Source organism: Ursus maritimus, unplaced genomic scaffold, assembly GCF_017311325.1.
Source record: "Ursus maritimus isolate PB19 unplaced genomic scaffold, ASM1731132v1 scaffold_19, whole genome shotgun sequence".
Taxonomy (NCBI): Eukaryota; Metazoa; Chordata; class Mammalia; order Carnivora; family Ursidae; genus Ursus; species Ursus maritimus.
The window spans coordinates 2,553,378-2,625,201 of record NW_024424341.1 but is presented as its reverse complement, the minus strand read 5'-3'; positions in this window follow the sequence as shown (position 1 = coordinate 2,625,201).

Genomic DNA, 71,824 nt, shown 5'->3' with positions numbered 1-71,824 from the left:
GTCAGACCTATTAGTCCTTTAGGACTGATCTTCCCAGCCAGTCAAGGGGCAGTGAAGCCAGCATCCAAACGTTGGCCCAGGCCCTTCCGGTGCTGGGATCAGACGGCGATCTGCGTTTACCTCTGTTCATACGACACTCTCCACTTTGAAAAGTCATTTGTCATAGCACTTTTCCTTAAAAATGGTGGGCTCAGGGCTGTCCAGGCTCTGTGTTTTATTCCTAACTCTTTCCTCCAGGCCAGCAGGAACCACAAAGCTAAAGCAATGTCTAAAGAGAGAGGAAACAACACTGGGCATAATACCAGCCGATGGGAATCAGCCGGGCTTCCTCCGGGAGAGCTGAGGGCTTGCTTGGCACCTGTGTGCGCCCGGAGCTGGGTGGGTGCCAGGGACAGAGAGAAGCGGCCCCTCCCGCGAGGGCGTCCCGGTCTAGGAGAGGGAGCCGTGGGGAGGACAGGTGGAATCTGTTTTAAGGTTCCCAGTTAGAAAGCCAAAGTCCCGATGTGAGGCCTGAGGTGAGCGCCCGTGTCACACGGTGCCTCAGCCCTTTGCGGATCTTCACAGTGCACTCTGCCCACCTTGTCACTTAACTGGAGCACAGGCCCGGTATTTAACCTGACAAGCTGAAAAGTCATTTGCAAACCCGGCATCCTCGTCCATTCCTCACAAACCTTCAGAGGAGTGAGCGAGGCCGTGCTCGGCCGGGTGCTCGGCCGGTGCCTGGTGCCTTCTGAGGACCCTGAGGACCCGCTCACCGCTGGCCGCTGCCCCCGTCTCCATAGGGAAGGGCGCCCCACACACGGCATCCCTGCGCCGTGAAGACTCACGCCTGGACAGAACCCTGGGTGCTCCGGAGGCTCTCGGCGGCCCCGTGAGCCTTTGCAGACGCCGGAGGCCGCGTCGTTGATGTGTGAAGTCCCACGAGACGTTTACTATAGGCCAGAACACTTCTGTTAACGTGCTCAGACATGTCTAAGGAGAATGGAAGACGCCTATTCTCTTTTCTTCTACTATTTTTGCAATTTTATTTTAAAATTAATAGACCATAAAAAAATTTCCAAAATTTCATTTATAATAAATAACGAATTCAGTCGTGCAGAAGAGCACAGCCAGTGGTTGCTTTGCACAATGCCGTGTTCCTGAGCTCGTGTGCGAACCCATGGGCAGCCCGGACCGCCTTCCAGAGGAATGTGGCGATCACGTCTCTACCACCCCTCAGATTTGACCAACCATTTTAACACTGCGATGGGATTTCTGGCAATTTTTGTTTTATCCTTTGCCCGCTTCTGTTTTTGTTTTTTTTTTCCTCCTCCAAATTCTGTATATGGGACATGCATTACCTTTGTAATCCCGTTTCAGGGTTAAAATAATAATGGATCTTCCGCTCTGTGCCCGACGCTTTCATAGTCATTATCTCACTTCCACCCCACCCTTGTGATGCACGTGGGACTGGTACTATTTTACATGGAGGAAACAGGCTCAGAGAGGTGATGTGACCTGCCCAGGGTCACACAGCTCCTAAGGGGACAAGCTGGAATGTGAACTCGGTGTTTTTTCCAGCACAACGTCTCTTTTCATGGAAACACCACCACCTCCTCTGAGGGATGAGAAGGTCTTAGGAAAATCTACCGTTTGGATGACACGTCTTTAAAACAAAGGTACGCACCGCGAGCTGGAAGGAGCATTTTTCGTGAGGATTTAAGGGGTAGGAACTCACTTTCCTTGAGAGAGGATCCTGAAAACGAATGGTTAGCCCTTACTCCCTCTCCCTCAGCTTAAAAATAAATACATTTTGGTTGTGTTTAAGTTAAAAGAATGTGAAAAGAGAGAAGTTTACTAGTTGTGGGTAATTTATACAATCTGTAACTACAAAATCACTTCTATTTATTTACTTTGAAGGGTCTAACCTGGTTCCCTCTCAAAACAACCCCTCCATTGGCTGCGGACAGGAACGTCAGCAGAGCAACGGCAGTCGTGGAAAATGGAAAACAGAGAGCCCGTCACAGAAGACGCACCATCAGGGCTGTTTGGTCTTGCTTTGTTTTATGTGCGGGGGACTCGGGCCATGCACGTCAGCGCCCATCAAACAGCACCGTGTGGACAATGGCTCTGGTGATCCTGTGAGGGTTCGGTGTGGGGCCCGGGACGCTGCATTTCCAACAGGGACTACCCAACGGCCTTGGAGCCTGCTTCTCAGCTCCGGCCGCACGTGGGAACCCCTCGGGCTTTCAAAGTCCCAGCACCTGAGCCCCAAAACAGAGCAATTAAGTCAGAAATGCCTGGGTGGGGCCCGGGGGCTCCAGGGAAGCCAGGGCTGAGAACCTGCCTGGAACACTTGGAAGACCTTCCCTCCATTTCAGAGCATCCACCTGGGCACCGGGAGCCATCGGCTGGCTCTGCCCCCATGCTGCAGGGCACCTGCAGTAGCTTCTGTCAGCTGCTGATAACATCCTTTCCTCTCTGGCCTGGCCAGGCTCGTGCTGGGTGAGGTATATTTCCCTGCCCGCTGGGGACAGCCTTGGCCTTGTGACTTGCTTTGGCCAATGGAAGGTGGGCCGACATGACCGGTGTGAGCTCTAAACCAGGACTGGAGAGACATTGAGGATTCTAGTCACCCCGTAGCCTCTGCCACCTGTCCCAGGAAAAACATGCCATGTGGCTGCTGGTCTTACAGTGGGAAGCACGTGGAGCAGGTCTCAACCTGGCCCAGCAGAGCCACGCTGACTCTGAGCCCCATGAGAAACACACGGTGTGACTGGAGGCCTCTGGGAGCTCAGGGATGTTTGTTACCCGGCATTATCAAAGCACGCCCTGGCTAGTATGCCGTTGACGGAATGACAGTGTGGAAAGCCCTTAGTGCCACGTGTGGCACATGGCGGGGTTGGGGGGCGTGCGCGGGAACGTGATCAACGCCTATTTCAGACGCAGCTGTCATGGCGCTTTCCACGGGGCCTGCTCTTCTCCCTTTCCGAGCTGGGACTCTGCGGCTCACTCCCCCTCCCCACGCAACAGCACGAGATGCCCATGCCCCGACTTTGGAACGGGTTTGCTGAGCCTCTGCCAGGTATGCAGCAAATGGCAAAAGCCTTGCCCCCGTAAATGGGGTTTTTCAACCTTATCTCAAATTCTCTTGGTGTGGCTGGTGGTTTTCTGTCTGCCAGCATTCTCTGAAAGGGTTTTTTGTGGTATGAGCGTGGAAGAAAAACGAGAAGCGGGAAGGAAACAGGCTTGACTTTGTTACGAAGTGTTCTGGGTTTCAAAGGACACGTGAAGGCGAGTCCTGGCTGTGGGCTTGAAGCAGGATGTGCAAGCAGGCTGCTGTCACCGACGGTGTGCCTGGACACCGCTGTGAGCCTGTGGTACTCCGGCGGCTTCCTCACCGGGACCTCGACACCCACACACGAGTTCAGTTACTTGCTGACCGTGGAGAGCGGCCAGATGTTCCTGTGAGCAGACTGCGGTGAGGGCGGAGGGAGAGCGAGCGTGCACCTCACGGGGCCCGAGGTTGGCTGTTTGCACTGTGGCCCCCGCCTCTCTGTTTCAACAGATGCCAGTCTCCCCAGCGGAGTGGCCGGCCACAACTCAGCTGAAATGCCCTCCTGCCCACAGACACTTCTCGTCTGGAATGAAGATGTAGTTAAGTGCTCTGTGAGGATGAACACAGAACCTTCTCCTTCGGGGCAAGTGGGACCTCACTCTGCGGTACAGGCTGTGTGATGAGGGCGAATGGAATAGTCGTGCGAAGGGAAAGTCCAACCTGGACATCAAGACGTTTGCACCAGAGGAAACAAGGACGGGTCTGCGTGGTGAGTCAGATGAAGCTGGCGGGCACAAACACGCAATCTGTAATTTCCCTGGGTGCCAGGCGGCGGGGTGGAGACGGGAGCAGGAAGTGGGGTGATGGGGGGGGCGTGAGGCGCACAGGTGGGTGCTGCGACAGGTGGCATCTGTTAGAACCGCTGCGGGTCCTCGAGGCTGAGCTGGGCCCGCGTGCCCTGCTCCGTCAGAACAACGTCACCCGGAAAAGTCTGGGGTCCGACACTAAGAAGCTCAGTCGTCTAGGGGAGGGGCTTCAACATGATCTATAAAAAGAATCATCACTCAAAAGCACTCCACCGTCTTTACTTTTCCCATCAGCTAAGAACTCACTTCCCAGCACATTCCCACGCCGTCCCGGATTCTCTCTTCCCCGATGGAGGAAGTGCCTCGGAAGAGGCGAAACTGGACCCAGGCGCTAAAACCGTGCCGGGGGTCGTCCGTGCGCACGGACCTGCCTCCTTCTTCGACTCACTACTGCCTGTCTGTCGTTCATTGTTCTCGGGGGCGTTCTGGAGGCTCTGAGTTGTACACTTTCCTTCTCACTTCAGAATGTTCTCAGTAAGAAGTGTGGGGTCTGTTTTGGTTGTGGTGAGGGGTGAATGTCAGTAAAAAAGGAAGAACAGGAGAGAAACTGTCTTCCTTTCAAAATCCGCAGAATCTCAATCCATGTGAATGGCTTCTTCATTCGTCTCATCTCGGAGACCCGGGAAACCCTTTGACCCTGCACGCTGCTCCTCTGTAGAGCCTCTTTGTGGCTCAGAATGAACGGTTTTAGGGCAAGAAGATGGGGAGGTAGGGGCTCGGCCCAGACTCTGCTACACATCCCGCTAACACGGCACCTTAAACCAGCCCCACACACCAGACAAGACCCATGAGGACGGCGCTCAACAGGAAGACGTAGGCCGATGGGCTCCTTATAGCAAATGGCGATTTCTGTTCCTTGAAGTGCGGTGTGGCCAAAGGGAAACTGAGTCAAGGAATGGTACTTACCTCTGGTACCTTGAGCCCTGGATTAGCCAGACTACTTCTGCCTGGGAAAGGAGGTGTGGCACGTGCCCATGCACCGAGGTCGCCTTGCGTTTCCCAGGATTGCCCGCGGACGTGGATCCCACAGTAACCCCCTGCCTCGTTTCAGTTATTTCAACCCCTGCACAAACCATCTCCCCCAATAAGAGGAGAGGACAGCTGGGCCTGGCTTCACTCTCCTGCCCTTGCCCAGATTTTTGCAGACGGAAGTATGAGCCCTGAAGGTCACCCTGTAGGCTCCAGAGCCATGGAGAAGGCAGGGGGCTTTCCCGGGAAAAAGCCAATGTCCTCACGTTTTTTCTGGGCTACACAGAGATACCGTCCCATCACCATCTCTGTGACTTTGGCACGCGCCCTGTGTGTTGGCGATAGATGTCCTGGGGACCCTGTTCCACTAGCTTGAGCTGGCCAGTTCGGGACAGGGGACACGCCAGTGGGAGTTAAAGGGGTGGGCGGAGAGGCACTGAGGCCACCCGAGCGCACAGAGGACTGGGGGGGGGGTCGCCCCCGGCGATGGACGCCTAGTGGCTGAGCTGCACGCTGCAGCCAGCACTGGGGGCACCCGGGGGAGGGCAGAGGGCCCCCCAGGGGGGAGAGACAGCTTTTTCCTCCCACTGGGTTTTTATGAATGCATTGGTCTCTATTTGAATTTCCTCATGTAAGCAAGTGAACAAGACAAAAATTCAAAACACCTGGTAGTTCGAAACTTACTCATTAAAAGAAAAAATCCCACTAATAAGGACGCGAGCAGAAAAGATGAAGTCCAGATGAGTCGCAGCTGTGGGTTCAAGTGACAAACTCGCATCTCTTTCTTCTCTTCGAGCGGGGAAAGGGGAGGCTATCCGCAGCTTAGAGTCGGTTAGCGCAGATTGTCATCATTGCTATCGTTGTAATAACATTTGCCCGGCGTCCCCGTGGTGGGGCTGTGCATATGGTGACCACATTGTCTGAGCCTGGGGTCTGGGGCGTCATCGCCCCGACAAGGAGGGGATGCTTCGCGGGGCCTGGGGGCGGGATGGCCAGGCCTCCTGATCAGAGGTATCGTGTGCAAGCCTCCTAGACCTCGGGCGTCAGAACCATGATGGAAGGAGTCTGCTTTCCTAAACACTCGAGGGAGTCTGCGTGTCCACCTCAGGTCCACCACCAGGACGGTTAGAACTGCACCCAGAGTGACGTGCTTGGAGGGGGCTTCTCGAAGCCTGTGGTGTTTCTCCTCATGCTCCCTTCTGGAGAACAGGGTGAGAGCAACATCAGGAAGGCACAGGAGAACTGGGAGAAACCCAAGATGACAGACAACAGAGAACTGTCAGAGAGTGAGGAGGGGAGGGTCCTGGGCAGCACAGGTAGACGGGGCCGGAGGAATGAGCGACAGAGGGTGGCGAGCACAAGGACAGTGGCCGCGGTGGCCCCGTCTGCCAGCAGTGGCTGGTGCCAGGGTTCCCCTCCTCGGAACCTCCCAGCCTCCGAGGCCGGCGTCCTCATCACCCACCTCACAGGCCAGAGAAGGGCGGCCAACGAAGACATGGCCGTGGCTGGAACGGAGCAGGCGTGTGCACATTTGCGAACATGCTGCTGCCCCGATGAGCAGCCCGCCAGCCAGGCGCCGAGTCTGGGGGTGTCTGAGCCACGCACCTGCCTGAAATGTCACTGTTCTCATGGGAGCCTGGACTCCTGAATCTCCATCTCAGCGGTGGGGGTGGTGGGGAGTATGGGCGTGTGAGGGTAAGGACCGGCGTGGGGACAGAGACAGACTTCCTTTGGGGCCATGCTTGCTCGGCTAGGGTGCGGGCATGAAGCTGGATGCCGGGGACACACAGCCGGAGAGGGACAGCAACCACAGGCTGGAACATCAAGCTACGTAGCTCTCAGAGATGAGGGTTTCCATGCTAGACGGGTGTGCTCACGGATCACCAGCCTGGGATTCTTGGTTTGGGACCATCTCTGGGGTTAGGAACCTCTCTGAGGACCTGATGCAGTCTGCAAACGGGGAGAGATGCCCGTGGATGTCCACAGTGTGGTTGGCTTCAGGAGGCTCCGGGACCCACTGACGGCCGGCACAGGTACTCCCGCCCCAGCCCCAGGGCGCGAGGGAGGCACAGCAAGGTGGGCAAGAATACTCGTCCGGGGTTGAACCATCTGGTTCTCATCCCAGCTTCGTAACTCACATACACAGGCTCCTTTACGCCTGCTCCGCAATCCCCCATCCGCAAAGACCGATCAGCGCCAACGGCTGCCTCACAGTTACGGCTGGCACTTTCAGATGAGGCGACGCAAAGGACAGGACGCGTGCGTTCACTGATGGCTGTTAAAGCTCGGTGATGGTTGCCGCTGGTCGATCGCGGTCGTTATTACCAATGGCAACCAAGCTGAGGACCAGGAGGGAAAGCAGCCCGGGGCCACACGGCAGCAAGAGGACCAGCGCTCACGGAGGACCCCTTGCCCGCTGCTCCCAGCTCCCTAGGGTCGCCTCCCTAAGTGCTGGGCCCCTAACTGTCCCTCCCCCGGCTGAGAGGGGAGGTGCTGAGCCCGCCGCTCCTGTCTGGCCCGCACACCCTGCTCCCAGCAGGAAGAGAGCTCCCACCCCAAGTGGAACTCCGAGAGGGCTCCAACCAGGGGGGTCTGTCCTCGCGATGACCTGTGGCCGTCCTTTTAGGGCAAATGGAGGCAAACCTGCCTCAGGTCTTCGGATCCCACATGCTCCTCAGCTGAACGGGAAGCCAGTCTGGCCACACAGTCTTGTCGGCATTCAGGGCTCTTCTCCACACGCCCCGGTAACCAGGCCAGGACTCGGCATGCGGTAGGTTGTGGCTGCGAGCCCTCGCTCAGGGCTGTAATCAGCCTCCAGCGTGTCCCAGTGACGCAGGCCAGTTTGGGGTCACCAGGAGGCCAAGCTGTGTGAGCAAAATGCTCACACGTTCCCGAATTCGCCTCTCGCCTTGCGATTGCCCCAGAAGTCTCCCTCGGAGGCAGGAGCGCGGGGGCCACGCACTTGGCGGCTGGGAAGCTGATGAGAGGCTGGCGGGTGTGGGGCGGGGCGGTGCACATATGTATCATCAGGCGATTACAGGGTCCAAGGGTTTAAAAATGTACCATGTCGCGTTCTTTACCAGCAGCGGGCGGAGAGATGGGGATGGAATGAGCAGCAGCTTGAATCCGTTCCATGAAAGATCCCAGGAGAGGTTAGTGCCCGCCGCCATCTCTGGGTGTCCGCAGGCACTGGGGGCGGAAGCGTACCCCCATCCTCACTCCCTGCTTTTCACCCCGGAGGAGACGAGGGGAAGGAGGCTAGAGCTCCCTCGGGATGCGTTTCTAGACTAATGAGGTTTGAAGTGTGTCTTGTCTCCCTGTTTGGAATCCTCCATGTAACTCGTGAGGCCACTTCATCCATCAGATGAGGAGCCTGCCGGCTTGTGCCTGGCCTTCAGCTGGCTGCGTCCGAGGCCGTGTCCAGGGAGGGCTGGAGGGGACTCCCTCCAGTTGCTGCTGTTTGGTTCTAGGTCAGTAAGTGCCTACGCCATCGTGGCCACTTTGGGGCCAGCATCTTCAGGGTGCGGGCTCTGGAGCCAGGCTGCCCGGGTGTGAGATCTGGCTCCTCACCTCCCTGCTGTGTGTCCTTGGGAGCATCCGTTGACCTCTCTGGAGCTCAGTTTCTCCATGTGTAAAGCAGGGCTACTGAAAGCACCACACCCTGTGGGTGTGAAGATGAAATGGGACGGGTGTGCGTGAAGTGCACCCGTGCCAGCCAGAGAAAGCCCTCTTGAAGGATGCGTTTTTGTTACAGTGTCATTATCACTGGTCGGACGGTACCCACTGACCCACTAATACGCGGTGCTAGAGCGCTGAGTTGCTGTGATCCCAGCTTTTCCCTGCGGAACAGAAAGACCCCGAAGTGGGAACAGGCGGAACCAGGAAGGGAAATTCATGGGAAAACATCCTCAGTCTTTCTATGAAACTGGGTGTATCTAATCTCATCGGGCTGTTGAGCCCCGAGAGGGACGGAGCTACCCGGGTGCTGCTGCGGAACGTGTATTCTTCAGGCAAGCCCCTGGCTGCTCCTTGCCTGGGCCAGCGGCCCCTTCTGACTTCAGGCCAGTCTTGCCATTCCTCTGGGATATGAGCCTGTCTTGTTCGGGGTCCCCTGAAACAAGGATTCTAGCATGATGCGTTGACTTGGCAGGTGATCTCAGGGACGCAGTAGGGTAGTGGGCAAGTGGGAAAGTGACCCAGAGAGAGGAAGGAGCCAACTGGGGAGGAGACTGGGGGGTCCTTATCAAGCAAGTTAGTCTGGGAAATGCTGTAGAGCACAGACCTGAGAATTATCCCACCCGAGGAGAATGAGCTGGAGTATTTATGTGCCAACTCTCAAGGTCATCGGCTGGGGCCACTCCCAGGGGTGTAAACTCCCTGCGCCTCTGGCCGGCCACCAGCCACACGTGCAGGCAGAACAGACTTGGGGGCTTTGGACAGCCGTCCACCAAGGAGACGTGGTGCCAGGAGCTGGGAGAGGTTGGGGCACAAGCAGGGCCTGATGGCTTCTGCTACAGGGCCAATCAAGAAAAAAGTTTCGTGTTTTTCCAGCCTTGGCTGCTTCTTCTGCTTTTATTCCTTTTGTCTTTACCAGCCCAGCGTTCAAATGGAGGCACACTGCTGCCCTGTGATGATATTTTCCACTTGTCCTGGGTACACCTTGTGCCCTGTGTATACGCTAAGTTCTTTTAGAGGCAGGAACATGGTTTTCCACACGGTCAGGACACAAATTGTGGACAGGCATGCTCACACATTTGTTCCATCCCTCAGGGCCACTGCAGACTAACCCAAAATTCACTCCTTCTTCCCAAGGGAAAGTGTTCAGTGGACGAGCAGCCAGGTCTAGGGCATAACGATGGAGCAAGAGGCTCGGCGCCCACAGGGCTGGGGAGGCGCCGCAGTGTGAAAAGCTACAAGGTGGCAGCCGGGTGCGCAAGGAGGGATGGATAAGGCGGGGCTCCTGGGCGAGCACGCAGGGCTGTAGAGCCTGGAGCCCGGGGCCCTGTGTGGTTGTGGAGAAACAGAAGCACAGGATCCCAGCTGTTCTGAAATTAGTTCTGATGCCATACTGTGTATCTCTGACTGCAACAGTGTTTCTGAGATGGAACCACAGAGATTCTGGGCTTATAAGGGCTCTGACTGTATCTTCCAGAGGGCACAGCGTGCATACAGTCAGCAACCAGTAAGTGTTACTGAACGATCGCATGGATGGATTTATGAGCAGTCAGAACAACAATGTGCCTGGAGACCCTCTGGTCCAGGGCTCTGCTGCTCCCTTGCCTCTAAAATTTCTAGGAAAGATGCAAGATGCTCGATACATTTGAATTTCAGGTTAAAAACTGACACTTTTTTAGTGAAAGTGCATCCCAAATATGACATGGGACACAGTTTGCAACCAGTTTGCTGAATGTGGCAACTCAGCTGTAGGAACTGTGCCAGTCATGGAATTTAAGTTGAGTGAGACAAGCCATAAGACAGCAGAGAGTGGGGGAGTGGGCAAGGTTAAGGTCAGTGAGCACATGTCCTAAGTGTGTCTCTAAAAAAATTAAAAAAAGAAAGAAAAAAAGAAAAAGAAAAGAAAAGGTCACTTTGTGGGCAAACAAAAACGCATCTTCTAAACCAACACTCTCACGTTAAGTCAGGAAGCCAAAAGCCGGGAGGGAAGGCAGCAAGGTTCAGGCCCAGATGACACTAGAGCTTGTGTGTCCTCACCCCCAGGCCAGTATCCCTCCCACCGTGTCACCGTGGAGGCTGCGTGCACCTCCATGTGTGGCCTCAGACCCTGTCCACACCTTCAAAAGTGCAGATGGTCAATGGCGCAGCCGGGTAGGAATGGCTTCACAGAGCACCCCGTGTGGCCTGTGCCCATTTTCTTTTCAAAGCGATGAAGCCATTTCCAGACGGAGCCATAGAGCGGGTGACCTTGGTCTCCTGGGCTCCAGCGGATGCTGTGCCTCTCCCACCCCCGAATGCAAGGACCTGACATTATGATCATTTTTTCACTTTTGCCATCTGAAGCGTGCTTGAGAAAAGCATTACGACGATGATGACCAGATTCAATATCTTGGAAAAGTTATGACCCTTCCAGAGTCTCAGTTTCATCATCTGAGAGAGGAAGGGGCTGGGCAGATGGTGTGTGAGGCCTCTGGTCTCTGACGAGGGACACCAGTGCTGCGGTTTGCCCGGGAAGGTCCCCGAGCATGCCTGTTGCCTGGGGTGCTCACCCACCAACCACAATTCCCTCCCCCTCCAAGATGTCCTCGTTGGCATGAAAATGAACACATGTCCCTCCAGGGAGCCTGGCAGGGAGCTTAGCCACAGCAGGAGGCTTGCCAGCTCGGTGACAAGGGGGCCCTACATGGCTGGCATCCCCGAGAGCTGGTTAACACCGACAGCACACCCCAGACCCCAGCTCTCGCGGTCGGCACTCACTCAGCATATGCGTCTGCACCAACTGCTGGGCTGTGGGCCAGTTAGCTTGGGTAACAAAGCCTACTCTGAAAAGCTCTTTTGGTGACAATGCAGTCCATGCCCATATTCCAGTCCTTCCAGTGACTGACCTGTAAAGAAGTCCCCTGAGCCCCTCAGCGCCTGTGACGACTGGGAAGCAGAGTCCCCTGGCTTTGAGTGTGTTTCTCTGCTTCATTGTGGGTACCGTTGGGTTGGCCCAGCTACTGCGAGACACAGACACTCTTGGAGAGAGAGTTACCTATTTGGTCACTGCCCAGTCTCCCGACAGCCCGTTGGGTGACTAGGTCACTAGATTCAGATGCCCACCTGAAAAAGGGTGACTAAAATGACCCATGCGTGGGGAGACTGCAGAATAGGGCAGCCTCCAGCCTGGCCTTCCTACCCATGTCAGACTAGGAGCCTTCTCTCCTGAGATGGGGAGTCTCTCCCCACCCCCACTCTTGGGAAGGGGTACATATATTCTCCACCCTCCAACAAGGCATGCCCAAAATATGCCGTGTGCTCATGAGCCCAGAACACAACCAGGGCCCTCGCCTCAATCTCCTGATGAAAGCGGCAGGGAGCCGGGACCCAGAGGGGCACGAACGCTCAAGGTTACAGTAGAGGTGACGATTCCTGACTCCCACGAAGGATGAACTCCAAGCGGCCTAGAACCTCAGGACAGTGAAGGCCCTTAGAGGTGGTAAGATCACCCCAAATCATTTTAAAGATGGGCCAACTGAGGGAGAGGGCCGGGAAGCAGTTCAGCCTGGTGATGGGGAGTCAGGAGCTCTGCAGTAGGACCCGGTTCCCAGTGAGACCTGGCAGAGAAAGAAAACGCATCCCTGCTGGAACAAGCTGAGTCTGAATCCCACCCAGGAGCCAGAAAAATTTCTAGATTTTTCAGTTGTATAAGCCAATAAATTCCCTTGATTGTTTAAGCCAGTTTGGATCTCTGCAACTTGCACCCTAACTGATTCACTGAAATGCTGTTCTGAGGTCACACTGTGCCAGAGCTCAGCATCCTTAGCCTTCCCGCTAAATGAGATAGGGGATGAAAAGCATCCATGCAGCATTTAACACATACAGGAGCTCTGTAAAAATTAATAGTTTTGCCTTCCTTCCTTCCTTCTTTATTGTATTCAAAGCAATTTCAATGACACCATCAAAAATTAGATTTCCAGACTGCTCACAGATAAACAGACTCATTAGTCTGGACTGTTTGGGGCTTCTTCAAGTAATTGCATGCCTTGGGAAATATTAATACAATGCCTTTATTTCTCCCTTGAGAATAAGCAACACTAACCCACCTGGAATGCAGGGAAGCACTTGAACACTAGCTACAGGGTTGAGTTTAAAATTGGGAACTGATTACGTTCAGTTAAGATTTTAAGACTTGCTTTTCCACCGTTCCACGTACTGCTCGGGGCTCACACAGCAAAGGTGGGGGGGGGGGTCCAGCCGAAAGGGTGGCAAGCAGGTCTCCTGTCCACGGTGTGATTCAGGGAGCCAGGCTCTCCCCGCCCTACGGGTCCCACACGCGGCAGCATGAGCGCATGACCTGCACCGCGTGGGCCGTGTGGAGCTCTGGACAGTCGACGCACCAGGACGAGAAGGACAACCTACCAGCATTTTCACTAATCTCTTCATGGAATCCAGGTTTTGCCTCCACTGCAGATGCAGACGGCAAAAAGCGCGGCGGTAGCATTCGCAGCCTGTGAGACTGCGTGACTGTAGAAATCAGGCGTTTTCAGATCACATGCCAGGTGTTACGGGTAAGTCAACATTTTGTATGTTCTAATCTGAAACTAGAGTGGCTCTGACATCCGGTACTGGATGCGTTAGTAAAGAAACACATACATCGCCATATCACAGGTGTTTACGCGCTGTTGGCCATGACAGGCGGTTGCTGCTGTTGTTTCTATTATCATGGTCCGTTTTCCGGACAGTCTCCCCACGTAGACTGTGAGCCTCTTGGTGTGTGCTCCTTCCTTATTTCCAGCATCCAGCACAGGGTTGAGAGTCTAGTAGGAACCTCCCACCTCTTGGCTCATGTGGATATGATGATGCACAGTGTGTTTTTTTAAGATTTATTTATCTATTTTAGAGGGCGGGGGAGGGGCAGAGGGAGAGGGAGACTCCCCAGTGGACGCCCCGCTGAGCACACAGCCCGACCCGGGGCTCGATCTCACAACCCTGAGATCACGACCTGAGCCAAAATCAAAGGTTGGACGCTCAGCTGACTGCGCCACCCAGGCCCCCTGCACTGTGGTTTTTACAACACTCCTCTCCCTGGGAAGGCAAAGGGCAAGGCCTCCCTTTTTTGAGGCGTGGGGCATGCTCTCAAACGTGGACGACAACCATACCTCTGCTTGCAAGTGGGGTTTGCCCACTCAATTGTACTTGCTGAAAATCAATCCCACATATACACACATGTGCGAGCACACACGCACGCACACTCGGGCACTCACAGGCACACGTGCACACATACACATGCAAACATACACACATGTGTGCACACACACGCACACGCATACACACACGCACACTCGGGCACTCACATGCACACACATGCACGTGCAAACACATGTGTGTGCACATGCACACTCAGGCACTCACAGGCACACACGCACACATACACATGCAAACATACACACACGTGTGCGCACGCACACGCGTGCACACACACGCACACTCGGGCACTCACAGGCACATGCACACACACACATATTGGCAGGCAGCTGCCTCCTTCCTTCTCCAACTCCTCCCCTGCCTCCAAGAAGAATATTTATGATTTTTAATACATGGGGACCACGACTAATTAGGCGCCTCACCCACGCCCCCGAGGCCCCGAGGGGCGGTGACGTGGGCGTTCCAGCTCCCTGAGCACTGAGGCCTCACATGCCACACCGATGAACTCACGGGGGACTGAGCGCCGGCCCTGCCGCCTGGGAGAGCGCTGTCTTTCAAACCAGATTAAAAGAAAACAAGAACGTGGCCCATCCCCGGCCTGAGAAGCACGGACTTATGCACTTCGCCCAAGTAGGAATGTGGCCCATTAATTACTATTTGTCGTCAATTAATTGCTATTTGACATATGGCCCCTGGCTTGTGAGAAGTGCCCCCATGCCCCCCGGCAGAGAGGGGGTGACTGTTGTGTGCTCATGAGCTGTATTAACCCTCCCGGCATGAAGAGGTGCCTCAGAGCTGCATCCTGAGAGGGGGCACGGGGCCCACGAAGGGTTTGGGGCATTTTTTGGTAGGGGAGAGAGAAGATCCAGGAGCACGTTTCCCCAACTCAGTGAGAACAGGTGAGGGCACGCTCGTCCAGAGGACCAGGCCAAGTTATTACCTACAGGTCGTGGAGTCAGGCACAGTCTGTTCCCGGGAGTCCTGACACCCTGACGCCAGGGGCGGGCACGATCTGGTGAGGGGACACGGTGGGCTGGGGGACCCCATCTTCAGGAGGCATTCACAGGCAAGGCGCTTACTCATGATGGAGAGGAAGGAGCAGAGGGTGTGGCGGGTGGGAGGCCAGGATTTCATTCTTATGGTCGGCACCCATGGGCCCACTCACCAGCAAAGGGCCTTGGGTGGTGACTTAGCGGGTCTGTCTCAGCTTCCTCCGCTGTGCAGCCTGATGGCGACGATAAGCGCCGGGCGCCCAGCCTCGCTGAAAGCGTCAAGCACACACATTCGTGCACAAGCCTAGGACAAGCCAGGGCTCGTGCAGGAAACATGAGGACATGTTGTTTGGACCAGGGGTGTGCTGGCAAAACCACCCATGTTGCAGGGACCAGGGGTGGAAATTAAAACCCACAGAAGCTATCAATAATAGTCGCAGCATTTCAGTCACACAAACTGGGCCAGGCCTGTGCTGAGTGGGGTATGGACACAACTGCATCTACTCCGCCCCCCCAAATACTGGCAGGTGGGCACCCTTCTAGTTCACAGGCAAGAGAGCGAAGATTAGTAAGTGAAAAAGCCAGAGTTTGAACTCAGGGCCAGCTGGTTCAAAACCCTGACCGTGGGGCTAACTGTCCAACGGTGCAGTTACCTTAACTCAGACAAGAGCATCCTGTCCCCATTACGGGGAACTTTCGATGGAAGGATAACAGACACAGGGTGAAGTGCAGAGACCCTAAGCTCGAAGATTTTGCAAAGTGGACACGCCAGTGTCACCACCACCCATCTCGAGAACCAGACGCGGCCAGACTGCAGAAGCTGCCCTGCACCCCCTCCAGCCGCTGCCCCCACGGAGGAGGGAGGCCGTTCTGGCTGCGGACGAGCCATCAGGACCCGGACCCAGCTCCGACGATGCATGCTGCTCGCCCCAGCCTCCTCCTCCCCCCGGCTTCGGTCCGGGAGACCTGCCCGGCCTGTGTCGTGGCTCAGATGGGGTCACGGAGCCACAGCGATTCTCAGCACCCCTGCTTCCCCAAATACTATCGAGAACTCCAAGAAGCTCTTCTTCATATATTCTGTTTTGTTCTATGAGTATTTACTGAAATATAAAACTGAGAAATCTAGAAACATAGTTATTGGTTCATTTGGAATAATAATACCTTTGATCGTGTTATGAATGATATGTTTTAAATAAAAAATAACTACGTGTTCAAAAATGAGTGGCATGGCATTGTTTTACCTTCTCACAAATCTCTTTGTGTCTCACTGAACAGAGGAGAGCTGAGGGCTCACATCTGCTCCTTCATTCGGTCTGCGGGGATGTCATGTCGCATAGCTTCTGGAATTCTCCTCCAGACGCTCATGTGATGAGAGTGGAAAAGCAAATGGCATTTTGGTGATACTACAAAAATTGCTTTGACCGCTCAGATCCCCTGAAAGGGGCTCAGGGACCCTGGAGGTCCCCAGACGTCGCTCTGGGAGCGGGGGCTGCATGCTGCTCCAGGTGCAAGTATGCCACCCTTCCCCCACTCATGGAGACGGACATTGGGGCTGTTCCCAGTTTGGGGCTATGATGAATGAATTTGCTACGGACATTCTGTGTGTGACTTTGGGCCCGCACACACACACATTTACACACATGCACACGTGCACAGGCAGCTCTGATGGGTACGCACGCGGAGGTGGGATTAGTGCCTCAGGGGAAGCTGTGTACTTGGGGTTAGCAGATCTGTTGTCCAAGCTGTTTCCCAACGTGGTCGCTCCAGTGATATTCCCCACCAGCAGCCAACAAGGGGTCTGGTTCACCTTTGCCCTCTTCTATTAAAGTAATGGACCCCATCTTAGCACAGTCAGTCACTGGGAGGGGAAGAAAACCAAGGAACTAGGAGCATTTTTAATACCTCCTACTTGGAAGTAATGTTAGATTTTCAAAGAGTTGCAAGGAGAGTACAGAGAATTTCCGAATACGCCTCGCCCGCTAGTGATGACACCACCCCCGACCCAGGGACGTCCCTCAGCTGTGAGAAAGCACCAGCTGCGACAGCAGTGCCCAAGAGACGGACTCCGCGCGGTTTCCCAGTTTCCCGCCAGGTCCTTCTTTGGCTCCAGGACCCCAGCAAGGGCACCACACCACACTCAGCGTCATGTCACCGTAGGCTCCCCGTTCGGGACGGTTTCTTGGACTTTCCTTTTTCTTCATGACCCATGATACTCTGAAGAGTCCTGGTCGGGGGTTTTGCAGAATGTCCTTCAAATTGGGTTTGTCTAGTGTTTGCTCATGGTCAAAGGAGGTTATGGACTTGGGGAAGAACACGACGGAAGTGATGTGTCCTTCTTGTCCCATCCTACCAGGGGCTGCGTGCTGTCTCGGACGACGGTGGCCCAGGTCACGTAGGGTGGGGTCTGCCAGCTTCCTCCACAGGAAGGTCCCCATTTCCCCCTCCTGTACCCTTTCTGGTCAGAGGGACTCACTGCGTCCAGCCCACTTCACCACCCCCCGCAGGGCGCAGGCGGGAAGAACGTGTGGGCATATGTCACCACGCACCACAACCAGGAGACCTTTTAGGGGGGAACTCCTGAGGCTCTGCCCCCATTCTGCTTCTTCAGAGCTCCACCCGCTAACTTCCGCATTTGTCGCTGGGCCTGGCCACGGCGACTCTCGCTAACGGTGACTCTCCTTGCCCTCACTCCTTGCACAGTTAGTATTTGGAAATCTTCGTATTTATTTAGTTATCGAGACATCTATTTATATCAGTGTGGGCTCGTGGGTATTTATTGTATTATTTGGGTAATAGCCTCACACCCGCATTACTTATTTTGTTGTTCTGATTGTCCCAGGTTGGCCACTGGGAGATCTTTTGGATTAACTCTTGTGCCCTTTTGACATGGCCCATTCTTTTCTTCAAAAACACTTTCTCGCTTTCTGGCACCACAAGATACTCCGGGCTCTTCTTGTAGTTTTCCCTGCCCGGCCTTCGAATCGGCGCTCCAAGGAGCCTTGACCCAGGTTTCTTTCCCCCTTCTCTACAGTTACGGTGATCATGCACGAGGGGAACGCTGTGCAGGACATCCTGATTTCCAAAGGGAAACAACCTGTTGCCCACAACCTGTTGAGTGTGTGTTTGAGGCTGCATCTTCGTGACGTAATCGAGCACCTGTTTTCTGGGTAACTTTCCCAATAATGCTTATTGACAAGGTATCTATGGATCGGTATGTGGTGGAGGCACCCTGTGGCAGAGGACCTGTAACCCTGGGGCCAGCAGGGGGTGGCAGGGTGGGTGGTGGTGGCTGAGTGTGCAGATATTCCCGCCTGTGTGACTGACACGCATTGACCAGGTCACTCCCTCAGTGAGCGCACCAGTCGCCCAGGGTTTCCACCCACTAAATACGAGCCCCTAGGGGATTCCACCCATAACCCTTCTTCACGCCATCCTCAACACAGGCCATGCACTGCAGAGATATGTAAATAACTCCGCAGCGATGATTTGTACCCGCGCCGTCACTCTAAACAGGTGAAAACATGGCCGGCACTGATAATGGAGCTGTGCATTTTTGGCATGGCGGACTGTGTGCTCTCCGCAGGGACAGAGGCGTCTGGTTTCCTTTCTGATCGGCAGTAATTGGGCTCCTGTGGCCACCCTTTTTGTTCCCTCCAGAGCCCCACCTGGCAGTGCTCTTGGCCAACCTTTCCGTGAAGTGAACGCTGGGACCTGGGCATGCGGGTCATCTCTCCATGCGGGGAGGGGTTAGCACTCAGCACACACATCTGTCCTCCTTCCTGGAGAAAGGTGCTGACATCCGAGGGGCTGGGCCCCGGAAGCACAATGGCATTTCCATGTTGGTTGCTATGGTGTTTTGGTAGGAAAGGGACTAGAAAGGACGTCTCTCTGCGTGAGGGTGTCTTCTGATACCATCAGCCCATGTGACCCTTACCTCCTGTGGTTCGCTGGCTCAGGAGCCGTGCATTTGGCAGGGGCTGTGATGGGGCCCCCACCTTGCAAGGGCCACATATGGCTGAGGAATTCGCATCGCCAGGAGCCCGCCTTGGGACCTCTCTGCTCCGGGACTCATCCCTTAAACTGACCTCAAGATGCCTGCATTGGGCAACCGTGTTGTACTGATGCTGAATCTCCTGGAAATAAGAGTTTATGGAGACAAAGAATCATCATCGAGATTTTCTCTCTTTGCAAAGGCTGGAGCCCAGTGAAAGCCTTTTAGTTATTTAAGGGAGGCAAGGGAGCCAGTCAAAGGACTTAGGATGATGAATGGAGAAACACAGAATCTTTTGGGTAGGAAGGGTTCTTGAAGTTTAAGCTCCTCTCTGGCTAAAGAAGTTGAAAAAAAAGTTGAAAAAAAAGCTATTATTTATTGAGTGCTTTCCAAGGGCTGGCATTGGGCTAAGCTCTTTATATATTTGAACCATATGAAACTGCCTGTTTTGCAAGTACGAATAGGTCAAATGTCAGCAGTTGCATAGGGTTTAAACTGAGACACAGCCTCCTTTCTTGCAGGCCTGTGAGAGCTGGTGTTACACCCATTGTGCAGACGGGTAGGCTGACACCCAGAGTCAGGTACCTTGACCTCGGGCACACAGCTGGTAAGAACAGTAGAACAGGGACTTACACCCATGACTCCAAGAGTCACACTTGAAGCGATCCCAGGAGAGCGCTCCTGTTACACAGATTCACACTGGTGAGGTGCTCAGGAAGGGTCTCGATGCAAGGTAACTGCTATACAGGCAAAGTCCGATAAGAAGAAATTATGAAAGTAGTTTTAACTCGCTGCATTCACTATACACACTTACACTGAATCAGACACACATCGGATCCAAGCCCGTTATTTTTCATGAAATCCGCCATATCTGGCTATGTCTGGGGTTTGCCGGAAAGTCTCTTCGCCCCCAGTCCCCAGATGACACCACCTCACCCGTCAGCACACGGAGTCCTCAGGCTTCCTGTGCGCCAACCCCACCCACAGACCCCAGCTGGATTATAAAGCTCCGATTTTCTTTTGGAAAACCTAGAAGCCATCACATGGGCAATCTTTTCTCTTGCACCCCAGGATTATAAAAGCGCAGAAATGGGGAGTTCCAGGGGGAGAATCCGGCCTAACAGAGCACCTCCTGGGAGCAGGAGGCTGGATGTTAATCCCACGCGTGCCCTGAGCCAGCTGTGTGGCCGTGGGCGCCTCCTAACTTTTCGGGTCTGCGTGTGTTCGCCTGTGCTGGGGGGTTGGGCCCAATCTTGAACATTCTTTTTTAGGTTCAGGAATCTCTAAGATTACATCATTTCACTACAAAACGGTGCATCCCCCTGAAATGCCATATTCTCACGGAAGGGGACCTCCTGCGAGACGTTTACCAGCCTCTACCAAAAACTACTTGGTTTCCACTCATCTGTGTTTTGAACGCACCCAGAACAAGCGTACGAGGCACAAAAGAGTTTTCAGTGACAAGTCACCCCCCCACCCCCCAGTCCCCAGTTTCCAACTTCGAGGAGACAAACGCAGCTGTCCCCCTGCCAGTCCTTGCAAGGTGGGCCCGCACAGATGCGAGCAAACGTGCTCGGGTGTGCGGGGCGCAGGGAGCCCCACCAGTGTCTCCGGCACCCTGGCTGTCCGCATCGACCACGTTCCTGGGGCTGTCCTGCTCATCTTAAACAGACACCTCTGCCCACGTCCCTTTCATAGTCTGCTCTGGAACCTGCACCCAGCTCCCAGGACCAAGACCTATGCAGGACTCAGACCCCACGGTACCTCCCCACGTCCCAGAGGAGAAGCGGACAGACGAGGCCGCAGCATTTTTGACTGTGTGTTTGTCTGGAGCACTTACCTGGGGCCCCACTTGGACGGGGGAGAGGAGGAGGGAGCGCAGTCTCCCACGCACCCACCGCTAGCAGCGTAACACATCATGACTTTGCACCTGGGATAAATGCGCATTTCCTCCCTGCGGCCCCCATGCCCTCTGTCCAGAGTCTGGTCCCGTCCACCTGCACGGCCTCATGCTAACCCCCCACCCCTGCCAGGCCCTGGGGCCTTTTTGCTGCTCCTCCACCCCCAGCGCCTTTCCAGCTGGGGGTTTCCAAAAATGCTGGCCCGGTCGCCCACTGCTCTTCCGGTGTGATTCACAGAAGTGGCTGTTCTCACCATGAGGTCATCACTCCCATGTCACCACCTCAGGGAAGCCACCCCTGGCCGCTGGGCCTAAACTACCTAGTGCAACTGGGGAATGAATTTTAATTGTTTTGACTGTAATTTATTTAGGTTGAAATGGCCACATGTGGCTGCTGGCTACCATGGCAACCACACTGGACCTGCGAAGCCAAACCAGGGTGACAGCATCATTGTCCACAGCCCAGATTCTGCCATCAGAGGCTGAGGTTCCAGCCCAGCCGTGCCCATGAGCAGACTCCCCGACTGCCCTGTACCTCGGTTTCCCCAGCTGTGGAAGGGGGGATCTGGTGAACGTAAAGCACACAAAAGGAGCCTGGTGTGCCACAGACACTGCAAGTATCAGCCCCCAGTCTGGATTACGTCAGAGAGATGGCGGCCCCGACTCCACCACAGAGCTCTTTATCCTGGATGGAGGCTTCAAGACTCCAACAGCCAAAGTAAGAGTGGATTTCAGGCATGAGGATGGTATTTCGGGATTTATAACACCACGCCGCCAGCTAGTAACCGTGGGTGCTCGTGAGGCGACGCGCTCGGGCCCCAGGACTCCTGAGTGTTATCTGCGTAGGTGGGTCGGGTCGGGGCATCTGCGGTGTTCTCTGTCCCCACGGATGTCTCAGGAGCAGCAGGCTTGGGCTGAAGGGGTTCATCTATGTCCTCACTTGCCAGATGAGGAAAGACTTTCAGGGGACGAGGGGACTTCTCCGGCAGCAAGACCTTGCGAGCCGGTCCAGGGAGTGGGTTCGCATGGGATGTCAAGACAGCATGTTTCTGTCTGAGTCTCCGTTCCTAAAGCCCCGGAGAAGCGGGCACGTCAGCCACAGCTCTGCCTCCTCGCCAACCCCGCTGCCCCCGACTGAATCCTGCTTCCTTCCATGCTGGTCACCTTCTCCACCCCCGGACAGAAATGGGGAAGCCCGGCTCTGGAAGCAGCAGACTCCACAGGATGACGATGGCATCACACTTTCCCTTTCCAAGCCAGGCTGAGGAAAAGGGCGCTCTGAGTCACTGCTCTGCCTGTCCCTGACCAGGCTGGCCGAGGGCCCTCCCTTGTATGCAAAGCCAAGAAGACAGCTTCAGACTTTCCTGCCACATCACCGGCCCCTGTGTCTGTCCTGGGTCCACAGATTGTGAGAGGCTCCCAGCGGCTGAGGGCTCAGTCTGCATTTCTGCATTCCCCCCTCAGGGCAGCCCCCGCAGACACGTCCATGGTCACGATCCCATTTTACAGATTAGGAAACTAAACAGATGAGGTAAAATAACGTGCCTCGGGTCCTCCAGCAGGGAGCAGTGGAGCCTGGATGTCAACCCCGCACTCTTACTCGTTGCTCAGGCCGTCCTCCCTGCACTCTGGCCAGCATCCGCTCCACCGGTGGGGACGGCACATGCGGTGGGGACCGGGTCTCGTGGGTCAGGAATTCAGGAAGGGCTCAGCTGGATTGTTCTGGCTTGGGGCTCTTCTCTGGGTGCTGTCAAATGTCCTCACGTGTTGAATGGGTGTCCAAGATGTCACACACACAGGGTGTCACACGGACACTGGCAGGACGATGCCCTGGAGCCCGCACGCAGCCCCTCCGTGAGGCTGGGAGTTTTCGCTGCATGGCATTTGGATTCCCCTCCCACGGGGAGGGAGGGAGCCTCCCACGGCTGAGCGTCCCGAGAGACCCAGGAGGAAGCACCAGCCCCCTGTGACCTGTTCTCTGGCCCCGGCTGTGGTCGCCCAGGAGCACTCTTGTCCCTCCCCGGCGTGTGTGTGTGGGGGGCAGGGGGTGCTGCCCTCTTTCTGGAGCTCCGCCACCTCTTCCTGTGAGAATCCTAGCATTCTTCAAAAGTATTGTGCTGAAAATGTAATGAAGATAATGCCTAACATTTATGGGGAACTTGTTAATGGAAACGGCCAAGGGCTGAGAATTTCATACTATTTCTTCTTTAATTATCTGTTAAGGGTTCTTTCCAGCCCAAGAGGCAGAATGATGGACCTAAGACGATCCAATTAATCTGCTTAATAAGTGGGGGAACCAGTGTAAATACATGGATTTTTAAGGGGATTTATTGCAAGGAATTGGGAATTGGCCCACATAATTGTGAAGACAGGCTAGGCAAGTCTGTGGTTCATGGGGCGGGTGGACAGGAAGTGCTCTCAGGAGCTGGAACTCCATGGGCACGGCCCCAGGGGTGTCATCCATGGGTAGGTGGGACGCTCTCTCCCTCTGTCTCTGTCTCCCTCCATCTCTGTCTCTTCCTCTGTCTGTCTGTCTCTGTGTCCGTTTCCCTCTGTCCTGGCTTAAGCCCTTCCTTGAAGGCATCTAACACCTGCCACATGGCCGGGAATCCGTGCAGGTTTAAGAGAACGTCTATGTCTTCCAAAGCACCGTTGCAATGCTCGGAAGTACCCTCCAGACATCTGCCCGTGCCAGGGTCACACCACCAGGCTGCACGTGGAGTTTTCGACACCCTCGTCCGGTGAGCCCATCGTTTCCATTTACAGATGAGAGAACAGACCGGGGAAAGCCACGAGGCCTGCTCTGCTGGAAAGCTGTGGAGCTGGTCATCACAGCCAGTTCCCTCAGGAACCCCAGGTGAGGATGTTCTTAGCAGCGGTCCAGGCGGTCGCAGAGTGAGCTCTGGGATCATCAGACATGGCAGCGCCCTAAGGCCCCAGCCCCAGCTCCCCCCCCAACACGGTGTCCTTGCCCGGGAGCCGACCATGGCCTGCTCTCCTCTGCACTTGGCACCTGTCTGTGTGGCCATGAACGATAAGGAGGTCCTGCCTGCTCTTGAACTGCACGAAAGCACAGTCTTAGCACATCTGTGGCTTATGATTTGCTTCTTTTGTTCATCACTAGTTTGTACGGAGACTTTGGTTCCTTCGTGCACTTTTAGGAAATGACAGCCATGGATAAATCCAGCCAAGGACACCCTGAGCTCGTATTTAAGGCCAAGCTTAATTGTAAACCCTGGAACCCCCCTCTGGCTGCCTGTAGTCTCGGGCCAGTTTCGCAGGCAGGCCACACAGTGACACACGGCTCCGGGAAGACACTGTCATGCCACGGCCCCCACTGCAAGAGCACTGCGTCTCCAGCGCGTGAGCTCCACAGATAACTTGACTCAGACGCAGCGTTTGGAACCAACCCGCTCAGGTCACCCAGTAAGCGGCAATGCAAACCCCACATGCACAGGCAGCCTCCGGGCTGGCGGGGCTGCAGAAAGTCCAAGAGCCTGGGGGGACTTCTTAGCAAACAAGGGACACGCTGGGCGGCCCGAAGTTCACCAGCTCCCTCTAAAATGGCTTTTTCTTGCTACATAACGCAGGTTCGTGGCAAAGCCTGGGCTGCCCTCCCACGCCTCCTATCAAATTATTTCTTTTTATTATGCTCATTTTATTGATGATGTCATGACATGGCCCATCAACCCTTAATTAAAACCATGGCTGCAATGTTCGCTTCCTTTAAACCGTGAAAGCCAGGGCTTTGGAGAGGTCCCTTCAGAGTCACAGACGCTCAGGAGAAACAGTTGTGGGTTTCCAGAAGGAATCAAGAGGTTCTCAGAGGCGCTGGGGCAGGGCGGGACTCGGGGCTCTGGGGGCTGACGGGGTCCCTCAGAACGCAGGCTCACTTGGAAATAGAGTCATTACAGGTGTCATTAGTTAGGATGAGGTCACACTGGTGTAAGGTGGACCCCTAATCAAATATGACTGGGGTCCTTAGAGAGGGACCACTGGGGAGGACAGAGACACAAAGAGCAAGGAAGGACGGCCCTGCGGGTTTCAGCGGGAACACGGCCCTGCCAACACCTCAATTCCAGACTTCGGAGCAGCGAGACAGTAAGTGTGGTTTCAAGACACCCAGTTTGTCCTGCTCACAAACCAAAACCCCAGGTCACTTTTCTTTGAATGCTCAGGGGGACCTTGGTCTCCATCTGCAGGTGAGGAAACCGATGGGCCCAGGTCACGCCACAATGTCTGCAGCACGGTGACAAGTTGGTGGCAGTGGTTACAAGATGTGTGTTCGAAGGGCACCAGGGTGTGAGGGGGTGTGAGCAAGCCTGCGTGTGTGAGAGACAGGCATGTGCGTGTGGGAGTGAGTGTGTGTATGCACGGCTGTGGGTGTGACAGCGTGTAACTGTGTCAGTGTGTGACTGGAACACGCAAGCACATACAATTATCCCCCACAAGGAAGGTGAAAGACCACAATTTTGTTCCATGAACACAAGGCTTTCTCCTGTCTCTCTGGGGTAGTCATGGTCATTTTTAATTTCATTTCATTTTTTTAACTTTTAAAAAGATCAATTAACATATAGTATATTATTAGTTTCAGGGGTAGAATTTAGTGATTCATATGCCAACAAATTAGGCAATCTGGAAGACATGGATGCCTTCCTAGAGACATATGAACTACCAAAACTGAAACAGGAAGAAACAGAAAACCTGACAGACCCATCACCAGCAGAGAAGTTGAATCTGTCATCAAACATCCCCCAACAAACGAGAGTCCAGGGCCGGATGGCTCCCAGGGGAATGCGACCAAACACTTAAAGAAGAATTAATACCTATTCTTCGGAAGCTGTTTCAAAAAATAGAAATGGAAGGAAAACTTCCAAACTCATTCTATGAAGCTAACATTACCTCGATCCCAAAACCAGACAAAGACCCCACCAAAAAGGAGAATTACAGACCCATATCCCTGATGAACATGGATGCCAACATTTTCACCAAGATACCAGCCGATAGGATCCAACGGTCCATTAAAGGGTTATTATTCACCACGACCAAGTGGGATTTGTTCCTGGGCTGCAGGGCCGGTTTGACATCCGCAAATCAATCAGTGTGAAACACCACATTAATAAAGGAAAGGACAAGAACCATACGATCCTCTCATTTTTCATTTTAAAAATTTCTCATCGCATATCTCCTCTTCCTTCCCATTGCCCTTTTCGCTATTGTGGTACCACACACATGCCGTAACATTTACCTTTTCGGCCAATTAAAGCTGCGCCATTCGGCGGCACCAAGCCCATCCAGGAAGTGCAGCCACCACCTCCGCTCTGTCCCATTTTCATGCCCAAGAGGTGCCTGCGCCCTGCAGCAGCCACCCCAGCCCCCCGCACCCGCTCATCCTCGTCCCCTGTGTCTGCTGAAAGGGACCAGGGAGGAGTGAGCTCTAGGAGGAAGGTGACTCACTCTCTACCATCGCCCGGTGTTGCTCATTGTTGAAGTGGCCAAGCTTTGCCCGAGCAGATCAGGGCCAGGTGAGCAATAAGGGGTTCACCGTCCGGCACCTGCTCCAGCCCGGGCCACGATCTCTGGGAGCAGCCATGCTCGCTCCAGCTCAGACTCCAGGACAGTCCCAGGGAGGGCGGCGGTGAACTCATCCTTACCCATGACACACTCGCCGTGTCAGAGGTCGGAGGGCATGGCATGGGATTTAAAGCAATCAGCAGCTCACAATTTCTACAGACAACAATCTACCACGTAGGTTGAAAGGCCAACGAAGACAAACCCAGTAGCCACAAGCATCTGCTAACGTGTCATCTTTTAGAAACGCACAAACAAAATAAAACAGCGTGTCTCATGACTGGTGACATTCTCATAACTGCTTAGTGACACGACTCCAGCAAGAGCAGATTTCAGGGATGTCAGTGCACTCGGTGACTGAAGATGAACGGAGCCAGTTGAGGGAAGAAAGAAAAGAGCACGTTTTAAGCACCAAAACCCTAACAATTCTTGTCCCAGGAAATCAGTGACCTCTGTGGATGGGCAGCTGGAACTCAGGGTCACTCTGAGCCACAGAATGAGAACAACGTCTCTGTTACAAAGAAAGCATGGGCGTAAGGGAATACCAATTGGTAACAATTAGAGACGGATCAGATAGGTGGGGGAAAGTTCAGATCCCCTCTGGGGTATATTTATATATCCTCCCCAGAGCAAAAGGCTCGTTAACCTGTGACTGGCTATCGGCTTCCCCCATCAGTGACCTGATCCAGTCTCTCTGCAAGGAATTTCAACTGTGGATGACTTTACTCAACATTATTTGTGACTATGTCACAGGGACACATTTTCCCTGACCATCTGAAGCACTGCAGACCCACTGCCTCCAGGAAGCAGACGCTGTGGACACGTGAAGTGGGTTGGGGGCAGACAATAAGGGGTGGTGGGGACTGTGGCAAACTGTCAGCCCAAACCTTGCCCAAAGTGACAGTTATGGCTGGGCTCCAGACCCTCATTTCCAGATGGGAACACTGGCCCAGTGTGGCCAGATCTGCTGAATTTATCAAGAGCGACAGGAGAGCTGCATTTATACGTGAAATGCCGCATTTTTTAAGGCATTGTGGGCCAACAAAAGAAGCCTGTTGCGGTTGAAGGCGCCCGCACTAAAGTCACAGGAAATGACGGTGATTTCTCTCTATGCATTGACCACAGCCTCCCTTCTCCCATGAAAGGGTACCAGGCAAGATACAGATGTGTGCCCTCCAGCTGGGCCAGACAGCAGCCCACCCCTCACCTTTGCCTGGTCGGTGCAAATGCCGGGAGGCCCTTCTTGACCCTCTCTAAATGCAAGTGGATATGAGGTCATGAGGGAGGCTGTCTTTGTGATTTGTGAGAAGTATGTTCATGACTGTGCTTGGGGTTCAAACCTGACAACTAGCTGGCCTGGCCACCAGAGACCTGGGCATTCCCAGTGCTGGCCCTTTTCCCCACAGAGGCTTTCCTCATCCACTCATGAGTATTTATTTACTCATCGCCTGCCATGTTTGAGACAATGTAGTCTTGATAAGTTTAGGAGGTCGCACGCTTCTCGACACAGGCTCTCCCTCTGGTTGGCCTGGCATAGCTGATACAGGTGTGATGCTCGGACTGCGGGTCGGAGCCTCTGGGCTGGGGTCCCAGCACCTGTGCATTTATGAAACTCCTGCAGAGACCACTGGCTCCTTGAGCTCAGGCACTCCATGAAATCCTCAGCCCACCAGCAAAATGTCTCATTTTGTGTCTGCTCATTTGATACTTGGGACCAAAACAAAGTCAATTAGAGATGACCCCTTAAGGTCAGGGACCACATTTCAGCACCTCTGATGGCATGTGGTTCCAGGAATATTTGTGATGGGGGCTCCACGTTCGAAATGTCCAGGGTTCTCAGCGTGAAGCTCTCATTAGGAGAGAACCATCGGTTGCCTGGTTAACAAGCTAATGGAACCTCCCTCTAGAGAGGCTCGAACCTGAAACCCCCATGGATTTGGAAGGTGCAGGACGACGGCAGAGTCTGCGCACCGCGGAGTAAGAGACTGCACTTACCGAGTAGTTGCCTTGGCTCCGGGATGGGAACGTTCGCCACTGGGCTCCAGCCACTTCTGGACGCGCGTCAGAGCGTGGAAGATGGTTCACGTGAGCAAACGAAGCCAACCCAAGGAACGGGACCAGCCTCGGCATTCAGATGTTAATCCGATAAGCCCTGGGCGGTTGATCACCATGACGTTCTGGAAACAAGACACCGTAGATCATTACACAACAATGTCAGGCCAGAGGTGGTGCCCTGAACCCTCCCCAGTCCCTGGGTTCAAATCCCAGAGGCTGACGGTGGTTCTAGATTTTTTTTTCTTTTTGGTGGCACATAGGGTCACCTCTACTTAAGGCCAGCGCCACCTTTAGCACGATGAAGGACACACTGCAAGTGGCCGGTGTCTATTTTTCAGCTGTCATTTCCAGCTCACCTTGCCGAGTTCGATCTTAAAGTGGGTAAGTAACAGCTACGGAACTCTGTCCAAGATTTTTTTTCCCCCGGACAGTAACTGTCCACAAACCAATCACGGTGAGCAAGTTAGGGGTGTGAACTGCAGAGCAACATACTTTTAAAAGACAAATTACACCCATCCCTGGGCACGTCCTGTGAAAACTGTGTGGTTAAGCAAACAGGCAACGAGAACGGCACTATCCCATCTCTTCGGCTGCAGGGTAACGGGCCGTATCGGCTGGCTTTGGAAGCATGCCTCGTGGTCACTTTGCATAAAAGCAAATCTTGTTTGCCTTCTTTGCCTTATCGTTTCTCTGCCAACTTCAAAAGCTCAAGCAAGCCCTCTCCCAGAAGGGTAAAATTTCCAGGGTGACAGATGCAAAGAGCAAAGCAACTTGAGGTCAAAGGCAAAAAGAAAACAGTCTCTCATCTGATTAATGGTTTGAATTTAATTAGTGGGAAAAAGCTCAAATCAGACAGTGTGTGACTTGGTCAGGCCCCAGGTCCCATCTTGCAAAATTGCAAAATGGCAAAAGGGTGAGTTGGCCCGGAAGGCTGACCTTTTCGAGATGCCTGCTGTTTTTGTGCAGTTCTGACCGGCAAGTTAAAGAGGAGTTTAAACAGGCAGGTTGGTGATGTTCCAAGCTCGTGGTGAAAGGGTGGTTTTAGGGTTGTAAATGCTGAGGTTTTTGAAAATGAAATAAAGTTTTGAAAATACGGCAGCGGCACGTTCTCACCCTCTAACCCTATCGCCCCATGAAATGGGAGGCGCTGACTTAGAGACCTTCTAGGGAGTCTGGATTTAGCATTCTTACAGCCATACAGGGGGCAGGGATGTGGCCTTCTCAGGATTAAAATTGGTTATTTGAAGCAGGCCTCATATTTGTTCATTCATTCATTCATTCATTCATTCATTCTACGAGCACCCACTGCTATGGGGGCAGCCACAGTAGGGCGGGCGCGGTGTTGGGTGTGAGTGATTCAGACAAACCCTCCCGAGAAGGCACCACAGGCCCAGGGAGCGCAGAGACTCAGCCAAGTTCACGTCCAAGTGTGCAGCTGTGTCTGGATGACCATCTCGCTTCCTGAAGCCCACCCCCACCCACTGGGTTTCCCCAATGGCACCCCGTCTAAGAAACCTGCACCCCTAGAACTGCAAAATGGGTGAACGGGTAATCATATTTAAGAAGAGTTGTATTTCAGAGGCATTTAGGACACTGTTTCGCCATGTGGAGGCACCTTAGAATTCCCTGGAGATATTTATTAAAAAACAAACAAACAAACCCAGGAAGGAAGGAGACACCCCCACCCTCTCACTAGATAGTTCCAGTCAGAGTCACTTGGAGGTGGTGCTTGTGCGCCGGTCCTTCTCGAGAGCTCCCTGGGAGCCTGGTGGCCACAATGGCACTCCTGACCTGGGGTACAGAGCTGATGGGTGGCTCAGCGAGCTGCAGCATGGGTTAGCTCTGGGCCAAAGACCAAGTCCCAGGCCTCTGGGCAGTGCCCTGGTGGGGAGCACAGTTCTGCTCTCAGGTCTACCAGTGGAGCCCTGGGTCCCCTGACACCCTACCTCTCTGTCCCCCTCCCAGTCCTGTCCTTTCCCATCTCCTGAACTGGCCTCCACTGTCCTCCACAACCCCCAAAGGCCCCTAGCATCTCCCTGCCTCCCCGAACATCTTTCAGACCTTCATGCTGACCTTTCCCCACCCCACCTAGGCTTCTCACTGACCACAAAGCCCTCCTCGTGCCCTCTGGTTTGGACTTCCATTTCCTGATTGTTTTAAACCCTAGGCCTTTATGAAATGGATGTCACAAAGGCACAACAGTTCCAGCTTGGGGATTCCATGTCTGAGGTTTGAAAAATAGAATATTCATCCTTTATCCCTGTGAATATTCAAATAGGGACCAACTCCTGTGCATTCTACATGTGATCCCATCATACGAACTTTCTACCCTTAATCACATCTTTAAACAAAAGGGCGTAGTATACTCTGGCTCAAAAAAGACCCTCATAAGTATTGGCTGAATGGATAGATGGATGAATAGATGGATGGACGGATGGATGGATGGATGGACAGATGTGTGGATGGATGGATGGATGAATAGAAGAATGGACGGGTGGATGGACGGACATGTAGATGGTTGGATAGGTGGATGGACAATGGATGGATAGTTGGATCAATGGTTGGATGGATGGGTGGATGGATGAATAGATGGATGGACAGATGGATGGATGGGTGGATGGATGGATGGACAATGCATGGATGGGTGGATGGATGGTTAGATGGATGGGTGGATGGTTGGATGGATGGATGGATGGATGGATGGTTGGATGGATGAATAGAAGAATGGACGGGTGGATGGACATGTAGATGGTTGGATAGGTGGATGGACAATGGATGGATAGTTGGATGGATGGTTGGATGGATGGGTGGATGATTGGATGGATGGGTGGATGGATAAATAGATGGATGGACAGATGGATGGATGGATGGATGGATGGATGGATGGATGGATGGATGGATGGTTGGATGGATGGGTGGATGGTTGGATGGATGGATGGATGGATGGATGGATGGATTGCTGAGAGCCTCAATTCTGAGGGCACATAGATCTGGATTTGAATCCTGATCAAGCCACTTAATAACTGGTGACAGGTTTCGCAATGACTTTGAGCCTCTGGTAAGGAGGTTCAACTTTAGAGGGTGTTGGCGAAGATGAAATTAGAAAACCTTTTAAAGAACCCAGCAGAGTGCCTGGCCCAAAGAAAACAACTGATTTTCTAAGCTGAAAACAACAGCAAGGTAAAAGACCCCCTTTCCTGGCCCCATTTCTGGAGAGAACATCAGCTCTAAGGATTGAGAATAGCTTCAGAGTTCAGTATAAATATGGTTTAAATAATAATTTTTATACCAAAAGGATGGTATTTCATATACAATTCTACAACTTCCTTTGTTTCTTAATGATATATTTCACCCACACTATCTTATTCACAATATCTTGTCTACCACATTTTACAAAGATATGTCATTTTTATTTTATTTTTTTTTTTAAAGATTTTATTTATTTATTTGACAGAGATAGAGACAGCCAGCGAGAGAGGGAACACAAGCAGGGGGGTGGGAGAGGAAGAAGCAGGCTCATAGCGGAGGAGCCTGATGTGGGGCTTGATCCCATAACGCCGGGATCACGCCCTGAGCCGAAGGCAGACGCTTAACCGCTGTGCCACCCAGGCGCCCCAAGATATGTCATTTTTAGATGTTTTCATAACATTTCACCACATGAATATTCCACCACATGAATAGTCCAGTGGACTTTGGGCTGTTTCTAATGTCTTATAATTCTAGGTTTGATGACAATCCTTGAACACAAGTCTTCATATTCATTTTTTATGGGGGCAGACAATTACTGGGAGTGGAATTTCTAGGTAAAATTGATAAGGGATAAGATGATAATTTAATAAAAAGTGTCTAACGGGCTTTTCCAAAATGCATCCCATTCATGCTTAAGAGGACCTCCGTCCCAACATCCCAACTAACTTGGAATATTTTGGTTCTTTTCAATTTTGGACAATCTGGCAGACAAAAAAATTGAGTTTCCTTTTCAAACGTGTGCCTGTATTTTATTACTAATCGTGGTGGGCATATTTTACATGTAGATTGGCCATTTGTAAGCTGTGTTTGTGGAATGCTTATCTATGTCCTGCCCTTGGCTCGTTTTTCTCTTTCAGCTGTTTCGATTTTTCATCTTGATACAGAGATGCGCTTTTATCATGTGGATCTTAATCATGCGTCTGCCGTATGTATCGCAAATTCCCAGTTAGTGAACTACCTCTCAATCTTCCATTACAGACCTCTATAAAATAGAGTGTATATTACTCTTTTTTAACAGAGACCACTGAACATAATTTAACGTCCTGCTGATGACCCATAGTCTGGCTCATCCTCACGCTCTCCCAAAGTAGGACAATTGATGTCCTCTCATTAACTGGCCTCGCTTTGCCATACTTCTGATTACTTTTCTATACTTTGTAATTTTGGTATTAAAAATTATATTCTCCCCCAATTTCCTAAATGTACTTTTCTCTCTTAGCTACTGCTGGGCCATCCACTGAGTCTGTTAGGATCGTGCGTAAAGTAGGAGTCACTGGGTCGCAGATGAGAGCCTGTGCTCCTTCCTACGCAGTAACCGCAAGCCCTGTAGCAACATTCAAAATTCCGAGTCATTTTGTATTTTCTTGCTAATCTTTGTTGTTTTTCAGCTAGTTAAGAGTGCTTAACATTTGAAACCGCAGTTAGGTGAGGTGTCACTATATCCCAGAGGCCCTTAAACAGAAGTCGGTGACCATGTCCTCTTTCTCGTGGCTTGACCGACTGTCAGACCTCAGACTTCATTTAGCCCACGCTTGCCCTTCCCAGCCTTTGAAAGCCTTCAAAGGTGTCCCCAGCCAAGCGGTCCTCTAAGCCCTCTGAACAGTTCCCGTGGTGGACAGACCTTTCTTCGACCGGCTGTCAGCAATCATCAATATGTGGAACGAAATTCCGCCCCCTGGCCCCAGGTCTGCCTTCAGCTGGCCTAGCCCTGCATCTGACTTCTCCACGGGCAGAACGGTGATTGCTGTGTAGTCGGCATAGATCTCCCTTGGTGGGCCTGCGCCCCTCCCCAGAAAAAATACCCCCTTCCGCCCTAAGGGATAAACACTGGGCTTTCCAAGTCCCACCGGGAATGTGGGGCCAGCCTGGGAGTTCCACAGACTGAGCTGCTCTGAGCTCAATAAGGCACCAGACCCGAGGGGCGCCGAGCTCCGGGTGAGGTCATCGCTGTTCCAATCCCATTTAGCCTTCCCCAAACACTGCAAGAAACCTGCCCACCAGGCAAGTCGATATTAAATGTCAGCCTGAAAGGTTTCTAAATCAAGGACGGTTGGGTGTCTAAGCTGCTTAAATCTTGGCTGCTGCTTTGAATGCTGGCAATTGGCTCCCCTTTCCTTCAGAGAGCTTCTAGATTGTTTTGGCAACGTCTTTGACTTGTGGCTCCAACGTCAACTCTTCTTGACCCCCCCAAAAGGAAAGAACTACGCACAAAGCAGGTATTTGTTTTTGTTCAACAATCTGGTCACTCAGAGAAATGAGAGCTCAGGCCTGTGTGCCCAGATGTTTCCCTTGAGGAGGGCCTGACTCCATCAACCACCCAGCACCAGTGGCCACCACGGGGATCCTGAGGCAAAAGGTCTGGCCCGTGTAATGTTCCGGCAGAGGACAGGCTTAGCTCAGCTTGACACAGGCATACCGAGTCCCAACCCTGTGCAGGGCAGAGCGGGGCAGAGGAGGATGAAGAATACATCACTGGGGAACTCATGTGGTTGGCCAAACCCAATGACCACCCTCCCTATAGGTTAAGGAAGATTGCTGAATACCTACAGCCTTGGGCAAGAGTATGAACACCTGGAGCTTTCTTTCTCTGGCCTTGTGGTATTTTCTCATCTGTCAGTGAGTGTCTGGACCATGGAATCTTGAAAGCCCCCATCAAACCTAATGTTTTCAGAGTCAAGTGGGTTACTTGGTGGGGAATGGGCACCCACCCATGTCTGCTGCCTTCACTCGCCCGGTGCAAGGAGCCAGCACTGCCCGGGGTGGGGGGCGCCCCACCGGCCCTCACGAGGCTGTGTGGGCTGTTGCCAGCAGCAGCACCAGCACGGTCGTTGCCGTCACTATCGTCTGCCATCATCATCCTCACCTAGGTTTGGGGACGCTTAGATGTAGCTAACAGGATGGTTAGTGGTCCGTTTAGAGGTGACACCCTCTCTCACTCTGTGAACATAAAGATCATGCTCCATATTGACTATTTTGGTTTTCATCTTGACTCCACCCCTTTGCCTCAAATTCCTGTCAGTCTCCATTAGCCCATGGGGGCGCACACTGTATGAACGGTGTGGAAAGTGCTGCTAGAGCGAGAGGTCTCTTCCGTCATTGCATGGGGTGATTCTGTAAGCACCACGCAACATGTAAGTACTGAGACACAGTCCAGGGAGAGACCAGCAGACCCTGTTTGGACCACGTCCTGTCGTCTGTCTGTGCTGTGTCCCCTTTTGCAGAGTCGCCAGTGAATTTCCGGCACACTAGCGGGCAAGGGGAGAGTTTGAGTTTCTCTCTTTTCTAACCTAAATGACACATTGGGACAGAATTTTATGCAGAATGTTTTCCTTAATCTCTCTTCCACTGCTTGCTCATCTACACAAAGACCTTTCAGACCATCATGAAGAATAAGAAAAGGGAGAAAGAAGAAATTTCACCATGTATGTGTATATCAAAACATCAAGTTATACACCTTAAATATATATACATTTTCTTCTTCTTCTTTTTTTAAAGATTTTATTTATTTATTTGAGAGGGAGAGAGAGCACATGTCTGTGAGCCAGGAGGGGGTGGAGGGGGAAGGAGAGAGAACATGAAGCAGACTGTGAGCTGAGCACAGGGCCCGAAGGGGGGCTGGATCTCACAACCCTGAGATCATGACCCAAGCCGAAACCAAGAGTCAGAGATGCTCAGCCGGCGGAGCCACCCAGGTGCCCCAAATATATACACTTTCTATATGTCAGTGATATCTCAACAAAGCTGTTAGAGAGAGACAGAGATGGCGAAGAAAGACTAAAGCTCAGCGTACCAGGTTCGCCTTCCTTCAACGAAATACAGAATGAAAGTATTTTGAAAGAGCATTAAGAATATGTCCCCAGGGTCGCGGAGTAAAATCAAAGTCTTGATCACTGTCTGCACTAGAGGTCCGCCAATTCTCAGGGTGACCATATAATTGGTTTTCTAAACTGGAGCCCATTTAAGAATGAAAGGAGACACTAAAACCAATTAGTAGAGGGCGCCTGGGTGGCTCGGTTGCGCGACTGTCTTCAGCTCAGGTCATGATCCCAGGGTCCTGGGATCCCTCATCGGGCTCCCTGCTCAGCGGGGAGCCTGCTTCTTCCTCTGCCTGCTGCTCCCCCTGCCTGTGCTCCTTCTCTCTGTCAAATAAATCAAATCTTTAAAAAATAAAGTAAAATAAAACCAATTAGTAGACATTAATTAGTTAACAATTGCCTCAACTTAACTACCCTGGCCCAAAGGGACTTAAGAGTCATCCCTCAGACATCAGGCCTTGAGCTGGGTGGGTCTATAACAAATTTTCACCAAAGGATAAATGCTAGAAATGAATGTGTTCACTATCGTCTACTGCCCTTTCTTGACGTCCATCTTTCATCTGTGATGATGTTCTTCCCACTTTTTTGTGTGTGTTAAAATGTTCTTTTCAAAATAAATTAATTGGTTACAGAGGTAGATGGTAGGGATTCGTCATTTCTGTTCATCTGTTTCCCTGTTTTTCAAGTATGTAATAGATACAATGAAAGTTGATAAGCCTAGGTCAAGCCACCTGATTAAAAAAGAAAAATCTCCTGGTCTCTGAAATCACCAAATCTGGAACCACTTATCTGGACCTCTCTAGCTGAGCAGGGAGAGGCTACCCCGGGGGTATTACCCACACCTACACCCTTCTGAGAACCACCCATTCCTCTAACCTCACTGCATCCTTTCCTACCTATTGTCTGTTCCTAGTGCTTTAACTTGGATCCCCTCCCCACAGACCATTCGAGAGGTTCATTCTCTGAGTCGGTAAGAGCAGGGCACCCCACCCCCCATCAGCCCATTCCCAGCCCACCCCCACTCCAAGCAGTGGCAGCTCCTCCATCATCACAGATACTGGAATTTGTCTCAGAACCATCTGGCCTGCATCACTATGCAAACGATGTCCCCACTGAGGGAGCCCATGGCCAGATTGCTATCTCAAGACCCCATGTTGGGCTGTTGTTATTTTTAAAGACAGCTCATTCAGCCACTGCAGGGAACTAATTTCTTTTCAACAAGGCCTGCAGCCCTGCCTCCCCAGCACCCATCCAGAAGTTAGGGAAGCCAGACAGAGATGGAGGAGGTGGGGGTGGGGAACTATGATTAGCACAATTTCTAGGATCAAAGTCCTTTCTGACCTGAAAGATCTCAGGCTGTTAGATTATAAATTGGGGTTTAATTAGAGCCTTGTCAATCAACTTTTATCCCTGCCTTGGTTCAGGGCAAATGGTTCTTACTTTGTCAACTCATTAATTAGGTCTTTTGGAGAACACAGCTCAGGTTTTTACGTCAAGCAGAGAAGCAGACGTGGGTGGCTGTCCACTCTTAGACACGTTTTTTTTTTTTCTTCCTTTTGGAGGGTGGAGATACTTTTCCTTTGCTTTAGAAATATACCCAGATATACAGAGGTTTGAAAGTCTTGAAGCATCTACGTCTTGTTAATTCTTGGGCAAAGATGAAGGCACAACTTACTCTAGAGGTCAAAGAACAAACCACCTGACTCGGAGTTCTCTTCTATACTGATACCCTTGGGCAAGCTACTAAGCTTTAGTGAGTATCATTCCCCTCATCTCTGCTATGATAGTGTGAGGCAGCAACTCACAGAACTGTCCTTGTTATTCTTTCATTCAACTACGATTTATCAGTCACCTGCCATGTCACAGGCTCTGGGCTAGGTTCTGGGAGTCCCACTGCCAATAAAACAAAAGACCTTGCAGAGTTTACATTCTGGGCAGGAAAGGGCAAAGGAAATACACACCAACAAACAATTAAATCTGTGATGTAATGCCCAGGAGAGGTAAGTGCCATGAAGAAAAACTGAATAGAGTGTAAGGAAAAAATAAGAGGGTGGTGCTAATGACTTTGAGGAGTTAGCATGGTGCTTGGCACATAATAATGGTCAAATAAAGTTAGTGATGATGGTGGTGGTGTGGATGATGGCGGTGATGATGATGGTGGTGATGACGACGATGATGGGGATGACGACGATGATGGGGATGACGATGATGATGGTGGTGATGACGACGGTGATGGGGATGACGATGATGGTGGGGATGACGACGATGATGGTGGTGATGACGACGATGATGGGGATGACGACGATGATGAGGATGATGATGATGATGGTGGTGGTATCGGTGGTGATGATGGTGACAATGTGGTTCCTGAAACTCTCTGGTGCACCAGACGCCTTCCTTCATTTATTTCCATCCTTGGAAACAACTTCAATGATCCTAACTGAGGTGTATGGACGCCATAACTGTGCCCACTTTTTCTTTTCTCAAGTTCAACTCTTCCCTTAAGTTTGGCTAAAGGCTTTGGAATAAGCATTCAGTTAGACCTTTATTACAAAGCAACACACATGTACAGCCCAAGAAAGCATCCAAACTGCAAAAGAAAGGGGTTCCTTGTGTTTTGCTACTTGGCAACGAGCTCGTCTTAAATCAGAACAAGACTGATTCTGCATAGATAGGAACTCTTGGAACCAGCTCTCCTTGCTGCCCCGAGCTGCACATGGCTGAGTGCCCCTCAGCCACACCTGTGCCTTTTATTAAATTCTGGGAAGAAAACCCTTGGACCAAGCTGTTCCATTACTAATTCAGCACTGCAAAGCAAAACAGCACTGAGCAATGAACTTCCCTTGGCCCTCTAGCCCTTATGATAAGTGACCAGCCGTTGGCAAAACAAAAACAATGGTCATTTCCCCACGACCCAGGGACAGTGGCAGAACAGCCCCATTCCAACCGCATTTCTGGCTACCTCCCAAATGGAGGCCCTCATGTTCATCCAGTTTTGGATAAAATCCACGCATTTGCCATTGAGGCCGGAACCAGGCCAAGTTGGAGAATGAATCGTTTTCCGATTTCTCTTCCCGTCTCCATGAGCAAAGCAGGGCAGGGGGATAAAAGGAGATGAAAAGTCCCACTTGGGGGCCCACGCGTTGTGTTGGCGCTCATCCACACACCTTAGGAGTGAAAGATTTTGTCCCTTAAGGGTCAGGCCATTCAAACTAATATTCTACTACCAGGAGGATAAAAATAAAGTTTCATGACTTGAGGATTTTTCATTGCAGTGAAAACATTTCTAACTTAAGAAAAGAAGGTATTCATGGATTGTTCTGGGATAGCCCATGGGCTTAAAAGGAGTTTTAGAACGAAGTCCCAGAGCCTGGGGAACCCGGATAGCCTGAGGGCCCAGTGGGCGGCCTGTCCTCTGACGCCACGGTCAGAATGAGTCAGCACCAACTGCTTCTAGCCTGTGCATCAGTCAACACTGACCTGAAATCCAGGGAGGGCAGAGCTCCTCAGGCCGGCCCCACTTGCGTGGCTGACGTGTCCCCTTGTAGCCGTGGGGGAGGTATGAGTCCGTGCAGGCTTCTGTACCGAAATGTCACAGAGTGGCACAGACAGTTATTTTCTCACAGTTCTGAGACCTCAAATCCAAGATCCGTGCTGGCGCGGTCCTTCCTGGCAAGGCCTCTCTCTTTGCCCTGTAGATGGGCCGCCTTCTCACAGGGCTTCACACGGCTTTTCCTCTGAGTATATGCTCAGAGACAGAGAGAGCCCTCGGGCGTCTCTTCCTCTTCTGCTAGGACACTAACTTCATCAGGATGGGCCCCACCTTTATGACCTCATTTAACCCTGACCACCTCCTTTAAGGCCCCTCTCAAAATAACCACCACACCGTGGGCTGGAGCTTCAGCATCTGTGGGGAGGGGCGGGTAACGATTCAACACCCAGGAGGGCAATCGGCGCTTTGAGTGAGAGTCATTTGGGGTGTGGAGGTGGACACATAGTGACATCCCCCAGCGGGATCCACTGATGTCACCTGGCACAGACAGTGGGATAAACATGACCTGGTACCATCCTCTAGGACTTGCTCTGCACGTGATTGCCATGCAAACAAATGGGAGCCACAGAGCCGAGGGGCGGACGTGTAGAGAGGAGGGCTCGCTGCGCGGGCAGGAGGGCGTGAGGAGGGCTCAGAGTGGGGGCATCAGGCTGAGCACGAGCGACGCCACGGACAGTGAGTCTGGTCCACCCCCCCAGACCTTCGGGGCATGCCATCTGCCTGCTGTTGTAGGCATGGACCCCACGTGGGTGTAACCAGGACACAGCACCCCCATTGTGGACAGGCTGACAACCTTGCTTTTGCAAATGCCAGCTTTCCTGGTGCCCAGGCACCCGTACCCCTGCTGTCCACCAGCTGGAAATGGCTCTCTCTCTCTCTCCAGTTAATATTTATGGGTTCCATGTCCCATTCCGCAGTGTGATGCCGCAGAAAGACACAGATTCCGGGACCCGGGGAGAGCCACTTACAAGCCGGGCGACTCTGGGTGAGTGGCCTCACCTCTCAGAGGGCCTCTGTTATCATTTCCACAGTGAGGACGGCGGGGTGCACCCTTCCTGACCCACTGGCCCAGAGTGGGATCGCAGCCGATCATGAAGAGACGCCTCTGCCCCCAAGAGCTCTCGGCTACAGCTCGTTCAGTTACTCACGTGTTTATCACTACTTTCCTCTCAGGACCGTGGACGTTAGTTATTTGCTAAAGTGCTGTCATTCAACATCTTGTCCATCCACGGGACTATTTTAAAAGGTGACATAATCAATCGTATTGTTCAAGGCTCTTTGGAGATACCAGATGAGAGGACTGGCTTAACTTGCTGCATTTTAACCAGGGCGACCACTGTTTGGTGAAGTGATAAGTTCTTAACGTTTATTATCTTACATCAATTACAAGAGTAGTGCACTATTTATGTTAGAAAATTTGGAAAATGCAGAACAAATATGGAGAAAATAAGAACTACCAGTAGTGTCACCGCTAAGGCATGACCACTGAACATTTTGATACATGTTTTAATTACATGGGAGCCTCGTCCTCTGCACACACAAGCACACATCCGCAGCACAGCACACGCGGCTCACGGCCACCGAGGGGGAGGCTGGGTCTTCAGGTTCCGCGCGGGACAGGGAAATTCAGGTCAACGGCTGCATGGCTTTCCCTCCCTTGGCTGATTATCCATAACTTACGATCAAATCCCCTCATTTCAAGCACTGACATTGCTCCCAGATTTACCCTCTTAAAACTGTAGTGATAAACCACCCACGTTCTTGCACAAACTTCTGTGTGCGTCTCAGACGGTTTTCGGGCTCAGCCCCTAGAAGCAGAATTACTGGATCCAGGAGACAGGGATTGAAGTCTCTGGGTCCAGGTTGCCGTCAGCGAGTCCTAGGAATTCCTGGTCTGGGTGGGATGGCTCCACGTGCCCCGAGTCTTGCCATCTCTGAGGTGGCTGCTGCAGATGGCCCAGGGTGGCGGGCTCCAGCGCATGCTGGCCCACCGCAGGCCCCGGGGCCGCCTGCCCTTCCTTTCCGCCCACACTCCCCTCGGCCGGAACCCACCTCCCCTGGTACCTCAAAGCTATGGGGGTGGTGCTGGGGTGCCCTAGGACAAGAGGGGTCACGGGTATTGCATATGGGTGAACCAGCCAGCCTTCCGCATAAAATATCATGGAGCTTTCAGTGAGGACGGCCAGGAAGCGGCAGAGCTGGAATGCAAACGCGGTGGTCTGGCCACCGTCCATGCATCCACTGCAGATCGCAGTCCAGGGTCCAGCGCCGGGCGCTCAGCAAAGAGAGACACAGCAGAAATACAGGACCAGGGAGGAAAACAAAGACTGAGCTATAGATGAGAAAACCTAACAGTGCGACTGTGGAGAACAATCTAGAAGGAAAGGGGGCAGGGTTGAAGGAGAGGGGGAGCCGTCGGGCCGCTGTGAGAGCACGCCCTTGCTGTGGGCAGCGTCACTGGCTGTGGGGCTGGAAGCAGACCGCGGCAGCCTGAGGGTGGGAGTCAGGAAGCCAGTGGGGAGACAAGTGCAACAATGCAGGGGCGGGAGGGTGCAGGTTTGGTCCACGGTAGCAGCCACCCAGGCAGGAGCGCATCCCTGGGCCACGGGATTTGCTCACCAACCGGGTGTGGGCTGGGGGGGGCGGCCAGCGTGGGCTCCAGAGGCCGCCACCACCTATAGGAGTGCAGGGAGAGCAGACATTGTGGCGGGGGGGGGGTCAAGAGTTCAGGCTTCAACATGAGGAATCTCCCAATCCAAGAATCCGAAGGAGTATCGGACAACGCAGATAGAGGGCAGCGTGTGGTGCCTGGCACCTAGAAAATACTCAGAAATATGAACTATGTGACTGGCTCTGGAATACCTCGCGGTGGGCAGGGCTCTGCACCACGCAGCCCGCTCAGCGCTATCTTTTTATCGTGGCCGCCTCTGCACTGATCTCCCCGTGAAAGGTCCAGGAAATATGAGCTGTGGCTCGATGCGGGCCATCCCAGGCAGTCAGGGAAGATCAATGCCCTGTTTGAAGGGGGAGCTCCTGGGGTTCACACTGCCCTCGCACTCTGAAACCTGATCATTACCGTGTCTTTATGAAGATAGAATCCTTGACAGGTGATTATTTTTGCTGTCCCACTTCATATCAAACATGCTGAAGATTAGTCACTTGTTAAGGGCCTGCTGTTGACAGGGAAGGGTGGAAGGGGCGGGCAGGGGTTCCCGCTGCTCTCTCCGGGAGCTGCTTACGCTCCACAGTGAGTTCCTTCACCCCGGAGCCCGGGCCACGGACAGCGGGGAGCGGGGGGCCCGGGGCTCTCTGGAATGCCCGAAAACACTCTGCAGTAGTCTGTGGGCTTGACAGGCTCCCACTGACCATTCAGGTCTCAACTGAAATGTCACTTCTTCCAGGAAGCCTCCCTGCCCGGGGCCAGATGAGGCATCATACCGGCTCCTCTTCCTCCAACACTCTCTATTCTTCCACCATTTTTATTAACCATCTGTTTGTCTTGTTCAGCACCCGTCTCTCACAGGATGTGAGCTTCCGGAGGAAGGTCTGTGTCTCTTGATTTCACTAACCGCCCCCCACCCCCTGCAGAGGCTAACACATCGTAGGGATTGATCAGGACTTACTGATCGGCTGTTGACACAGTCTGTGCAGGACGGAGTGGGAAAAGCTAAATGCAAGTGCAGTCATCACTCTGGGCCTTTTCAACGTAAGAGATGAAAAACAAAACTAAACCAAACCCTAGAGGACGGGCATTCACCAATAACCTAAAACCACTGGTTCCAGGCTGCGGCTATGGGTGTTAGAATAACAAGGAGACAAAATTATTTTAAGGGGTCTGTGAATTCATGTTGGGGCAACTATTCGCTTTATTTAAATTTATGTTTTTTATTATGAAAATTTCCATAGTAGGTAGGCAAATGGTGTGATGAGGCCCCGCACACCTGCCAGCTCCACCCCACCGTGTACGGCATTTCCTACATACTTACATGGACACCTCGAAAAATACGCAGATGTCTTCTTGTAATACAGAAAATGCTCTGTCCTGCCCAGATGAACTGGACTATGATTTTCTGAACTGCGTGTTATAGCAATGCTGGCTTTTCTAACTAAGAAGTGCGACCGATTCACAAAGGGCTTTTGTGCCAGGGGTGTGCTTCCTTCATTCACAGACGGTAAAAGTACAGTGGCCATCCAGAGGGGTCTGCGACATTTTTTGATGTCATTTGTGAAAAGGACAGGAAACTGGCCTAAAACCTCCTCTCTCTCCTGGGACACTGTGGGTGCAAAGAGAAGCCATCAGAGAGGCTTGATGCCCCCCCCCCCCATCACAGAGCCATCCCAGGAGAGAAACGGGAGCTAGATGGGAGGAGACAGGAAGGTGGCTGTTCAGGACGAGAACGGTCCAGCGTTGACTCTGGTTTCCAGACTGTGTGGAAAGTTGGGTCTGGGTGTCCAGTATGTGGGATCTTTAACAGATAACAGAGTTCTCGTCCATCTGCTGCGTGCTAACGGCGCCACATTGCTGGACTCCCTTCATCCAGGCTCCCGTTCAGTCATCAGCAAAATGAGTATAGGAATTCTAGCCTCCCACCCCCTCTGCTCGGGGTTAAAGACCCAGTGGAGTTTGCTGTGCACATTTTAAAGGGCGCGCCTATGCTCTACCCCCATTGGGCCTTTGTAAAGAGTCCCTTGGTCGTCCGGTGTCTTGGGGCTTCTGCGAGCATCCTCCCCTACCCCATTCCACCAGTGTCTGGGGGGCAGCTGCCCCACCCCAGGCCGGAGCATCTGACCCACTGCAAGAGGCCCAATCCATCAGCGGCTTTGTCCACAACGTGCCAAACACTGCGGCAGCCGATACTTCTCACCAAGAAGACCAAATGGCCTTGGGACGGTTGGAGCCAAACCCTGCCCCCAGCACGCAGCCCAGACCCCAACGACTGCTAACCTCCCATGGCAGCTGCCTGGTCCCCGTGCAGCTGGCTCCCACCCCAGCTTCTCTCTCATTCGAGAACCTCCTGGGGAAGTTTTAAAAAGGACCCACACCCAGGCCCCATCCTGGAGATGCTGGGATGGGATCTCTGGCACTGGGGCCGGGCAGCGGGACCTGCTGGGAGCTCCCAGTCATTCTAATGTGTGGCCAGGGTTGAGAACTAGCAGGCTAATCGATCGCTCAGGGTGACCAACATGCCTGTTCAAATCGGGGAAAAATGAGTCAACCAAATCTGCCATTTGATAAAATCATGCTCTAACCAAAAAAATAATAAAAAGTTTATCCAGAGGGAGATTGACCCACAAAGGTCAAACAAACGACCACTGGCCTCCAACTGTCAATGGAAGAGATTCCAGTGGATGAGTCACCGTGAGAACCCGGCTGGCTCTCGTCCGCGTCGAGCTCCCCCAGGCGAGCCACGCCTGCTCTGCAAGCACGTGCACGTCCATCAGCGGGCGGCGGGGATTCATGCAGGAGCGCAGTCCAGCGCGGCCAACTCCAACGACAGAGCTCCGTGGTTGCCCCAGATGGAGCTCGACACGTCGTGTGGAGCCAGCAAAGCAATTTGCAGAATGAAAGTACAACAGGAAACCATTTACATGCAGCATAAGAACACGCAGAACAGCCTTCATAGCGTGTTCGGGAGAAATCCACGTGTGGCACGGAAATGACAGACGTCAGCATCAAGGTGGTGGTCAAGTCTAGACAAGGAAGCCCAGGTGATGGGATGGGGAGAGGCATATGGAAAATCTCCAAGCAACCCTCACGTTTTCTTTCATAAAAACAATATCCAAACACAGGGGAAATAGCGTTGGTTAAGTCTGGGTGGCACACACGGTCACTGGTTACGTTATTCTCTGTGCTCATCTGCAAGCTCGAAGTATTTCAGATTTTTAAAAGACCACACAACATTTCTTGCTTCCTGAGCTGGACTTTACAGTCTAGATCTTTCCGGTTTTAGATCTAAATGAGGGTTTTACATTCTCTGTGAATATCAACCCTTTGGGTCCTTCATTCCAACTTAGTATGATTAATTTAGCTCCTAAACATTTATAACGGGCACCTGCTAAATGCCAGGTCCTAAGTTGTGGGTTTTTAGAGATGCTTTGGACATAACCGTCTACTGTCTTTTGAATTATTCCTTCCTCACGCGTCTCATGAGAACTGTTTCTGATCTTCGTGAATTCTAGTTTGATGAAATGGTTTGTCTTCAGCCGAGTAGATCCAGACAAGTGGTGAGTAGGTTTGTTACACAACAGCGGGCTTGTGGTTAACACCACTGTATTGTGCACTTAAAAGTGAATAAAACAGTAGATTTTATGGTACGTGTTTTTTTGCCGCAGTAAAAAAGACTAGTTGAGTAGGACAGGGCTAAGGGCACAGCCTCGTGGCAAGCCACTAGAGACTCCTCTCCACGGAACTTTGCTGTCCTCTTCGACTTTGTGCAAAAGCTTGGTTGAGCGGAGATTTTCCCACATCTGTTGTGAAGTGTCCCGTGTGACAGTGTCACGGAAGAGGGGGAAGCCTAGGCCAGCCTTCCTCCGGGGAAAGGTTTCCCTCCTTGCTTTTCACCTGGTCACCTGGTCCAGGTCCACACCCGGGCTCTGAGACCCCACGCTGGGTGCTCACGACCCCGCTGATGCCGCGACAGCCCACGGCAGCAGGTGCCTCCTTAGTTAGCGCCCCCCCCATTCTTCTGCGATTTTATCCCTTCTCACTCATCTCTTCCTGTTTATCTTTTCTGCTCCATCAATATTTAGTTTCTAAATATTTAGTTGCTTGCTTGCTTGCTTTCTTTCCTTTTTTAGTTCATTGATTTCTTTTTTTTAAATAATTTTTTATTATATTATGTTAGTCACCATACAGTACATCCCCAGTTTTCTAAGTTGCTGTTCTTGTCCTGTTTAGCCAGAACACTTCATCCCAACGAATCACTTGTAAATTCATTCATTCAGCACAGAGGTTCACAGCCCTGCTGCGAATAGAATCATCTGGGAACCTCTAAAAGACACCCTGGCTCCAGCGCAGACCACTCAAGTCTGAATCTCCAGGGCGGGGTCCAGGACTGGATATTTGTCTCAAGCTTCCCCATGAGATTACAGTGCAGCCAGGACTGAGAAGTGTGGATTTCATAGATATTAACTAAATCCCTCTGTGCGCCAAGATGGGACTGTCGAGGTGGGTAACAAAGAGGCCTTCCTGGAAGAGGTGGCAGGCTGCATTTCCCAGAGCACAACAGCAGCTCCTACCCACCCACAAACTCCTCTGGGAAGGGACAGCCACATTGCTCCTTGTGTGCTCGTGTCTACCTCTCCCCACCTGGAACGTGGGCAGGCCCTAAGGCTGCATCAGCTGACAGAGTGACAGAGATGGGACTCTGCCTACCCCCACCCTCACCTGGGCTCTGCTTCCTCACGGCGGCTTCTGTCTACACATTTCCTGCAGGCACCAGTCTTATTGCATCCCGCCGTTTTTGACAAGTCGTGTTTTTTCATTTTCAGTTAGGTCACTGTATTTTTAAAAAAAGTCTCTTGAGACTTCTTGGACCCACAGGTGATTCAGAAAAGGTATGTCTAGGAGGACTCCCTGAGGAGTCCAGCTGCCATGAGGGGGGGAGCTGTGGACCAGCTGGCAGCCAAGCTGAGCCCCGGACGGCCCCCGCTCAGCCCTGTGACTGAGCCCTGGACGGCCCCCACTGAGCTATGTGTCCCCCCAACCCCACCACGCGCCCCAGGAGAGCTACAGGCTCATCATGTGTGTCTGTAGGGGCTGGAGAACCCAGCCGGTTTCATTGGCGGGTTTGGGCTCAGGGCGAGGTTGGGGTCAGCTTAGGTCTAGGAGGTTGGGGTCAGCTTAGGTCTAGGAGGTTGGGGTCAGCTTAGGTCTAGGAGGTTGGGGTCAGCTTAGGTCTAGGAGGTTGGGGCCAGCTTAGGTCTAGGAGGTTGGGGTCAGCTTAGGTCTAGGAGGTTGGGGTCAGCTTAGGTCTAGGAGGTTGGGGTCAGCTTAGGTCTAGGAGGTTGGGGTCAGCTTAGGTCTAGGAGGTGTCGAGACATGGCTTCTAAAGGTCCCTCCTCCCATTTATCCTTGAAGCTTTCGCATATGATTCGGCGACAGTCCAGGGATGACAATCTCCCTTCCAAGTCGTCGCACTGTGAGCTGCTGCCCAGCCAGGCCCCAGCAATGGGGGTGGCACATCAGACCTTCACCCGCACCATCTGTAGGCCTCTGGCCACATCCACGGTCGCAGCCGGCTGTTCTCAGAGAAGCTCTGCAGCAACAGTGAAACACAGACACGCCTGACTCAGGACGTGGGGGCCACGCCTGCCGCAAAGCTGCTCTCGGTACCCACGCTGCCTCCGTTCCCATGCGCCAGAGCAGAGACCAGGTTTTCTTGGGCGACTCCCCCTCTGCCCTGAATGGAAGGATGGGTTTGACCCCACCCCGGATCTGAGGTGCCCTTACAACTCAGGTCTGGCCTCTGAGGGTATCACCACCGCTGCCAGAGTGATTGGTTCACAACACGTGGCCCGACGTGGCCGATCAGTGCCACAGACTCCGATCCAGCCCCCGTACAGAGCTTCACACGGCTAGGGCATCACCTCGCTGCTTCCGGGGACCACCACCAAAAGAATGACGCCCAAAACACCTAGGCAGAGATGAAGAGAGCCTGGGCCCTGAAGACACAGCGTGAGGCCACGGGATGGAAGTGCGTCTACGGCAGGACCGCCCGGGGCGTTCCGAGTCCACACCTGGTCATCTCGCCTTAAACCAGGCACGAGTTTGGTTTCTACCCCTTGCAGCTGTAAGAATCTTGAGGAGACCCCCCATGTGGGCAGTGCTCACTGGCTGGTCCTCGTTCCCCGGGGGCGGTCCTGGCGCTGCCGTGGCTCTCCTGTGGTTACTAGCTGCGCCCCCTTTACCTCCCAGTGGATGACAGACCACACGGTCACTCTTCTAGTGATCTGTCACTGGGTAACAGACCACCTCTGAACGTGGTGGCCGAGCCCAGCCACCGTCTCATCTGCACACCGCTCTGCAAGCAGGGCTGGGGGCTCAGCCGGGAGCTCTTCTGCTCTCTTGAGGGGCTCATTTGTGGGGCGACATGCGGCTGGCAGCCAGCAGGCTGAGCTCGACCCGGATGCTGGGATGGCTGTACCTCCCCACTGCGTGGCCCCTACAGGTGTTTAGACCTCCTATGTGCCTGCTTCAGCTCCTGGCAGCGCAAAGGACAGGCTGCCGGGGTCTCTTACAGCATAGGCCTGCAATGGCCACAGCCTCCTTTCCACCTTTTTTCAGTGGAAGTGGCCACAGTCCCAGGTCTGAGGAGAGGCGACTGACAGGGCTGTGAGTTCCCAAAGGTGGGGCTCAGCCCCCCGAGTACAGACAAGATGACCCCAACCACCTGCTGTCTGGAGCCCAAACAAGAGCCTCGGTTGCCTCATGCCAGCGCTGTGAGCTCAGTGTGGGGGGAGAGGACACACGACTTCCCGCCTGCCACTGCTCCGACGTCAACACAATAAATTCGGGGACCCCTACTCAAAGTGCTAGCCCTAGGAACATCCTCATCGACTGCAGACCTGTTAGAAATGAGACCCCCAGACCCGGCGAACCCGAATCGGCCTTGTAACAAGACCCTCAGGGGACGCGAATGCACCCTAAGGCAGGAGACACACCGAGTCAGAGTCCACACTGTCTTGGAGAACTCACAGCCGGGACTGCACAGAAACCACAGCGTCAAGGCAAAAGCCAGGCCCCTGTACAAGCCACATAAGATGCACCCTGACATCAGGCTCAACGTATCTGCCCCCAGACCCGACCCCAGGTGCAAGGCTTCCGCTCACGCCCTGCAGGGCACAGGGGCAGCTCAGTCTAGAACAAGTCCCTGCTGGCACGCCCTGACCTGCTCTTCCATCCTCCCTTCTGTAAAGACTGAGAAGGGGTGACTCTGCAGCCCTCCCCGCCCTTCCAACCCTAAGATTCTGAGAATCCAGGAAATCCCAGTTAAGATCCGTGGCCTTGGATGCTGGCAAAAGACAGAGAGTGGGATCCGGAAGACCCCGCCATTGTGAGCTCAGAGTCTAGACGCTGACAGGCAGCCACCGAGGCAGGAAGAGGTGAAAGTCCCCTTTCTCAGCAGTGGCCTTCCAGGAAGCAATAACCAGGCAGGGCTCAGCAAGGCCCGCCGGGGCTGCAATCTGGTTACCCCGGGGCACGTCCAGTGTGCAGTTATTGTCTTCTGGTGGCCGTGTGCGTCCAGATACTCACACACCCAACCTAGTGCTTCCTCCGCGATAACGGCAGCAGCGGGCGCCGCCCCCTGTCGTCCTGCACAAACAGGTGATGTTTATTTACCGCGTGTAAGAGACGGCCCTCTGGCCAGCCAGTGCCAGCTAGAGCAGCGGGGTCTGATAAAGGCGGCTTATCACAAAGAATTAGCCAATGTTATTTTCTCTTTGTTTGTTTGAAGTTCGGTGTTTGGACAATCGCTGTGAGCTCCAGTGTGGTCGGGGCCAAGTTTAACAATGGCCACGGAGATCTTGTAATGAAGCGGAGTGGGCAGGCCCAGCGCTGTGTGCCAGGGGCGTCCGCTGCAGGGTCAGCAGGCTGGGCTCTGACAGCTAGCAACAGTGCCGGCTGATGAACCGGTTTGGCTCTGGACAAACAGCCACCTGTAGCCAAACCTCTGTGTGCGCAGGACCGTTGCTTCTCAGCCTTGGCCGCACGTCACAATCACCCGGGCACCTTGGCCGCTCCGGACTGCACCCCAGGGCAGTGCAATCCCAGGCTTCGACCACTTGGGGATCTGGTTAAAATGCAGATTCTGAGTCAGTATGTCCCCGGTGGGGCCTGAGGTTCTGCATTCCTGACCCTCTTCGGGGATGTCGCTGCTGGCCGGTTGGGGGACCACATTTTGAGTAGCAAGGCTGAAGCGAACAGGTGTGGGATGGAAAGAGGAGTTCCCCCTGTGGGAGATGTGATGGCCGAGTCGCTACTGACACGGGAGAGCCGAGCCGGGCTCAGAGCCAGGGGTGCCTGGGCAGCGCGGGATGGAACGGGAGGAACAGCCTGGGCTTTGTGGACCATCACCAAATATGGGCCAGAGAATAAGATCTCACGGTAAGATTACTTCAAAAGCATCTCTATTGAGATAGAATTCAGAAACCACACCATCCAGCAGTTCAAAGCGTACAATCAGTGCACAGTTCCAGAGCTGTGCGGCTACCGCCATGGAGAGCTAGACACGGCTCACTTGTGAGGGCACTATTGCAGACCCCCTGTCTCACGCGAGGCCAGCGACGCCGGTGGGAGAATGCAGGCTTGCAGACTCTGGAGGAAACCAAGAAGGTGAGACCTTGGCTGGGAGCCTGGGCAGCAGCCTATCGGAAAGGGAGGAGGATGAGGCTGAGTGTCTTGGATTCTGAAGCCCTCCGGGATGCCCCCAGGCCAGATGACACTCACTTCCTCTTTGTTCTCTCGCCTTCCACACCCAGTAGCCTCTGGCCCAGCTGGGGGCCCCGTGGGGCAGGGCCTGGTCTCCCCCTGTAGCCCACACCTGGCATGCACAGAGCATGGGGTGGGGTGTTGCTGTGAGGACCTGCTTGCTGAGAGCGTGCTCTGAGGCCCCACTCTGCCGTGGGGTAGAGTCTGAGGACAGGCAGGGTGTGGAAAGAACAGAGTCACCACCTAGATGGTTTGTGTCAAGCTCACCGTTGGCACCTTGGGGTCCTCTTCTGTCGAATGGAGTGGAAACCCCTCCCGGGCCCATGGCCATCCCAGGGGTCCTATGAGGAGCAGCACTGAGCACCGGATCTCTTCCCAGGGTACAGTCGGAGCAATGAGTGGAGTCAAAGGCTGGAACATGCCCATGGAATACAAAGAAACGGGGCTCTCCTTGAAGGTGGAGGTGTCTTCAGGAAGGAGCCCCCATCACTACTGATCATCTAGGCAAACAGTTTCCCAAGACATTATGCGGGGGGCGTGGGGCTTGCGTGAGCTTGACCGTCATCCTAACCTTGAGCTTCTGGGACAGACCCCAGACGAGATGCCGGTAGCAGCCGCCCATTGTGACAACCAAGCATGTCCCTGGCCGGGTGTCCGTTGTTGTAGGCCGCTGTAGGAACCTGGGGCGGACACTCTGACATGGTGCCGGTACCTAGTGTTTTCCCAGCACCTCCTGCTGCCAGGTGAGAGGCGGTGGAGGAGGGTGTGAAGAGTGGGGCTGGAGAGTCAGGGAGGAGACGACAGCAACAGTCCAGGGGACACGGCTGGGCTTGGCCCAGGTGTGGCGTGCAGGTGATGAGAAGTGAGGTGCTCCAGACAGAGTCTGAAGGTGGGGCTGATCAGGTTGCAGACACAGTGGGAAGAGTGGAGGCGGTATTTTCTGAGATGAGAAAGATGGTGGGCGGGAGCCAGGGGACGGGAGAAACCAGAGGTTCGCAGATGGTGGTGCCGATGGGCGCCGACAGGATCTCCCACTGGCCAGTGTATGCTCTGTGCCTTCAGGAGTGAGCTTTCTGCTTCTGACCCATTCCTTGGCTTCAGAAGACCCACTCACATGCACAGGGGAATTGCACAATGAAGGCAACGGCCTGCTGGCCATGGGGTGTGTGGAAAATCCCCAAACATTTTCCCAAATGAGGCTGAAATCCATTTCCTCAGATCCAAACACACGCAGCCAGAGCACCCACCAGCACTCACCGGCCACGGCACCTCCACGGCACGGAGGGAACAGACTGACCGACGATGCCCACGGGAACCTGGTCCGAGGTGAGTGACAGTCGCAGACGGCCCTGCCTGCACGCATGTGACCTCACGTGCAAGCTCTCCACCCAGCCACAGCCACAGCGATGGCAAAAGCCACCACCCCACTGCCCACGCAGTCCCCCATGCAGGACGGAACACCCCGTCTGTCTGCAAGTTGACACATCTGGAATGTGGCCAAAGCACCCAGCGAGATAGCAGCTCCCCTTATCTGCACCACCTGTTTCTCATGAGTAAACCCTTTCACACCAAACTGACATGAATAGAAGATTTAAAGGGACACAGGCTCGACCTGGTACTGCCCTGAGTTCCACACAAGGCTTCACAGATGGCCCCAGAAAACCCCTCTTTGGTGATTAAAAAGAATGGACAAAGCAGAAGGTCTGTCCTGAGAGCTTTATAAGGGCTGTAAGAGGCAGACCAGCAAAGGATCACACTCCATCAGCAGAGATGCACCCCTACTCGTCCCACTCCCCCGCCCCCCTCCCCGGCCCAGCGCTCATTCCACTCTGAGTACTAAGCCTGGCAAAGAGAACACAGACATCAAGCTGGAGGCCAACCAGAGACAGATTCCCATTCAAAACCCATGTAGACTGGAGAAAAGGAAAACAGACCATGGACAGAGTTTGCACCCCTCCAGCTGACGTGCTGGTTGCCTTTGAGTCACTGCAGCTGGCAGGTTGGACTAGGGTTTCTGCGATGACAAAACTCAAGGCATAAGACACCAAAGGACATCCAGGAGGTGTAATCCCCCGGGGGCTGGCCGCGAGCCCACTGCCACCTGTTTCCAGCCTCCACGGCACAAGCAAAAGGAGCCCCAGCAGAGTGCACCCGGGACATTAAAGCTTGCGATCAGAAGATACGTTACTTTTGCACACCTAACTGACCTCTCCCCAGGGGCACAGAGGGATGCGGACCTGCACGTACCTGGACGCGGAGACCCCTGCCCCAGATTCCCCAGTATTTCCTTGGGCTTCCCAGATGCAGACAGGCTGGAGGCTGTCTCACTGCCACAGTATGACTGCTGTATAACGCGAGTCATGGTCATAATGACACATATTTAGCGGGTGGTTATCAGGTGCACAATCCCTGGCCGCGTGTGTGCCATGATGTCATTCTTTCATTCACTAAGCAATTTTACATCGAGTACTCACTATGTGCTGAGTGTCAGGCTGAGCAATTTACAATCATCACCTCCTTCAGTCTGTGGAATGACCCTATAAGATAGCGCCGAAGTCACGGTTGACTTGCAGACAACACAGCCCACCTTAGAAGCAATGCAGAAGGGGAGTGCATTTGGGGATTTCTCTCCGCACTCCAGGAGGGCCAGAATCAGACCAGGAGGCCCTGCAAACAGCTTGGATGCCCAGCTCAGCTCTGAGGCCTCTGGGAGATGGTGTCACGGCTCGGAGGCCAGTGCCGGATGGTAGAGACAGGATAGAAGCCAGACCTTCCACTACTGCCCCGGGCCAGCCCGGCTCCTATGCTGCTTCCTTCCAAAGCAGGAGCCTCGCACGTCTCCGCCTCCAGCAGGGGCGGTGGGGAGATGTGAACCTCGGGAGCAGGATACAAAGCGCGGTGCTGCTAGAATGCTGCTGGTTAAGCCGTGAGCATGGCAGATGCTCGCTGCATGCAGTGCATTCTATGCACGACGCACAGAAACCCCAGGAGGTCCAAAACAAGCCAGCACCTCCACCCAAGCTCCCCAGCTGCAAGAGTCACATTGGGGCAGACCCCCCCCACCCCAGCCCAGCACCCAGCTGCAGGTCTGGCCCAGGTGAATACCGCGTCAGGTCGTAGACATGCAGAGCATGTTCCTCTGGGGATTTTCCTCGCCAGGCAATTTGACACGTGTCTAGACATCCCACTTCCTCCATGGCCCTCGTGACATCGAAGGCTCTCGGATCAAAAATGCAGGGAGCAGGCAGGTCCCTGCCTCCCCAGCATCTCCCCAGCCTTCCAGCTGCAACACCCACATTCCCTGGACTCCTGCACGTGGCCTCCAGCTCCACACCCAGGAGAGCCGTGCTCCTGGAGAACAATGGGCCCGGTGGGGAGGCCCCTCCTCAGGTTGGGCTTATGCTCTCACTCCAGAATCTCCACTGTGTGAACATCTGGGGAAAGCCCTTCACCATTGAGTCTCAACTTCCCCATCTGTAAAATGGAAATAAAGCAATAGACATGCAGCACAGCTTTGATTAACATTGCTCAGCGAGACAATGGCATGACAGCCATCTCCAAGCCGGGAGGGGCTTTCTGCAGATTAGCTGGTGGGCGGCATTGCCTCTGAATGATTTCGCTTCAGTTTTGCCAGACATTTGTGATTAGCTCCCTGGCAGGATCGTTACGTCTGAACTACCAATGCCTTAACCCAAAGGATGGCTGGAATGCCATCTTACTTGGGAACATGATGCAGTTGGGAACACCTACTCAGCCTCGCCCAAGCTATCAGGAAATTGGGTACTGGAATCAGACCTCAGTTCGGGTCAAGGCCTTGACACCTTTAAGCTGTGTGGCCTTGGGCAAGTGTCTCAAGTCTCAGAACTTCCATTTCTTCACTTGTGACATGAGATCAGGCAAATACATGCTTCATGGGGTTACGTGGTCATGCATGTAATACAGGTGGCTCTCAGTGCCAGGCATACAGTGCGTGCTCAGTAAATGCTGAGCGTGATGGAGAAGAAGGAGACCAGGAGGAATGGGAGGAGAGCATGGTGGCGCTTCTCACCTGTAGTAAAGGGAGGGCAGTAAGGGACGGCGCCTGCTGGACTGGCGGCAGCGGGGAGCTGCCATGGCAGGAAGTGGGGGCAACGAACGTCCTGACCCCTCTCTCCTCTCACCCTCCAACGGGGCGCCAGAGCCAGAGCTCGGAGTGCTCAGCAGACACCAGCCCTCCAGGCACAGGGGTGGGCACTGCAGGCAGGAGAGTGAATCTGGGGATGGTGGGGGCCGGGGACACACGTCGGAACGCCCCCACTTTCTCCTCTCTGTGAGTCGCCCACCACCCGACACACCGTACCAGGTGAGCACACCAAGGCAATGGCCCTCTCTTTCCACCACCTTCCCTCCTCCCCAGGCAGGAAGCCACGCGGCATCTGCCTCCACCCGGCGGCTGGGGCTTCATTTCATGGGGACCTGATTGATGCTGACCAACGATGCCTGAACAAGGGACGCTTGGCGCTCTGCCCTAATGATGGCTTTGCCAAACTCCCAACAAAGCCCCACGCACGAGGCAGACGTGCTCGGCAAGAAGGCCTCAGCCTGGTTCTGGTGTGGGGATGGCACCTGGGATCTCACGGCAGCACGTGTGGGGCCGCCGTGGCCTGAGGACGCACACGGCAGGGGACGGCGAGCAGATTGGCTCCATATCTTCAACGAAAGAAGAAAGAAAATGTCCTCCTTCTGAAATAAAACCCACCGTGAACAACACTAAGAAGCATTCATTTACGGAATCAGAAATCAGGCTGGCAGGAGCACATCTTTCATCTAACATGAGACTTCGGACAAACAGAGAGGAAGGGCGTCTGCAGTCCCCGCTCCCCGGCCCCTCCACCACTGCTCCCAGCCACGCTGCCGCCGTGCCCTTCCCTTCCTCTGCAGGACGCGCAGGCCCATCCGTCTTGTCTGAAGCCACAGCAGCACGGTGATGGGATATTTCTCTCGCTCTCGGAGGAGACGAACACACAGAGCCGCAGAACAGAACCCGAGCGGGGCGACCCGGGAGTCAGGGGGCCAGGTCCAGCTCTTCCGATTCCAGGGAAGCCTAGTTTTTACCACAGTCACTGGGGCAGGAGGGTGGCTCCCTAGCAGACGGAGCAGGGCGTCATGGCTGAGAATTTCACCCGTGAACACGGAGAGTGGATGCCCACAGGGAGACCACCAGCCTGACAGGTCCCAGCTGAGGCCCTGGGAAGGGACAGCCCATTCCACCCAGGCTGGGACACATCCCACCAATGAGACGACATTACTGGAACATTCAGGGCCAGTGAAAATCACCTGGGGCTGCTCTAACTAGCCCATNNNATCAGCAGGAAGCCTGCAGCCGTGGAGCTCCTCTCTAACGCACAAATCGCCCATTAACAAGCTGGGACAGGCTTTGGCTCGAGGCCTTTGGCAAGGCCAGGATCCAGCGGAAGCACATAAAAGGGACTGCCGACCAAGTGTGGGCGATGGGCAGGTCAGGGGAGGCTTCCTGGAGGAGGTGATGGGCAAACTGAAAGATGAGCTGGAGCCTGTCAGATAGAGAGGTGGGCAAGAGTGCTCTGGACAGAGTGGAGGGTTTGGAGCAGTGAGGAGCTCTGCCTCCTTGCCTACGAGCTTCAGAGTGGAAGGCAGAGACATCTCAGTCAAGTGCATGGCCTTGGGAACTCACTAGAAGAGTCTCATGCACGTTAGGCCCCGGAGCTTAAACTGCAGTAGTGCCATGATGAATCCGCATCTGTGTGGCCCCCAGATCCCGCAAAGAACACACTTAGGGACCCAGCTGGCAACGGGTTGTGCCCCAGGCCTGATTCCAAGTCACAGAGTCAAAGCCCTCCTTGACCCACGTCTGACTCTCTCAGACCATTAAGTCCCTTCCTCTGTGTCCATAGCCACTGGTGTGCAGGCCCAACATCTGTCATTAACTTGCCTTGACAACTGTCTGACGGGAATCCCGGCCATCAGATGATGTCAGCCCTTTCCAGGTGCCAAGGTCACCACAGAGGGGACAATGCCACCCATAGAATTGTGTAGTGCCCAAACTATACAACCGAACACGGCATCCAGCCACCTCTCTTCCCAAACTATCCTCCCCACTAAGGCCTGAGTGACCTTTCTGAAATGGAATCCCAACAACACCACTTCCTACTTAAAAAACAAATCAAAACAAAACAGCACCCTCAGTTATCCCCGCTGTTCTCATTATGAAGCCTGAACTTTGTAACAGGGACTCCGGTTCCCAAGGTCATACATTCTTAGGAAATTCGCAAAGGCAAGGTATTTTTATGGCAATTGACTAAGATATCTTGGCCTCCCACTCTGACCAGCCCTCTGCCACCACTTTTGGGAGTATGGCAGTCTTGGCATGTGGCTAAGCAGAAGTCGGTGAGTGGGGTCTGTGTTGTAAAGGATAGAGAGAGGGGCTAGCATCATCAGGGACGGGTGGGACCTATCTGGCCTCCTGGCGTCAGCATGCTTCTGGGATACGCACGCTGCCCTGTGCTGACTCACCTGCGACCACAGCTTGGAGCTGCAGAACCAAAGGCTGGACTGGGGGACAAAGATGCCCGTGATGCCATGCACAGTGGAAGGCACACCAGGTTTGGGAGGCTCAGACCCAGAGGCCAATCTGGAAGATTCCTCCAAACAGAGGCACGTGGTTGCGGATGCAAGATTCGGTTTTCTTGGACTCAGAGTCAATGGAAGTTCATTTCCACCAGGAGTGCCCTCGATAGTGCGGTGGATACGTGATACGTGAACCATAGACTTTTAAATCATCTTTGGTGGGAATAGTATATTTGGCAATTATAATGGCATACTTGGCATACTTTGGACTCCGTTGGAAAGTTCTTGCACTATTTCCTTTCAATTTGGAATTTGGAAAAGCATGTGGGAATATTTTAATAAAACAAGTGAGACATTACAGACTCCCAGTTTGGATCTATCTGAAGGGTACCCTTGTTTGTCCTGGTTAAATTCCCTTATTAAAGACCCAGGTGACGAATTGAGATGAGATTTTGGCATATGGAACCAAAGTGATACCCATGAGGCAGGACAGCAGCAACCGGACATCAAGAAGGGAGTTAGAGCTGAAAATATCCAGATCAGAACAAAAGCTCCTATACGAAAGAAATCCCACCAAAATTTCCCTCCGTTTGACAGTTTGGAAATTTCTCACCACAGGTACAGGGAGGTCTGCGGTCCAGGTGGAAGTAAAGAACATCATCGTGGGGAGAAGCGACTTCTCCCTGAACTGCTAGCAGACGCACACGGAGACACACCGTGACCAACACGCCAAGGGAAAGCCCGGCTCTCCTTCTCCTCTCTCTGGACGTGTAACCCAGGGGGTCTCATGCAAGAGGGGGTCAACGAAGACGCAGCCCCAGGAAAGACAGGAAAAAAGAAGTGTTATAGGTGTGTGTCAGGCTGTTCATTAGTAAAACTGTGGATTTTAGTGATGCTTTTAAAATCTGCCATTTGTTATGCTTCTTTTCTGAATACTCACTTTTGTAACTTCTTTTATATTTTGAATTATTTTTCTTAAAGAAGGGTCACCAAATTGTACGAGGTTTGAGCCCAGAAGACTTGAGTCTGCCGCTCAAGGTACAAACCTATCGTTGTACCTTCAGAGCAGCCCGAGGTCATTCATGGTAAGACCGAGAGCCAGTAGCAGGGCCGCTGTGTTAGAGGCTTGGAGCCGTGGCGGACCGGCTGGATCACCGCGGCTCCAAGGGTGGGTCCCCGCTCTGGGGGCCTTTGCAAGCGGCTCGCTCATTAATATCACTGAGCTCACATCTGGGAAATCGAGCCCCCCACCCAGCTTCTGTCCTTGAGCCAAAATGACATGCTCGAAGCTCCAATACAGTTGAAAGTGAAACCACATGGTTTTTAAAGGTTTAAAAGCTCATTTGAAGAAGGGCAGAGGGTCAGGAGGGAAGGAGCTGCGGTAGGACAGCTGGCATCTTCCACGGGGAAGAGTCCACCTAGAATGAGGGGCACAGGCCATAGGGTTCCTGTCCACGGAGGCGAGGAGCATGTGGCCTCACGAGCCAGCCCCTGGGAGAGGGGAGGGGGCTCGGGGAGAGCGGGAAGAGGCCCGCGGGCAGCTGGGGACAACCCCAAACTGCAGGCCGGCCCACGTGACACCAGCCAGGATGGCGGGAACAGGTCCTCCAGACGTTTCTCACACGCCCGAGGAAGACCACTAAAACCGTCAGCACTCGCATCTTGTCCGAAGTCACCACACAGTCTGCATGGCGAAGCATTGACTGGAAATCTGCTTCTTCACGGGAAGCTTCAGAGTCGCCTTCGTCAGACGGAGCTCAGGTCTGTCATCTGAGCCCAATACCAGCTGTGGTTTCCAGGACGCCATTTTGAGACTGTCCAGTGACCGCTGTTTTCACCGTTCGAGTACCACTGCTGGGGCCCTCTTGTCATTCTCTGGGCAACAACACTGACACTGATGGGCCAGTCCATCTTGGGCTTCACAGCTTACGAAGATCTTTCTCCATAGCATCCGTTCTCAGAAGAGCCCTACCAAGGAGGTGTCAGTCAGAAAACAGACTCCAAAAATGCGTGCACACAGGGACTTCTCCAGAGCCAGGTTGGGTAGTAAGCGGCAGGACAAGACCGGCGTCCTCAGAATCTTAACACAGCGTTTGGACTCCGTTGGAAAGTTCTTGCACTATTTCCTTTCAATTTCCCTGCCATAATATTAGGGAAGGGGAAGCTTGGGTTTCGGGGGTGATACCTGTCCCACCTGCCTCGCAGAGAAGCTGTAGTGTGAGATTAAATATCCGTTTCCAGCGGGACGAGAGCATCCTGGGAGCCCCGCCCTGGGTCCCAGGCCTTGGCACGTGCTGCCCCTTGCCCACGGGACCTTCTCACCTTTCAGGTCCTGCCCTGAGTTCTCAGGGGTGCCCCTGGGCCTCACAACGTACAGGAGGACAGGTACCTTCCTCATCACCCTGCATCATTCCTGGTCCACATGGTCTGAAACAAGTTCCTTTGTTCCTTCCGTAGCTCCCTTCATGACTGTTCACTCTGGACAATGTGATGCTCCAGGAGGACAGAAAGGTCCGGTGGGAGGGAATCCTTTCCTGTCACCCGCCTCCATCCAGAAGCATCGAAAGTGCAGATGACACATACGCCATCTGGGGTCTCACATGGGGACATCACTATCCTACACATGTTATGTGAAGGAGCGGGACAGACGGCCAGGTCGGAGCCTGTCGTTTTTGGCTATCATGTTTGAGCCTCCGTTTCCCCATCTGTAAGGTGGGTCTAATGGTGGTTCCAGGTCACTGGACAGCTCGGCCACAAACCCAGCGCCAGCGCCGAGTGGGGCTCAGCAAATACTGGCTTAGGAACAGAGTGGGCTGAGCAAGAAACAGCCCCACCTGGTACAACTCCCAGCAGGCGGCATGCCTGTGCGTCCCCCTGACGGCGTTCCGGGGGCCAGGGAGCGGGCGAGACGTGATTTCTGGGTGTGTGGGAGGGTGTTTCTGGAGGAGGTTAGCCCTGGGGACGGAGACCAAGTGAAGCCGCTCACCCTGGCTGACGCGGGTGGCCCCGCCCTGTCCGCCGAGGGAAGGAACAGAGCAGACAGGTGCAGGAAGGTGAATGTGCTCCACGTGGGCGCTGGGACGCCCGTCGTCTCCTGCCCCGGACAGCAGACGCTCCCGGTTCTCAGGTGTCGGGGTCTGGTGGTGACGTACACCTGGGCCGTCCCCACTCCGGCCTCCACACCCGTCCTGCATGGCAGGCGCAGACCGCAGGACGTCTCGGCTTCCAGAACTGTGTGAGCCAGTCCCTGTAATGAATCTCCTCTTCCACATCCATGTGTCCAGTATCCTCCTGGTTCTGTGTCTGGAACCCCGACTAACACACTGTCCGTAACACGTAACCGCTGCTGTCACTGACAATGTCAGCGTGGCTCCACCATTAGCCGCTGAGTGAGTGTGTGCGTGAGTCAGTGGACAAATGGGAGCACGACTAGCAATGTGGGACACCAGTGTCCACCACCGCGTCCCTTCGTGTGAGGATACTGGTCCGTGAGGATGGCCCATTTGGCAGGTTGTCAGCCTGGACGTCTTCCGGGGCAGGCAGGTGTTCCGAAGGAAAGCAACAGTAAGGGTCTAGGTATGATGTCACTCCCAACCAAACACGCGGAGGTAGGTGGGTGTGTAAACCGCGGGGGTCCCTGAGTGGAAAGATGTCCGGGTCTTCCTGCCAGCTGCCGGTCTGTAACCTCCCACGCATTGCATGGGGACACCTGCTCCCTGGTGACAATTCTAAATGAGAAGATTTCAGGTCCCCAGTTCCTTATATTGAAACCACTGGGGGCGGGTGCACGCAGAATTCAGAGCTGGTGCCTACGGCGCACACCGTGGACTCTCCCCAGCAGGTCTGGGTACCTAGTGAATTGGTATAAACAGAGATGGAAAACAGCCACAGGCACATTCGGGGAAGAGCTTGTCACCATCAAGGGTTTTTAAACTTTAGGCGTTCAGCTTTCTGGACATTGGGATTGTTGAAACGCTCTTATGGGTCTCAGCGTTCTAGGCAGAGCCCACGGCCCATCTCCTGCAGCTGTAGCACCGCCTCTGCTCTCCGTCTCTATCACTTCTCCATCCGGGCTTCTGAGGGGTGTAGATGTGTTTCCTCTCCCTCTGCATCTCGTGCGGTGTTCAGACTCTTGAGCACAAAGGCCAAGCCGGCTGCCGACTTAGTGCCCCAGCACCAGAGGAGCACACGGACATCGCAGGAGTAGGGCGGGTCCCATGCCGGGTCACCCCGCAAGCCCCGGCGAGCGGGCGGGGATGGCATCTGCTGGCTCCTGCTTTGGGGCGTTTTCCTTTAAGATAGGAAAGAGCCCAGCGTGTCAGGCGGAAGACAGTCCATCACGGCGGGATCTGGTGAGGAAGCGGGGGCCCCGCTCCATGTCCACCGAAAACCCTCTTGCCTTTGGCATTCACTTCTCCCGAAAGTGAAATCCCTTTTGTCTGTGGGAAAAACCTCACAAAAGAAGAAAAGCCCAAGCGAAAAGCACATTGGTTTCTATTTATAATCCGAGGGAAGGAATTTCACACAGATTCAACTCATGTATGAAAAAAAAGAACCTATTACTCAGAGTCGGATGTGTTTCCCATTTCCTATTAGCATTAATTTTTTAGGTCACCGCTCAGCTATTTGGAGATTGTTTCATTTAAAGATGATTTATTGATCAGGGATGGTGGGAGAAGCTCAGTAAGCTGTAACAGAGAGCTGCCCAGACGCTCTCCGCTCACCTGCCGTGCCCGTCACCCGGGACGCCTGGGGCACCTCTCAGGAGCTCCTAACCTCGGGCTGGGGACGGCAGGTGAGAGCACTGTGTGTTTTCATTTCTTCCCCATGGACAGGAGGGGAGGAAGAGAATGAGAGAGAAGACAAGCTCCGATGGCAAGGACGGCAGAGCTGGGGACGGAGCTGGAATTTCCAGGCACCCTTTCTGCCTCGCCTCTCTGCTGCTGGCAAGTTCTATGGAAAATGAAGATGCCTTTGAATGCATCTCATTCCATGGTAAAAACCCAATCTCGAGGCTGGAGGAATTTGGGGAGATTTGAAACTTTTGACCCCTTGACTGGGTGTGGCTGTCCAACTAGTGGCCACGAGGAGGTCAGCTTGAGCTCCCAAGCAGCCAGCTCAGATCACAGGACGGCGCGAGCGATCGATGAGGCTGGCCAAAGAGTCACCTGAAACCTCAGAACTGAACTACTCTCGCGGTTTGTGCAAAAGTAAGATGACCCCAAAACAGCAGCACTAGCGAATGTTGCCGAGAGGTGGAGAGGCGAGCGTGTGCAGAGGCTGCAGGAAAGGGCTTTCTTGACAGGAATTTTCTCCATCAGCTCCTGTTATGGGCTGAATCGTGTCCCTCCACCAATCAGAGATGGTGGAGTCCTAACCCCCAGTGCCTGCGGATGTGACCTTGTTTGGAAACAGGGTTTTTGCAGATGATCGAGCTAAGATAACGGGCCCTGATCCAAAAAGACAGGTGCCCTCATAAAAAGGGGGAATTTGGACACAGAGTCAGGGACACAGAGGAAGATAGTGGGAAGCCACAGGCTGGACAGCAGCTACAAGCCAGGAACCAGCAGAGGCCAGCAGAGCCAGGACGGCGGCACAGAACGGATTCTCCCTCACTACCTTCAAAAAGAGCTGACCCTGCCCATGCCTCAGTTTCAGGTCTGTGGTCTCCAGAGCTTGAGAGGGTACGGCTCTGTTACGTAAGCTGCCCTGTTTGCGGCAATCTGTCACGCAGTTCCTGAGACCTGATGCCACGCCCCGTTGTCGGAGACGGGTGCCCTTACTACTCCCGTTGTATGCGTGCAGTGACACAGAGACAAGTTCATGGTTGCAGAAATGAAAGAAGTTACGTGACCTTCCTGAGTTCAAACAGCACGTGAACAATACCATCTGGATTTGAACTGCGCTCTCCGACCATAGAGCCCCCGTTCATTGCCACATCACCCCAGAGGAACTTGTGACCCCTCAACGCATGAAGGAAGTCGAGGATGCCCAAAGAGGTCCAATCAGATGCCAAGGAGGACCCAGGTCGCAGCCAAGGCTCAATTCCCCACAACACCAGGCTGACCTCGAACAGCTTGACCAAAAACAACCCCAAACCAGGGCAAGAGCAAATTTGGGTCTGCAGTTGTGGTGGTGTCCCAGGGTGCTCATTGCGTGGAAAGAGCGGAACGCAGAGCCGGGGAGCGACTGAACGCGGCTGTGCGCACCCTGGTGCCCACCACACTTGGCTTCTCGCTCTGGGCGGTGCAGGCTGGGAGGGACAGGGTAGGCTACGGACACGGGCCCGGGGAGAGTGAAGACACTTGCTTCCAGAGCACCCGTTTGCCCCATGGTGAGTTGTTACGAACATCATATTTACATTAAAGCAATAACCATAACTGATCTTTCCAGTTAGAATTGCATTCAGCGGCTGGTAACAGAAGCCTTAAATGAGAGCGGCTTCCATGAATTGAGAGTCTTCTCTCCTCCCGTCTGGGCAGCCATGACGGCTCTGTGGTACTCTCAATACCCCGATTTCTGAGCAGGATGGAGTTTGGACCTGGGCACACACAGGTGGAGAAGGAATGAAAGCTGTGCTCTGGGGGCCTGGGGACAAGGGTGCATCCCGCCTGGTTGGAGAGAAGAGTCCAAAGGCTCACACAGGACATTGGACTCAGGAGTTAGGTTGAGGTTAAAGCACTCGCGGTGGCTGAGCGGGGAGCATCCGCTCCAGACTGAGGGTTAGGAGAAAGGCAGACCTGACAGGTGTCCTTCCAATACCCTCTTCTTTGGTGACAGTGACAGACACAGTACCTAGAGTGCCTCCTGCTCATGCTAACCCTGACCCACACGCACCCGATGAGGATTCGGCATTCGGCTGGCCCTATCCCCAGGGAGGACCCCGACTTCCCAGAGCAGCGTTTCAGTCGCCCACGGAAGGAAGTGGTCTTGCTTCTGTTTGGGGAAGAGAGGCAGGGGAGCACCTGTGGTGTGGGTGGGGATGGACACTCTGAAACAGATTGCTTTGGTCCACTTACGCCCCCCATGTTGGCTGACAGATGCAAGCTAGCACTTGGGGTACTTTAAAATTTGCCCTGGTTGCCGGATTCGGCTTCTCTAATGACCGCACTGCCCCGAGACTGGACCTTGTGGGTGGTGGCTTTGCACACAGTACATGTGTGTGGGTCAACACACAGAGCGGGGGCCCTTCTCAACTCAGTGGTAACGCAAAAGCCACACGTGACCGGGTACCCTGGGAAGTCATTGAACTCACCCTTGAAAAGCAGGACTTGAGTGCTCAGGAAGGTCAAAAATCTCAGAAGTCACTTCTTTTGTTTGTCTCTGAGTTCTGGCCATGGCTTCCCTTTCCCTGGGGCTGGTCTGGTTAAAACAGGGCGAAAGGAATTTGAAACATGACTTCTTTTCAAGCACATCTAATCTGATTCCCGCACGAGAAATGTCTGTGCGCCCGTGCACTAGGATTCCACTGAACAGACTTGACAGAGCAGAGGGGTTGGGGCCTCCGCTCCCATCCCCGCAGTCCTTCCGGCCCTCCCAGCCCCTGAACTCCCTCCCAGGACCAGGGCATCCTTCTCGTCTTCTTGAGCTAAAGACGTGCTCTTGAAACACAAACCCGCCATGCATTTTTAGCCTCCGGGCTTGGTGACTTCTCCTTGCCTTTCATCGTTCCAAAGTGGGAACATCAAGGTGGGAAGAAGAGGAAGAGTCAACAGGGAGGCAGCCTCAGAGCAGGCTGGTTGGAGAAGGCTGGAAGCCCCCCGTGGCAGGACCACTGCTCGGTGGCGGGGGCGCGGTCCCGGAGGCCAGGGTGTGGATGAAAACCTCACAAACGGCTCTTTGTCGCCCTGCCGGGGATCTGGGACGTCCCGTGAGCTGCAGTACACACACACCCACTGGATTAAGAGCCGTCAGACTGGTTCCCAAAGCAAACACTGAGTTAATTTTTCCAGCATATTCCTTTCATGTCTGGGCTGCTTCAGGCTTCGCCGGGTCACTGGGCTCTTTGTTACTGGCTTTGCCGAAGCCCCCCACTCCCTCCCCCTCGCTGGCTCCTGGAGTCCTCTCCCCTCTACACCCAGGCCCTAATACACTGTTCCGTTTCACTTTAGGGGCGAGAAGAGCCCCCAAAGAGATTGGCCTTTGAAATCTGTGAGTCCATGAGTATGAGCTCCCTGGAAGTTTGGGATCACATTTCTCTGGGCCCCTGGCACGTGTTGGCCTGTAAAAGTCAAGTCCTTATTTCAGGACACGTCCCAGCATCTGCCGTGTGTTTCTGAGTCTCATGCCTCCCCTACCGGGGACCGTGGGATCACACCCTGCCACCCCTGATCCTCTGGACACACAGCAGCAGCGGCTGCCCACTGCCCTCAGATCGTAGCCGCCATCCTCCACGAGGCCGACGGCCCCACCTGATCTGGCTCTGCCCTCACCACTCTCCCCCATTCATCTGAACACACTGTAGGTCTCCGAGTGTCCCTGTGTCTCCTTACTGCCATGACACAGGAGGAAACCCATTCGCCGTCTGTGTCATTTAGGGTCCAAACAGGACAGTCGAAAATGCTCCAAATACTGAAGACTGAATAAATACAGGGACCTGGCCGCACACGTGATGGGATCGCTAAGAAAGCACCCCAGAATCCCATTCTGGCATCCGGGGGTCCAAGGCTCCGCTCGGCCGCTCCTTCTCACCAGCACCCCAAGAATATGTCCAAGTTCCTTCTTTCAAGGCTGACTCTTCCCATCCCACTGGACAAACACAACAGCAAGGCCCGGGTTCTAATTTCTGAAACACTGTTGGATAAACCGGTTTCTCTTGAGGGATCGGTGACCTGGGGGGCTCCCTGCCCTGGACTCTGTGGAGGCGGCAGATGCAATGCACAGAGGGGCCAGCGGGCACTCTGTGACACCCAGACTCACCAGAGGGGGTTTGGGAGGGAGTGTTATGGAGCGGGGGGTGGGCTAGAGCCAGGGGGAGGCCAGGCCCTCCAGAAGAGAGCGGAGGCAACCTGTGGCCTCCAGGTTTTCCCTGAAGATGACTTCTAAAGAGAGAGCTAGAGAGGTCTCCAGATTTTCTGCTCAAGGTCATTCACAGACGCAGCTGTGAGCGGGAACCCACACGAGAGGCGGGAAGAGGACCGGGGCCGCCACTCCCAGCAAGCTGTCCCATCTGCCTCTCCTTCCTCATTTCTCTAAGGAAAATGACACCTGGGTTCTAGCAGGGACCCTGGCACCAAACGCCTACAGGGAGGGATCAGAGTCCCTGTTTTTTAAAGGAATGCAGATGCAAAGAGCTGGCTTTCCCCCGGGGTGTGTGTGCGTGCGTGTGCGTGTGTGCGTGTGTGCGTGTGTGCGTGCGTGCGTGCGTGTGTGCGTGTGTGTGCGCGTGTGTGTGTGTGTGTGTGTGTGTGTGCGTGCGTGCGTGCGTGCGTGCGTGCGTGCGTGCGTGCGTGCGTGTGTGTGTGATGACCCATCCCACCCGGTAGCCACACCTCCAGCTCTTGGTGGGGAAATTAACTATAATCCCATCTCCAAAGGCAATTCACTTCTGAACTCTCCTTCCTCATCTTCCGCCACTCCTGCCTCCCCCTCCACCTCAAACAACACCAGCCTGCTAAGATTTCTGGAATATTCTATACTATTTCAGGGTTAAGCACTGGAAGGTCGTCCCATCAGCCTGGAATGAGCTTCTGGCCTTTGCTGAGCTGTTTGGTTCAAATTCTGCCTTTTTCTGGAAGGTTTTCATGCCCCACTGCAACTCCCACAAAAACGGTCCTCTCTGCTCTGTGGTTCTCGGGCACCTGCCTTCCTTCAACCTGAGTGTGTTGGGAGCTGCTTGAGGACCGACAAGTTCTTCTTCTGTCCCCACCGCCTCTTCCACAGTACTTGCAAGACAGCCGGCGCTCGGTAACTTGGTAACTATCGATAACTACTGGTAACCCCCAAATAAAAGGGTACAATGAGCAGGCGACAGACACGGACATAAAAACTGAAATTGGTTTCAGTGCCGAGGATGGTGGGGTGATGGTTCTCAGTTCTCGCTACTGGGCGAGGATAGTTTTTAAAAATTACTGATGCTGGAAACCATCCCCCACCCTGAAATCAGAACGTGAATAGAACTTTCTACAAGTTCTCAGGGTGACTTTAATTGGCCAAGAAAGAGCTCCCTCATCCTTGCTGGAGGACATAAACATGAGTAGGGCATGGTTGCCCTTCCTTTGAGGCACTGACACGACCCAGCTGATTTTTTTCCTCCAAGACAGGAAAAGAGTAGTTCTCAAAGTGGGGTTCCAGGAGCAGCAGCAAAGCCTCCCCTGAGAGTTTGTTAGAAATGCAGATGCTGGGGCGTCCCGCTGGCTCAGTGGGTGGAGCGTGCGACTCTTGATCTGGGGATTGTAGGTATGCCGCGGGCTGGACACCTGGCTCTAACACGACCTGCAGGGGGTCCAGAGGGTGCTAGACTTTGAGAACCACAGCTCCATGGCTTGTTTTTCAAAGTGTGACTCACTCATCGCCGCATCAGAAACACCAGATACTGTGAGCATGTCGATTCCTGAAGCCTCTTCAGTGCAAATGGCTCAGAGCCTTGGGGCTGGGGGGAGAGTCTCACATTTTACGGACAGTTGGGAGACAGAGCTGCATCTTAAAAAAAGGCTTCTGGGGGGGAGGTAACCCGGGCCCTAATGTAACAGCTCCATCCACCGCACCCGCGTGCCTCTCAGAGCGCAGACTTTGCTGAGTTAGGGGACACTCGGGAAGTGGGGTCTGGCTGCTTGCCGTGCATGCATCTTCCGCCCTCGTCTGTGCTCCAGTCCTCCGGTGTCCTGGAAGCCTGCCCAGGACCCGTCTTCAAAGTCTCTTTGGTTTGGCCAATGCCCAGCCTCCACCGGCACCTAGAAGTAGGGGAGCCCAGGAGTACCACCTCCACTGTCTCCCTGCAAACATCTCTCCTGTGCCTCCTGCATCGGGAAGGGACCTCTCCCTCCAGGGGCGATGGGCCATCACCGCTGACTGACGACAGACACCCATGAAGGCATCACAGGGGACTCTGAATTAACTTGTTGCTCCACAACTGGGACCAGAGAGCCATCAAAACCTCTATCAAACTCACATTTAATAATCGGAAAACACCCTGCTTGAGTGGGGGCGGGGCTCGTGGCGGAGCTGAGAGTTCACTTTCGTGCACATTTAAGCAAACACACGAGCTTTTCAGCTGTTCACTCGGCAAGTGTAAATATATCCCGCGTTCCGTTTTCATTCCACGGTGAAGCAGTGCCAAACCTAAAGGGAAATGGGGAACTGTCCCGCCAAGGACGGCAGAGGCCCCTGCTCCTTTTCCTGTTGATGCTGTCGCCATGGAGACCGAGCCAAGCTGCCCCTTCGGATGCGCCAGCGGAAAGTTCGCATCGGGCTCCAACTGGCTGCCTGAAGGGTACCCGCTCTGCTCAGCACAGCGCCCTCCATGGCTTGTTGGTCAGAGAATTTTCGGCTCCAGCCTTTGTGGGTGGGCAAGAATGTTCCTGGGGGGAAGACCAGCCATGTCCAGACTGAGGAATGAAAACATTTCGGTGTCAGGACACCTGGTGATCCCTGCTGGGTACAGTGCATCCTGAATTTTACCCACCTCTTACTACCTCAGAACTACAGAAGATGACCAAAGTCCTATTCATAACCACCCTGCAGACTGGAAAGGCCCAGAAGCGTGGTCAGGGCAGTGGTCTTCAACCTGGGTTCCAAGGAACCCCATGATGCCTCAAGGAGCCGGTGGGGGGAAGGGAGGGGGGCGTCCACTGCATACTGGTTGGGTGACTTGGGGCAAATGAATTCCCTTCTCTATGCCTCCATTTTCTCCTCTGCAGAGTGGAGGTAATGGGGCCTATTTCGACAGCTTCGTAGAGGAGTTACAGGAAGTAAATGAAACACTGTCCAGGCACATGCCGTGCAGTACTTTAACCCCGAGGGGGGATTTGGCAAAAAGGGCAAAGGGCATTTCGGGAGAAAGAATGGCCATGGCAAAGGCCAGGTGGCAGGTGTGTGCATGGGTTCACGGGGAAAGACACGTGACCGTGTACAGGGGTGGGGTGCTCGGCAACTTCCGGGAGCCAGTGTCTCTCACGGCTCCCCCCCGGCAGATCCGAACACCAGACTTCATTCGTTTACTTCAGGCCCATTTCCTTCCTGGACCCACACCAATCGGTGTCAGGCTGTGGGTTTCTCTTTAGCATCTTCCTGGGTTTAGGGAGAGCACATAGTCTAGGAAAGGAACGGTACGACCACCAGAAACACCGGAAGCCCTGCTAAGTGCAGACCAAGTGGCTCTTACTCCCAGCAATGATCATGGTGCCAATGAAACCATCGGAAGCCCTGCCCCACCACCCGACCATCTGACCCTCCTGTTGCCCCTACTCAAGGGACCGTTCCTGCCCCCACTTTGCACGCAGGGAAGACGATGTGCAGAGAGCATAACTTGTCCCAGTTACTTGGGCATGCTGGGATTTGAGCCCAGGCTCCATGGCTGACACTGCTGGTCACAGATGTTTCCATGACAGTTTCAGCAGCAAGGGGCGGCAGGAGGGCTATGTCAGCACCACCTACGCTCTCTCAGTCCTCACCAAGACAGCATTAACGAAGGGGATGGTGATGGCGCCACTAGATCCTGCGGTACCGAGGGAGGCTGGAAATGACAGTCTATTAGCTGTACACCTGGCTCCTTTGCATAAAATCTGTGTTCCTTTAGGGAGAAGGACGGGAAGGTAGTCGGTATTGACCCTCCTTCTGACATTCAAAAGATCCGCCAGCTTGCGGGTTGCATTGTCTAACATCATGATGGCCCAGCCTTCCCCACTGAGGGCCTTCATGAGCTAGGTCATGGTCTCACATTCCCTTTGGGGACCACGATATTAAAGAGGGTACCTGGAAGGAAGGCCGGGGATAAAGAGGGGGCCTGCATCTTTTCTGAAGGCAAGAAAAATCTCCCGGTCCTCTTCATTCCAGAGCTGGGATCCAAAATCCTTTGCAGCACCTTTCCCAGCTTAGTATAGGGCTGGGGCTGTGGAAAGGATGGTCTTCATTCATTACAGTTCATTCAGTAGGGGCCTGTTGTCCCTCCACCCCCCTCTCCAACATGGGTCCTCCAAGGCACTGAAGATCATATCTAATGAGAAGGAAATTCTCTGGCACATCCTGTTCATTGAGAGAAGACAGCCTTTGTCACTTCAGAGAACATTCAATGAGCCAAATTCACAGATTTGGAATCCATCAGACATGCCAAGGAAACCCACTGTCATTCTCAGTCCTTGGAAAGTCTTCCCAAGGACACTGTAAAGAGGTCACCAGTGCTTGTCCACTAGCCAGAGATGTGCCCCCACCCAAGTGTGTGTTTGTCTTTCTGTCTGGAAGCCACAGACGCTTACGCCCCTGTCATGTTGCCCCAGAGACACACACCGCTCTATATGTCCTTCTCCAGTTTGCGACGGAGCCAGGTCTGGACACCTGCGGAGCCAGGAGAGGCTGAGAGGACTGACTCGTGAGACAAGAGCTCCCATCTTGTCATTGCCTTAGCAAAGCAGGGAGGAACGTGCGCGGAAAGCAAGTCAGATTCCGGGCACATGCTCTGCTGCATTTCCTTGTAAAGCCCTCAACCTCCTCTTCACAGGCACAGGCTCCAAACACGGTGGGAAACGCATACTGTAGTCGCTGGGGGCCCTGACCTCCACAGCTGCATCTCCACCAGCAGGTGACGTATCACAAAAGGGGCTCCTCATGGTCACAAAAACAAATTTTAAAAATCATGTGTTTCTTATTGGAAATACAAGTTGGGGCTTCCTCTCCACGCTGCTCTCTCCATATGCAAGGAGACAGCCAAGGGGGCACCCCAGGTGGACCCATTCCCTAAGAGAATGTCACCCTGCTATCCAGGGACTCAGAAATCTGGAGGCACCCCTCATCCATTCGTTCAATCAGTAACTCTACTGAGCATCTTTGCACCAGGTATCGTTTAAGACGGTGAGGCACGGCAGGAACGAGACAATGAAGAATACTTGCCCCCAGGGAGCTCACATGCCAGCAGCAAAGTGGCGAGTAGCACAGTGCCAGGGAGGGGCAGTGCTCTCCAGGGGCTGTGTTTCTCAGCAAGGGACTGTGAGCAGAGCAGACACATGGCCGTGTCGACAGCCAAAGATAAGTGAATCCATTGTATGATTTCAAACAGCAGTTTTCCTGAATGGGTTTAATGAGCAGAGTACAGAGTGCTAACCACCAAAATGGTTAAACCTTTCTACGTTCATGATGTAGAAATGCAACGGTTCCTAATCAACTCCATACTCTGACTGCAGGGTCAGGGGAGCCAAGGGGTTGAGCTGGAAGTGGAAAGACCTGGTATTATTTTTATTACAATGCCTCCAGGAATGACAGATCCATTCATCTCACGGACTTCCAGCACTTGGTACTGAATCCCAGATACCCCGTGTCAAGAAGAGATGTGACTCTAGCTGTAGATTCTGGGTAAGATGGTTAGTAAGGCCTGCCCAGACTCAGGAGAAAGTGCAGCAAATGAGTAGAGGGTGCCCTCGTCCCAGGTCTAGACTGGCAGTCCCAACTATGACACCGAACCCTCTGCAGATCTCAAATTACTAGCAGAATTATTTTTTAAATCTACATATTAAATTAAAGTATGTTTGTTCAACAAGGTACATATCACACAACCCTGCAGGAAGAGGAAGAGGTAGCATGGTGTAGAATGGTGCTAAAAATATCCTACAGACCCTCCTAATGTTTCAGTTTTCCAAAGGGTGGATCCATTAAGCTGATTAGAGACAGGAAGGGGAACTGGGGTGGCAAGTGCGTGTGTTCCATTTCTAGAATTCAGATGCCAGTTTCCTTGTTTGGAGGAAAAAGTGTTTAAAATAGATAAATCACAAGGAAAAAAGGAAAGTTACCGAATTTATGTT